General features: G+C 45.0%; 1 long non-coding RNA gene across 2 annotated transcripts; it reads right to left on the bottom strand.

Moving 5' to 3' along the window:
* Positions 1-18,299: 18,299 nt before the first annotated feature.
* On the bottom strand, positions 18,300-51,046 carry LOC121159592. Of its 2 annotated transcripts, none has more exons than XR_005884395.1 (3): positions 50,989-51,046; positions 26,902-27,075; positions 18,300-18,347 (listed from the first exon to the last, which is right to left on the bottom strand). It is a non-coding gene; the product is annotated as an uncharacterized LOC121159592 (long non-coding RNA). The 2 variants fall into 2 exon arrangements; XR_005884396.1 differs by lacking the exon at positions 50,989-51,046 and adding an exon at positions 33,958-34,007.
* Positions 51,047-72,089: the final 21,043 nt, after the last annotated feature.

A 72,089-nucleotide genomic window follows, 5' to 3' on the forward strand; every position in this document is an offset into this window, starting at 1 on the left:
CCTTTGAGGGCTTTCAGGTGATCCTCCCATTCTTGGTCTGCCACATGTGATAGTATCCCCCTTCTCAGGCCCACAATGGCACCTGCAAACCTTATTTGTTGTGGAGCATGGCATAGTCACAGATTCCTGGGTGTAGACTGACAAACCTGGTGTGTCATTGTGCTTAACACAACTACCCTTCCAGGTCACAAAATTCCAAGACCTTCCTAACTCCTAGATCCAGGTGCTCCCCACAGGGGTTTCCCTTATAAAGCCTCCTCGTCTCATAGAAAGAACGCAGAGCCTAAACCTCCAACCAAATCTCACCAGTGCCAGAGTCCAAATACTCATGGGTGAGTAATCTTGTCCACCTGCAGAATTTGAGGTGCCAGCATCCTTCTTTAATTCATCCTCTATCCTTTTTAGTACAATCTGGAAGAGTTGGTGATGATAAACAGAATAAAACAACAACAAATTCTGAGCATTTCGAAGCATTGGAAACAAGTCTATCTCTGTAACAATTGAGGAGACAGCACCGCTCTGCTTGGGTCCCACTGAGAGGGTGAAGAGCAGCATCCCTGAGCTTCCTGTGGAGCTCTGGTTTCACCGAGTTCTAGGCATCACCCCAGCATCTTCAAGGAGCTTGCATTGTGCTGAAGCTCTGGCACGGTGACCCGCTCAGTTTAAGGAAATTAATGGCAGAACTACATGCTCCTCATTCCACATTCCACTGGGACCTGGGCTCTAGCCACAGGCATATCTGGGGGCTTCCTACCTATTCATTGTTGGATTAATATTAAATTTTTTATTAAATCTTGGATTCATTTCACTATTCAGCTCTCCAATAGAAAACACAATAATAAATGAATATACAATAGTAATTGTTCAGTCACCATGTCATCTCAAACTGCATAAGATGAAAAACAAAATCAAAACAAATGTCATTAAGTCTGCATTTAATCATGACAACTAAGAGGCTTAAACCTGGTTGGTAAAGGCAAAGCTTGCATCTCAGAATTCTGGGAGTTGGTTCAAGAGCCTTATTCTGACTGACAGAATCCAAATGGCTGCAGAGAAAGAACTGGGAATTTATCTTTCATATAACATCCTCAGAATAGTCTGAAAGTATTCAAAAATGTAGTTAATCAAATGGAATTGAAATGTTCTGCTATAAAATACTGATAGGATTGGGTTGATTAAAATTAGATTCCTACTCTGTGAAAGATGCTGAGAAGAGAATGACAAAACACAGACTGAGAGGAAGGGTTTATGAAACTCAATTCTGATAAGCAACATCTATCCAAAATGCACAGAAACTGGAGCAGGCATTGGGTCTGGAGGCAGGAGTCACTCGCTTGTACCTCAGCTAGAGTCTAGCTCCTCTCTGAATTCCAGCTTTGAATTAGTGCACACCCTGGGAGCTACAGTGATGGATCAGCACATGGGTCCTGTTACTCAAGGACAAGACCTGGACTGAGTTCCTAGCTCCTGGCTTCAGCCTGAACCAGCTCCAGGTTCACCTGCGGAATGGACCATCAAATGAAATGATCTCTCTCTCCACAGCCCCCGTGCCTCTCAAAAAAAAAGTTAAAATTAAATATACATAGATTTTTTTAAATTCAACAGATAAAATAAACACAAAAAAAATCAGCAAAATGTCTGGAAATCTCACCAGAGATATACACAATAATCAAATGAAGAGATTCTCAAGATATTTCACACTAAAATGGGTAAAATTAAAGAAAAAGATGGTACTACTAAATGCTGACAGAAGTGCAAAGAACATTCTTACAATTTCTTACAGAAATCCTAAATGATGGACCAGGAGGTGAGATTCATCCAGCAACCTGCTCTTGTCCCCATACTAGAACAAAAAGATAAACAAAACGTGGTCCATGCTCACAACAGATCATTGCTCACTATAAAAGATGTTGACCAGGCACACATACCAGAACAGGGGCAAACCTTAAAAACAGGATCTTTTCAAAAGGCCAAGCACCAAAAAGTACAGAAATTCATTTATTTGAAGTTCCTAAAAGGCAAAGTAATTCTCAACTGCCTAATTCAAGTGGCTAGCACCCAGAGTGTTAGTGGAGGGTTGTGTGCCAAGGGTCATCGGAGAGTTTAGGGGGGTAGAAATGTTTCTATGTTGGACTGGCAGTTACAAATAAGTACACATTTTTCCAAGTTCATTCAAGGCTATATTTCAAGTGGCAAAATTTGATTTTATGTCAGTTACACTTCAATCAAGTTGGAAAGAAAAGCAAAATCCTTATAACACAAGATCTAAAGTTAATGAAAATCAAGTAGGGGCTGGCGAATGACTCAACTAACAAATTCTGTCCTTCCAAGTGCCAACATTTTGTATGGGCACTGGTTTGTGTTCCAGCTACTCCACTTGCTTTCTTGCTTATAGCCAAGAAAGCAGTGGATGATGGCCCAAGTCCTTGGTACCCTGTTCTCATGTGGGGAATCCAGGGAAAGCTCCTGGTCTCTGGCTGCAGACAGACTCAGTTCCAGCCATTGCAGCCATTTGGGGAGTGAACCAGCAATTGGAAGATCTTTTCCTTCTCCCTGTAAATCTGCTTTTTCAATAAAAATAAATGAATCTTTTTTAAAAAAGATTCAAATAATCATGACTTTAGTCCTCTCTGAGCATTCTGCAAGCTTTCCATTTGGGTGGCCCATTTACCATTATCTGGCCATCTGCCTCTGTTGACGGAGTATCAAATCACCTCTCCTTGGAAGAATAAGCACAAATAGGACATTTCTGTCAAAACAAAAATCTCACTTCATCAGCCGGATAGCCATCCCTGGTCTCCTTTCCACATTTCTACCCTCATCAGCACCAGGAAGGTATTCTAGGAAACCGACACTGATGAGATTGAAGAATTTCCTCTGATCGCAAATTCTTTCTGCTGGGAGCCCTTCTCTCTGAAGGAAATTTCCATTTCATGCAGCTGTGCTGTTCCCATTATTAGCTTCAATTCATTATCTCAGCAATAAAACTGAAAATAATTTACCCCCAAACTCATGTGTTTTGTCCAAAAATATAATCCTGCTTTTCTGGCTTCTGTAGCTCTAGATGTTTGGAAGAATCAATATTTCATGAATATTTCTGCATCATTCAAATTAAGTTATGCAGATTTTGCCTGGACGCACTCCCCAGAATGTAACAGATGCTCACTTCCTTCTCATGCTGCCACTTTGTGCTGATCTCAGCTCCTGGTGACTCCCAGACAATCATCCCCTACTGTGGGAGCTCACTAATGCCTACTCACAGACACTTCACCTTGACTTCCACTAAAGGTCATTTTGGAAGGTGGATATGTGTTGGTTTTAGGTTATGTTCTTAAAGATCTTGCCGCTAGGAGATACTCATTTAGAAATAGTAGATGACTCCATGAAGACATTCACTATATCATTTGGAGCAATTTTGCATTCTCTAGTGGCTGCACTATAAAGTAAAAAGGAAGCAATATTTCAATTATATATTTTGTTTAATTTACCACATCCAATGTCTTGTCATTCAACATACAATTATTATAAAAGTGTTAGAATTCATTTTCGCCTTCTTTTTCTCTCAGTGAGTCTTGGGAAGATGATGCATGCTTACACTTGAAGCACACGTCATTTGGGGCCAATTGTACCTGAAGGGCTCCAAAGAAGCAGCAGATAGTGGCTATGGCAAAAAGACATTATCTCTATGGTTATGGGTTTCTTTAATGAGACTGAAATCTGAGATCATCAGCCCTGGACTCAGTAAGACCCACAGCCAAATCAAGTAGGACATATGCACTGCACAAAATGGGTACATTTTCATTTATCCTGATCCAAGTTATTTATTTACAAAGAGTTGGGAATCTTATGTGAACACACCTCTGGTTTTAGATATGCAAATCTCATGTTTCTGCAGCAGTGATCTGGAAAATAAAATGATGCAACATAAGTCAGAGTCAGAAGCAGAGGTGAGAATGAAGAAGATGGATACCGTGGGTAATTAAGTGTGTCACAAGAAGTTCTGGTGCTTTCAGAGACTGTCTTCGAGTCATATTACTTTTAGCGTTCCTGATCTTGCAAGGGGAAAATAATATCATTATGGAGAGAAGATAAGCATGAAGTACTCCTTATAAAAAGTGAGAATAACTTTTCAAAAATCTGTGCATGCTCCGCACCTGGCCAAAATCCAGGGTCATTCCAAGACTGTGATGAACCATCAATCTTGACCCTCAAATGCATTTATTTATTTAATAAATGCATTTATATAATAAATGCAGGTATTTATTTCAGATTGTTGGATTCTAAAACCCTTCCACTGACCAGGGACCAGTTTCTCACTGCTTTTAGGACAACTGCTAGAAGCAATGAATTTACTAATGAAGACACCAAAAGGTCAGTTCCACTTGTTCCAACTGGTACAGAGAGCCACCTGTGCAAACAGTGGAGACATTAAGCGTCAGGAAGCATCAGAGAGGGTAAAGAGATCAGCAGCCTGAACTCAGATCGCAGCTCTGACCAAACATGTTGGAAATTCCTTAATGATAGGGTTGACATTCATTTTTTTCCCATAAATTTCTTCTTTTTACTAGTTTAACCAAGTCCTTCAACATGATTTACTAAGGCCATTATATAATCAGTCCTTTGTTGAAATACCCTTGATAAATATCTATGGTGTGTCTATACAATTGGTAAGCATCTGAATTATGCATTCTTTTGGGAAGGCCATGGTCATAAAAGCTGTCAAAATATACCCTCTCATGCAGGAAAATACACTGATTGCCCACTTTTCCACCAGAATTCACTGATGGGACGAAGGTTCCCAGTTATCCAATTTCTCTGGCATCTGTAGGGATTGACTGGCTCCCTCAGGGCCCCCCATCTCCCGTATTACCAGTATACTATACTCATTTTACCTTTCCGTGCCCTAAACCCAACTTCACTTGACAGCATTTGTTGTCAGTTCTTTTAAGCTTCTTCTTAGCTAATATGTTCTAAAATTATATATATATATGCTTTCCATAGTCAATAAAGTTCAACTCATTATACAACTGGATCCTAATTAATTAAATGGAAGGAGAGTGACAGGGAAAGAACAAAAGAGTGAAAAAGAGTATCTTCGCCTCACCAGCACTGGGAGTGAAGTCACCAGCTACAAAGACACAGCGAGAAATCTGAGAAGTCACTGAAAACAAGTGGATCCGAGGCAAAGCACAAGGACAATGGCCACAGTTACCTGAAATGCTGATAACACAGGAACTGAAATAAAACATAGAGCCATCATCGAATCCGGGAAGGTGGATGAGCCCATTACAGACACACTGCTTGCTCAGCAGGCACAGGGCTCGTCCTAAGACCTTCCTTCCACACATAGCACTCAGGATGAGGACTAGTTAAAATAACAATAATAATAATAATAACAAACAAGTTTCCTCTTCCCCTAAGAAACTCTACAAAATAGGCATTTGCCCTGAGCTCCCAGCTAGTGCTGGGCAACCATCCAATGCCCACATGCAAGCCTCACAGCCACACAGGGCCCCCTCCCCACCAGAAATGCTGGAAGACACTCTGGTTGTCCATGCAGCAGAGCTGACACTCCAAGGGCATCCTTGTCTTCGTGGAGCAGAGCCAGCGGCTCACTGCACATTCTCTTGGGTGCTGTTGAGCAAGCACAGCACGATCCTTCCACTCAGGCAGGTTACTTTTTTAAAAGTCACTTCATCATTTCCACTGACAGGTGAAATAACTCAGAACATCGTCCCTTGGCATTGCCCTTGATCGAGGAAATAATTAGATGGCATGAAAAATCCAATGAGTGAGGTTGGCATTGTGACGAAGCAGGTTAAGCCCCTGCCTGCCACATCACCATCCAGGTTCCTGCTAATGCTCCTGGGAAGACAACAGAAGATAGCTCAAGTATCCGGGTTCCTGCCATGCACATGGCACACTTGGATGGTTTTGCACGTTCCTGATTTCAGTGTGGCCCAACATCGGCCATTGCAACCATCCGGAGAACGAATCGAATGGATGAAAGACCTCTCTCTTTCTCCCTCATTCTGCCTTTCAAATATGAAAAAAAGAAAAGTAAGCAGAGCAGAGAAAAGAAGAGAGAAGGAGAGGGAATTGGAGGGGGAAGAGGAAAGGAAAATTTAATGGCCACAGTAAGATGGAAATAAATCCTAAAGAAACTCACATGAGATACAAGAACTACTTTGTTCACAAACTTCCATCAGCTCTGTCCAGTACTATCTCAGACCAGCAGAACTAGAATATTCTGATCTAAATAAACACACTACTAGAGCTGTGAAAGAAAAAACTCAGTCCCTGACCTGGCCTACCAATTGGAATGGTTTTTGTTATTATTTTTTAATTACACCTTGCTTGTTCCTTAATTGCATACTATTTTAATCTTTTTTCTTGATGTTATGTGTCTGATAATAAATGGTCATATAAAGCCAGTGCATCCCTGAATACACAAAATAATGAGAAGAGTAGCCTACATTCAGCCAGCAATTACTCATTTTAATTAATTCATTAAATCCTTAAAACAATCATGCCGGTATCCCCACCTCGCAGGTCCAGAAACAGAGCCACCAAGAGACCAGAGCGCCCACCAGGACACACAGAGCCTGGCTTTGAACTCAGGAAGTCTGGCTCCTGAGTTGCCCCTGAAATGACTGAAGCTAGTCATGATCATCTCCACCTTGAGCTCAGCTGTGACAGAAGCCAGGAAATAAAGCAAGGAATGCATCTCAGCCTGCAGCCAGGCCCAGGCAGCATCAGAGCAAAGCAGCAGCCAGCAGGAGAAGCTGCAGAGCCCACCAGCATGTCCAGGATGGTGCCCTCACCCACAAGAAAAGGGGGCTCCTCCTTCACTTGCCCTCTCTAAACAAAGCAGTAGAAACAGAAAAGAGTTACTGCAATGATTTCATTTTTAACCTGTTTACAGTCGCACACGTTCCCAATCCTTTTGTACGTAGAAAATAGTACTGAAATTCACATCATTATTCAGTATTACCTCTGACAGCCTAAACTCCACTCCATTACTCAGCCAATTTTTCTTTCAAACAAGCCCTGGAAAATAAAAGAAATAGTTATTTGTTATTTTTTAACCTTCAGGGGAGTATTTTAATGCATTGCTTGCCCAGCATTTACAGAGCTACTATGCCTTGGATGATATTGGAGAAGATTCTGATAATACAAAACGTGCCGTTACTTGAAAATCATTTATTTCAGGGCCAGCACATTGGCTCAACTTGCTAATCTTCCACCAGCAAGTGCCAGCATCCAATGTGAATGCTGGTTCATGTCCGGGCTGTTCCACTTTCCATCCAGCTCACTACCTGTGGCCTGGAAAAGCAGTGGAGGACAGCCCATATGCACTTTGAACTTTCATGGGAGAGTTGGAAGACACTTCTGGTTCCTGGCTTTGTATCCGCTCAGCCCCGGCCTCTGAGGTCACTTGGAGAGTGAACCAGCAGATAGAAGATCTTTCTCTCTGTCTTTCCTTCTCTTTGTAAATCTGCCTTTCCAATTAAAAAAAAAAAAACCTTAAAAAAATAAAAGAAAATAATTTGTTTCCACATTTAAAATGTTTTGAGTATTTTGGAACATTGTATTGCTTCCTGTCAAGCTTTTTCTGAAATCCAACCCATCTGTTTTGGTGAAATATGAATAGTAGGCCCCAAAGAGTCAATGACTGCTCTCTCACTCTCTCACTCACTTGCTCTGTGCCATTTAGCTCTTTAGAATATGATTATTTTTAAAATACAAATAAGGCTAAAATATTATCACTCTTCCTCCAACTATTTTTAATATGCAAAAGATCAGATTGAGCTCTTTCCAAAGTGTCTCGCTCTGTAGGAACAGGTTAGTAGAAGGATGCAGTCAAGACCAGAAAGGATCTCCCTTCCCGAGGACCAGGCATCATCCCTTTCTATTTTGGAGGTCGCCATTTGTAGATTCAGAAATAAAATCAAGGGCCCGGCGCAGTGGCGCAAGTGGTTAAAGGTCCTCACCTTGCACGCCCGGGATCCCATATGGGCGCCGGTTCTGATCCCGGCAGCCCCGCTTCCCTTCCAGCTCCCTGCCTGTGGCCTGGGAAAGCAGTCGAGGATGGCCCAAGGCTTTGGGAACCTGCACCCTGTGGGAGACCCAGAAGAGGCTCCTGGCTTCGGATCGGCATAGTATCGGCCCGTTGCGCTCACTTGGGGAGTGAATCATCGGACGGAAGATCTTCCTCTCTGTCTCTCCTCTCTGTATATCTGCCTTTCCAATGAAAAAATAATAAAAATAAATCTTTAAAAAAAAAAAAAAAAGAAAGAAATAAAATCAAAATTAGTGTATGCTGGTGACCTGCTGGTCTGCTATGTCCACTTTCCAATATGCTTGCTTTGTTAGTACCACAAATGTTTAAAATTTAATTTGAAATTTCTCAATAAAGTCACTGATCTCATTGGCCATCACCTGCCAGCACCCACGGCTCCACACTGGGCTTCTGTGGCTGGGTGCTTAAATTCTATGGGTGTTCTTGCCAAATCCAAAGGGTCAGAAACACAAAGCCCATTTAGTGATGAGAATATCTTTTTGAGAAATTATAGGTTCTGGAAAATGTCTTAGCTCTTTATAATTTTAAGCAATGTTTAACCATTTCATACTTTTGAGCTATTATTGTAGTTTCCAAGCATATACATCTTCATTGCCAAAAAATTATAGTCAATATCAGGACTTAAATTTTAAACTAGAAGTAGATGATTACTAGCAATATACAATGTAGTACCCACATTAAATCAGCTTGAGGAGCCATCCGCGTCACTCAGTGGGTTGGTCCTCCACTGCTGGTGTTAGCATCCCATACTGGAGTCCTATCCAGCTATACCACTTCCAATCCAGCTTCTTGCTAAGGTATCTGGGAAAGCAACAGAAGGTGGCTTGAGTGCTTGGGTCCCTGCCCTCCACAAAGAAGACCCAGATGAAGTCCCTGGCTCCTGACTCTAGCCTTCCCAGCCCTTGCTGTTGCAACCATTTAGGGAGTGAACCAGCACATGGAAGGGCCCCCTCTCTCTGCCTTTCAAATAAATAAATAAACCTGAAAATATATTTAAAAATTATTAAGTATTAGGAACTTTATTTTTGGAATTATAGCAAAGCGCACAGACTAATTTAAGACTTCCTTTCTTGTTTCACACATTTTGGATTTTAGGTTTGTAACCAATCTTTTCTGTCTAAAATTATCAAGTCAAGTAATGTTCATACAAAGAATATAATTATAAAGGAACATTAAGCACTTATTAATAAGACCTTAATGCCTTTGAAATCATACCTTTTTATAGTCTAAGAATCTAAAGGAAGATGATTTCTTTTTAATTTTCACCTGATGATGAAAAATGTCTATCTGCCAACTATTCCTTAGTCTAAAAAGAGAAAAATAGACCCCAGCAGTGAACTGGACCCCACTGGAATCTGGATCAGCTTTCTGGAAGGAATCTAAGGCTTGTAACTAGAAATTGGAAAAGTGTTACAGCTTCAGAAACCAGAGCTAAGAACTGGAGAAGGCAGGGGTGAAAGAGACGAGACCCACAGGCAAGAAACCTTGAGCTGAAAATGATGACAATGCAGAGCTTGAGTACCAGAACCAGCAGAGCCACGCGGAAGTGGAAGTGAGGAGCACATGCGCTAAAGGTGCTGTGGGTCAGAACACATGCAGCACTTTTCCAGTTAGAGCCAGATCAGCTCATTACGGCCGGGGAACATCCGAGGTGGTGATGACTAGACCTAGGTGGGATTCAGATCATCACACACTGTAAGTAGCCGATGTTTATCTTTGATGTGTGTCCCTGTGAAATCGGGCCTGCCGTCACTGGGAACAGTTCCACAGGGCACTGAGGAAGCTGGCTCTCACCGTGAGTCTACCGTACCTCAGGTCAAGGCTGGACCTTAGAGCAGGAAGATCTTGACAGCAGTTCTCCTAAAATACAAGATCCAAACCAGATAAGTAAAACACCCCTAGTGGGAGGAGGAAGGAAGTGCTCTTCTTACCTATGCTGGTGATTCTTAAACAGGCTCAGAGGAGCAAAAAAGAAAGCCAAACAACAGGAATCCTTACTGGCCATTGCCACCTGCTTCATAGCTCTAGAATGTTCCATTGGAATGCAATGACATCATACGCATCTCAAAACAGCACTGACAGGCCCCCAAGTATCCCAAGCTTCTCCCTAAATGCTTAATATTTCCATAAGTATCTGGCTCCATTGAGTTGTAAAAATAATATGCTTACAATCATTTTGTCATGGCAGAAGAGATGTGGACTTTGAGAGCCAGGCTTAACACTGATTTGGAAACAGTCACATAAGTCAGTTATCCCACCAAGACTCGAGCGATACTTTTGTACTTTCCAAGGGTTCAACTCTGAAGGATCACTAGACTTGTGTGTTTGTGGGACCACAGCTCTCTTTTATTTTACTTGAATCATTAATGCATGAAAACTTAGACACAGGAATGTCTAATATGTTCTAAAATTCAAATTTCTGTAAAAGTGGCATATGTAGAAATAAGTAAAAAGGCAAAACACTAAGAAATGTTTTATTCCATTCCTTCTTTCACAATAACACATGAAATCTGTTGTCTTTATACCAAAAATGATTGTCAAAGACGTTCTTCAAATGAGCAGATGAATCACCAATAAAGATGTAGGAAAGAGCAAGCTTTGGGGGCGAAAACTCACAGTTGTTCAGTTTTGTTGAGCACGGGATGTCTCGTCAAACCTCCTTGAACACATTATGTAGGCAGATGACAACAGAAGTTCACAAGTTAGAGAAACAAGACCAGAGACATGAATCTTGGAAATATTCACATGCAGACAGCCAAGGGATTTAGAAAAGGCAGATGAAATGCATGAAAGAATAATTCTAGTAATCACAAAATAATACGATTGTTGATCAAAAGCTTCTGACATGCAAGACATTCTCCAGAAAGGCAAAGCTCTTACTGTGGTCTTAATTGGATCATCCCATAAAGGGTCATCATTTAAAAGAGTTATTTTAATGGAAAGGTCCCCAAATAATTAGCCCATCCTAAAGGAAATAAAATTCCCGACTCGAGAGTGTAGGGAAAAATGTACCTTTCGGCGTCACCTTAACACATTTATGGGCCTGAGTCTGCCTTGGAGAACAGCAGAAATTGACAGCAGTGGAATTTATTAATAGCTGCATCCCCCTGAGTCAGAGGCCACAAGACCATATTCAGTGAAATCACTGCATGGGAGTTTTTTCTAACATTAAGTCTCTTCCTCCCCTAGGTGGAGATGTACCTAAAAACCTTCCTTGAGTTATGCAGGCTTTTCTCTCTACTTTCACCCAAAGGACCACTTTGATTGTTGTCTTCCATAGCTATGAGGAGGGAGAACCCACTTGGGGCGGCATGTGAGGGATGCCCAAAGCCATTCCTTGAATGCAAGGGACTAAGGAGACTAGCAAGTGACTTTCTACTGTCACTATCATTTTACCAGTATTTTTACAGCAATCCGGTAAGCTGTGTAAACTTCATTTGTCATCTGTTGCCTCCAGTGCTTCTGCATGAACTCCAGACCCAGTGCACTGTTCACAGAAAAAAAGAATTCCCAGAGAGGAGATTAAAACAGTAGTCTTCCACTGATACGATTGCATTTCTTCCATCAGGCACATCAGAGAGCATGCCGGGGCCCCCTGCCTCATCCAGAACATTCTGGAATTTGGAACCCATTTAGTCAATCTGGATTTTGGATGCTATATTGGCATTCTGTAAGCATTAGTGATGTAACACTAGATTATTTTTTCAACATACGGAGCCTTCATGACATCCTTCCCCTTCTTACCACTTCAGTCAGTACTTCTTTCATGCTTGAAAATGACCCAAAGAGGACAATTAATTAAGCAGCCATCCTACCAGAGTGACTTCATTCATGCTCACCCCTGCTATTATGCCTGCTCTAGGCCATCCTCCCCAGTTCCATAAAGGGACTTTTGCGAATGAAATCTCAGTAGTGAGGTTTCCTTTCCTTAAAAAAAAAAAAAAATTTTAAGGGCCCGGCGCGGTGGTGCAGTGGTTAAGGTCCTCGCCTTGCACGCCTGGGATCCCATATGGGCGCCAGTCCTAATCCTGGCAGCCCTGCTTCCCTTCCAGCTCCCTGCCTGTGGCCCGGGAAAGCAGCAGAGGACGGCCCAAAGCCTTGGGACCCTGCACCTGTGTGGGAGACCCGGAAGAGTCTCCTGGCTTTGGATCAGCATAGCATCGGCCGTTGCACTCACTTAGGGAGTGAATCATCAGACGGAAGATCTTTCTCTCTGTCTCTCTTCTCTGTATATCCGCCTTTCCAATAAAAAAATAATAAAAATAAATCTTTAAAAAAAATTTAAAACATGTATTTACTTTTTCAAAAGCAGAGTAACGGAGAGGCAGAGGCAGAGGCAAAGGGATAGAGAGCATCTTCTACCTGCGTATTTGCTCCCTCAGATGGTTGTAATAATTCCAGAGCTGGGCCAGGCCAAAGCCAGGAGCCAGGAGCTTCTCTGGGACTCACATGTGGGTGCAAGATCCAAGTACTTAGACCATCTTCTGCTGCTTTCCTAAGCATGTTAGCAGGAAACTGGATAGGAAGTAGAGCATCCGGGACTTGAAGCAGTGCCATATGGGATTCCAGCAGTGTAGGCTGTGAAAATCCATTGCGCCACAGTAGTTGCCTCAGATGTATGATTTTCTTAAGAACCAAAGCCACAAAATAGATATCCTTTGTAATGTGAGAAGTACCTTATCTGCTCAGTCCAACAGACTCTTCCATTTAACAGCCCTTCTCAAAAATTCACGTCAAACTGTATTTCTTAAACCATTTCTACTTGAGAAACAACATTCAGATTTATATGACCTGAATGTAATTTTAATTATAGATACAAGCGCTAATGCTTATCACAGAATAAGTCTTCACTGAATAAATATTATAAATATTTAGTTCTTAATAGGACTCAACAACCTAAGAATTAGGCTGTGATTATTGGACCATCAAAATATTGACCTGCAAGCAGACAGTCAAGACCATGAGGACATAGAAGCATGCGGGACTGCAGAGTGGAGAAGGAGCGCTCAGGAAAAAAGGCTGCCCTCTCACTCGGTGCACTCGGTGCATGCTGTCGTCTCGGCAATGTGGTTGTAGAAATGACAACCCAGCTTCTACTTGTAATATGTGAGTTACTCTGCACCTCCTCCTGGGCATGGTAATAATATGACAACACATATAAAAACTGAGGAAGCACAGCTGTGAACACCCCATGTGAGCACTCATGCTCGCTGACATACACAGCTGTTTCTGCCATTGCCATCAGCTTGTGGACAAAGATGCAGGTGCCTGCAGACACTGTGTGGCTTGTCTAGGCTCTCACAGGTAACAGGGGAAGAACTGAGATCTGAGCAGAGAGCCTGGCCCTGCAGGATCACCCAGTTTCTCCACTCTCATCCCTTGTTTACTCTGCCCTTATCTCCCTCCCCATGTCTATGTTCCATTACAAAATGACAATATAAATAATGAGGACAATGAAAATGCAAGGGAAATGAAGATAAGCACCTCAATGACGCTGCCTCCCTCAGGACAGTGCCAGAGCTCTGGGTTGTGACATTCCATGCCACGTATGCCTCTTATCCACAGGAGCCCTTTCCTATTGCTCTAACTTACACATCCGGGGAATTCAGAAATAACGCATGAACAGCACTGGCTAAGTTGTTTTCAGGAAAAGCATGAATGCTCTGAAATGTGCACCAAAGCATATTCCAGAAAATACCATTAAGAAGCTATACAAGACTTTAAAAAGTCACATCACCCTTCTGATATTGCGATGCACTTCTCAGCCTGTGACAGGAAAATCAATGAAATCTCAGCATGGCCTGTTCCAGAGGAGGGGAGTTCCAGAAGACTCCGAAGAACAACTTCTGTAAAGGGAGAAGAGACGAGACCAGATGGGAAACCTTGAACTGGGGGAGTGCTCTGAGTGAGGACTCCAAGATCCTTGGGGAGAAGAAAAACATGGTTTAAATAAAGCTGCTGAGTCGTACTCTCTATAAAGTAGTAAAGATAAATTAGCTCCGAGATCTGTCTGTGTGCTGTAATTCTTTAAGTAGTATACAGTGTATTTTGTAACAAGTAAGATGTCAATAGCAGATGGCAATCTTCTCAACTTGGTGACGTACTTTCAGAGAGTTCTATCAGTGTGTGAGCCTACCTGATGAAAATGCCCAAATTTCCATCTTTTCGCGCTCTAAGCGTGGGAGCACTTCAGTGGCTTCAATCCCCATCTGTAAACACAGCACACATTCCATTCTCTGATGGAAATGAAGATGACTTTTTCAGCCCAACAGTGAAATGGAAAAAGCTTTGTAAGAGGTAACTGAAAATGATCAGCATGGGAAACACCCTTCCAGAGTGAGGAACTCCTTCTTCTCAGCTCGATCCCTGGTGTGCTATGCAATGGCAATCCCTTGAAAACAGCCACTTGGAAAGTGGAAAATGTATTAGTGGCTAAACGTATTCTCCTGGATCTGTGACTCCAGCATGCTGCTTCTGTAATACTCAGATTTATAGCGCACACAATAATGATGCTATGGTTTCACATAAGCTATATTGAAAACCAATATCATCAACCTCAGGGATTTAATTTACTTCACAGATCTTTTTAAAAGGACTAATGGCAGAACTTTCCGTACAGCAAAAATATGACCTTTGCCGTGACTAACATATTAGTATGGAAGAGTCAACATCCTTCTCATCTTAGCAGATACACGAATGCCTTAGAGGTCTACCCTCTGCGCCACTCAGTCCCTGCCAGCACCTGTTACAAACTGATCCTGAATCATCAGAGTTCCCTGATTCAAAAGAAGCAAAATAAAAATCAAATCTCATCTTCATTATAACCCATTCTTCCCAAACTCGACCAAGTCATACACCGTTAGAAATGGTGTTTGGGAGAATTACAACCCAGGAGCGCGAGGGACACCTCTCCTGGCAAGTGCAGGTGCACAGCTATCTCGGCCCAGCCCACCTGTCAGGAGCATCCCTCCTCGTGCCCCAGCCGCCCTCAGCTCTGAGTTTTCTCAGAACTCAGCGGTGCTGAGCAAGTGCTGAAGACATCCAGCACTTCTGTGAGCAGGAATAATTTTGCACATTGTTCACTCCGATTTTGTAACACCTGAGCAGAAGAAATCACTTAATGGAAAACTGATGCTGAGGCTCATTTACAGCTTTGAGACTTAATCTTCATCAACAAAGTGGAGATAATAACACTTGATGGTAAGGTGCTTAGAGCAGAGAGGGCTATGGATGAGCCACGTATTAGCACTATTGTTCCTCTGTCTTGTTATTTTAGAGTCGTCACGAGGGCTTCTTCTAAGAAAAGAGAGACAGAGAGAGAGACAGAGAAAGTTTACAAATCGCCCAGACAGAATCCATTCCTGCTCTCACCTTGGTATTGTAGAATGCAATTCTGATTCTCATTACGACAGGAAAACAACACAAATTGAAGATATTTCCCTTAATCACTCAATTCACTGCAATACGCCCTGAAAGGGAAAAAAATCAGTAATATAGTCAAATGTGGCAACTGCAAAGAAGCAAAACACAGCAGCCTCTGGGCTCTTGGTTCATTCTCCTCCTGAAAAACAGCCTTTCTTCTGCAAGGCCACCTCGGGATTGGCAATGTCAAGGAGGAGACTGAGCTGGGTACCGGAAAGTAAACAGAGAGCAAAGCAAGGAAGATCTCTGTCTGTCTGTCTAGCCTCTATATTCGTCTCTTGTTCACTCTCTCCCTCTGCCTCTGAATAATTTTTTTTTTCTCAAGAACAAGGGGGAATATGTTTTCTATCCCTGCTTTTGACCCTCATGTTATTTGATTTGCTGGCTTTATTCAGCAGTTCTTGGCATTTAATTGTATTTCAAAAAAAAGAACATTTCACTGGTTATTCTTTTCACTTCTACAGTACCAGAAACGCCTAGTGACTGTTAACCAAAGCTACTTCCTAATAGGAAGTACTTAATTTGTAATAAAATCTTTATGAACGTCTGTAAAATGAAGTATAAAACAAACAAGCAAAGGCCTTCTAAAAGATAATAAATGTGTAGAAACAAATTTCATACAAAATATCATTAAACTTGTCCCATGACTTATAAATTCACATGCCTTGAGAAAATGAGAACAGCAATTCTACTAAAGGGGTAGAGAGGACACAGATGGGCCAGTCTGTTGTAGCACAGGATGACTTTGGCTGGTCACTGAGAGGATGGGGTATAACTAACCTAACCTTGGACTTGAGTGTCAGGGCCTGCTCCCCTTCACAGGGAATCAGTCATACATGCTGTTAGGCTGGTTGTCCAGAAAAACAGAACCACAGATTCTGCAGCCAAGAAGGCAGTGAAGAGCATTTGGGACAGAAAGCCAGAGCGTGTGGCAAAGGAGACTAAGCTGTCTTCATTCTACCATCCTCCAGTGGAGGTCCAGGAAAATCAGAGCTGTAGTGCTGATAACAGACAAGGGCAGGAGACAGTGATGCCCGGGTGCCATCAGCGACAGGCTATCCTCCATCAGCCTCACTGCCCTAAGTCCTCAGTAGGGGCATGACGCCTGTCCACGCTGCTAAAGGTGGTCTTCTTTGCTTTGGTATTGATCAGATGGGGGAAAATACACTAATCCCTCTGGAAGCAACCTCCCAGACACACCCAGACATAATGTTCTAGCCATCTGGGCATCCCTTAGCCCAGACAAGTGACATGCATTGTTAACCACTATGTAACCTTGATTCCCACTCCAAATACAGAAAAAGCAAAAATATTAATGATCCACAAAGTATAAAGGAATTAGAAGTTAAAATGTGTACAGCCTACAACAAGCACATTTAATAAAAATAAAACAACCTCCCTCTTTGTCCCTTCTGATCAGTTTTGTAGGCGCCATAGAATGTTTAAGAGGGATCCCTAACACTTGGACTTACCTAGATGGGGTCCAGGCCAAAAACAGAAGAATTTTTCAAAATGAGTTCAAATCACTCCATCCTGTGGCACTCTCACAGCCATTCTTATTGGGACTTTCATGGAATTTCCCATTCCAGACACAAAGACATATTAATGATCCGTTTTTAAATATCATTAACCACTTTTATAGAACATAAAATGTGAGAGACTCTTCATAAGGTTTTACATTTTACAAATTGACAGTCAATTTACTTTCTTTGCTTTTAAAACTATGTTGAATCAACTGATTTTGAACTGAGGTCCCACAACGGGGTGGAGGAATCCACCATGGGGGGAGGGAAGAGAGGGAACCCCAGTACCTATGGAACTGTACCCCATACGACAATGTAACCACCAAGTTAAAAAAAAAACTATGTTGAGCCAGCCGAATGTCTTTCCAAAAATACATCTACCTCCCTCCATTCTTACTCCTTGGGAGCAATATATCCCACAGCTGACCTTGCACACCCCAGATCAGAGATGTGCGAATAGGAAAACCAGCAGCAGAAAAACACCAACAGTTTAGAACCAGCCGAGTATTTGTATGGCATGTGTGTGTGTGTGCAATTGTCATACTCACCAAGTTGTGTTGTGATGTTTTATTCATATGTGCTTAGATATTTCACCTATATTATAAATATATACATATATGTGTGTCTACATTTATATTTGTATATTGCATAGACGCACACCATGAACATGCCCATAACCTGGCTTTGAAGGATTTTTTACTAGACTCCCTGCACATACATTAGATTGAAGCAATGAAAATCATCTTTTATGGTGATACGAGAATTCAGGAACCCCCCCTAACATCCTTCCCGCTGCTCCATGCAGTACTGCTAGTGTAGGCATGCAGTGGTGCACGCTGCTGCTCAGCTGGCTAACTGAGCTTTATGCCACAGAACAACTCTCCCCAGCCCCTCGTACCCACCACCCTACTCCTCACCTCTGAGTCTGACTTTAGAGTTTTCCCGTATGCGGCATCATGTGATGTTGCCGTACACTGCAACTGTATGTTAGAGAAACATCTGAGCATATCATTCCAACAATGCCGTGAGAGAAAAAGCAACTTAGGGCTGCGTTTTATTTTAACCATAGAGGACATCGTGCCTATGTTATAGAAATAGTAAGGGCAGGAAAAAAATCATTTCCATATATTACAGATTTTGTTCAACAAATTACTTAGCATCTGTTACAAATTTATCATTACCTTCCCATCCAGGACAGCTACTCTCAATCTCATTCAACCACTTGTGAAGTTGCCAAAATACAATGAGACACAAATGCCCCCTCGGTGCCAGGGCTTCTTGCTCTGTAGACACATTAAGCAGATGCTCGCAATGTTGAGCTGAAAGGGGGAGAAAATTCATGTGAAGGATGATCGACCAAACTTTCAAAAACTTTGAGTAATAACCATTTTATGGGCTTCCAGGAGCTGTCCTTGACTCACTGAAAGCAACAGAAAAGAAATGCCAAGGAATGGTGTAAGGGCTAAGGTTTTCTGAATGTTTACATCTTCAAACATTCTTGTTAGGTGAATGATGTAACTAGTATCACAGCTTTGCTACATTAACTTACTGATTATTTAGCAGGGGAAAACACTGTGTTTTTGTTCAGGCCCCAATCCAGCTAAAACCCTTGGGAACTGTCTTTCAACTCGCTTTATAATTCTAGTGACATTGATATGATATTTGAGGAGTAATTGAGACACTACTTGAAATAGCCACCTCCCATGTCAGTGTGCTGGGTTTGAGTCTGGACTCTGTTTCTCAGCCCATCTTCCTGCTAGTGATGCCGTGGGAGGCAGCAGGTGGTGTGTCAGGAACTTCTCCAGAGAGCCTGAGCCGAGTCCTGGCTTCAGCCTGATCCAGCCCTGGCTGTTGCCGGCACTGGGGACAACTCTCTCTCCCTCCCTATCTCTCTTTCGAATGAAATGAAGTTTCCAAAGATTCCAATTAAAAGTCAAGCAAGAAATAAATTTCTGAAAATAAAGCCAAAAGTGCGCTTTTAACAACCAGATATTTCTAAAACTCAAGTCTAGCAGGGTTTGTCTTAGGAAAGCAAAGGACTGGGAAGAAGTGCGGAGAAAAAACAATAGAAACAGAAAAGCAACTAATTCAACTTTCAATAACGCTTTTGGTAAGCCACAAATAAAAAGGGACATTCTTGTCTTCAAGCAGAAAACAAAGAAGAACTGTCATGCAACAAGCAGCATGGCTAATCCAGGAATGTTGGGTATTCTCATTTGTAGTCTAGAAAGCAAGCATGAGCACTGGCATCCGATCCATTCACAAGACAAAGAGTCACCCCAAGCACGAAGCAAACACCCAGTGGAGTGCACTCAGTCCTCACCTACAGAGCACACTCAGTCCTCACCTATGGAGTACACTCAGTCCACACCTACAGAGTACACTCAGTCCTCACCTACAGAGTACACTCAGTCCACACCTACGGAGTACACTCAGTCCACACCTACAGAGCACACTCAGTCCACACCTACAGAGCACACTCAGTCCTCACCTACAGAGTACACTCAGTCCACACCTACAGAGCACACTCAGTCCTCACCTACAGAGTACACTCAGTCCTCACCTACAGAGTACACTCAGTCCACACCTACAGTGCACACTCAGTCCTCACCTACGGGGTACACTCAGTCCTCACCTACAGAGTACACTCAGTCCACACCTACAGGGTACACTCAGTCCTCACCTACAGAGTACACTCAGTCCACACCTACAGAGTACACTCAGTCCACACCTACAGTGCACACTCAGTCCACACCTACAGTGCACACTCAGTCCATACCTACAGTGCACACTCAGTCCTCACCTACAGAGTACACTCAGTCCACACCTACAGTGCACACTCAGTCCATACCTACAGAGTACACTCAGTCCTCACCTACGGAGTACACTCAGTCCACACCTACAGAGTACACTCAGTCCTCACCTACAGAGTACACTCAGTCCACACCTACGGGGTACACTCAGTCCTCACCTACAGAGTACACTCAGTCCTCACCTACAGAGTACACTCAGTCCTCACCTACGGGGTACACTCAGTCCTCACCTACAGAGTACACTCAGTCCACACCTACGGAGTACACTCAGTCCACATCTACAGAGTACACTCAGTCCACACCTACAGAGTACACTCAGTCCACACCTACAGGGTACACTCAGTCCACACCTACAGAGTACACTCAGTCCACACCTACAGAGCACACTCAGTCCTCACCTACGGAGTACACTCAGTCCACACCTACAGAGGAGTGCACTCAGTCCTCACCTACAGAGTACACTCAGTCCTCACCTACTGAGTACACTCAGTCCACACCTACAGAGTACACTCAGTCCTCACCTACAGAGTACACTCAGTTCCCAGATCTCTTAGAAGTTAAGGACTGTTAAGCGAAGCACAGGGCTTGGGTTATTCTATGATGCAGCCATCAGCAGTCAGAACAAAAACACTCAGTCACAATACTGCAAACCATTGACCAAAGGATCCACCATCACAGACTGTTTAGTAAATCATGACATATTCCTAAAATGAAGAACCATCCTGCAAAAGAAGCATGAGGGTTACAAGTGGCAGCATGGGTGAACCTCACACATGCAAGGGACGGTACTGAAGAATGCTCACGCCAAAGAAAAGATACTCCACAACTGTGAACAGCTGTCAAGTCCCAATCAGGCATAGCTACTGCGAGACTCCAGCAGTCTAAAGAGAGAGTGGGACATTGAGCGACACATGTAGGAGTGTCCCCTCTCCTAGACTTTCTGTCTGCTTCATCCGAGTGCTAAACATGTACAGATTGTGTGTCCATTATGCACAAAATGTCAGCTAAACACAGAGCTTACATTTATGTCCACAGTTCTAGTTACAACTCAGTGTAACAGAAAAACATGAAAACAATGGAATGAAAATGTTTTTAAAAATACTCAATATCATTTTCACTTGTCAAAAATTTACGAGTTCAACACCTGCTATTGACAAGCCAATGAGGAAAGAGAAGCTCTCCTGCAGCCCTGACATAAGTGTGGAATAATTCAACAGCTGTGGATGCTAATTGGCAGTATCTATCATAATTTCAAATGCATATGCATAAACCCTTTAACCCGAACATTTCACTTGTGGGAATTTATCACATATGAAACGATGTGTGTCTAAGGTCATTTATTGCAACGTTGTTAGTGATAGCTAAAAAAGTCCTTGGAGACAGCCAAAATGTCCATCTTTGGGAAATTGCTTAGACACACTCTGACCTCCACACAATAGAAGACTGCTCAACTGCAGAAGAAAATGTGGTGCTCTGTAAGCGCTTGTGTGGAGAGAGCTCCAGGACAAACAAAAGGAAAGTCAGACTCTATCCTCCCGATTGCCTTAATTGCCCAGAGAAACACATCACATTCGCAAGAACTGACTGTGAGAGCAGAGCAGATGGGCCTGGGTAGGAACAAAACCACTCAGAGTCCATTCTGTGACATTATTCTCATCTTCACACCATACCAATATGTTACCTCGCCATACTAAACCACACAGGCTTAGGTAGATTTCCAAATTAAATAAAATCTTTACAAACAAAAGTAAGACTTTAAAAGGAAACATGGGGCATAGTTTTACAACTTCAGGGGAAGGATGGATTGTTTCAAATATACAGGAGCAAATCAAATATGAAAGAAATTACCGCATTAAGGGAGTGAGTGTATAAACTGTGATTTGTGCACTCAGCAAAATATGCACAACCATTAATCGAATGTATCATAATGATTAAATTTTAAAATGGGATCAGAAAGGAGGAGAGAAATAATAACAGAAAGTTATTGTGACATGGTGTTGCTAAACAGAAATTCCAAAAAATGAAAGTTTTCATGGAACCCACCCAGTCACCTAAATATGTGATGAAGATCGTACATTAGAAGTATACTTAGTTCCAATTATTTCAATGCAGCAGATGATCTCTGAGGAAAGCACTCTGCTGATCCATTTGCCCATTCAATGAATAGAAAGTGTCTGCTTTATATGCAAGATGGCAGCTTGTGGGAATGCTGTTTGCAGCTTGTACCCAAAGGCAGAGGTGAGGAAGAGGTGTTCAAGAGGCCTGCAGGCCAGCAAGCTCTGCAGGTCCTTTAGTTATGTGGGGCTGCTGGGAGGAGGTGGCTCTGAGCGAGCATTCAAGTGAAGAGGGGAGAGGTACAGGGAATTCAGGTGGTTGAGTCCAGCCTGATGGGCCGTGGGAAGAGGTGGACTACAGGAAAGTGATCTGCTCTGATGCCTTCTGAAAATAGCACTCAGATTGTTGACTAAAGGACTGGCTGCAGAAGATGAGGGTGGAAAAAGCTCCATGGAGGACTCACCCCAGGACTCTGGGAGGTGGGGCCACCAGATACCAGAGAAGGGCAAGGCGGTCCAAGGACCATGGGGATGGCTGTGTCTTTTACTGAAATGAGGGCGTGTAGAGTTGAACAGAATTGGCTGGGAGGAAACCTGACTTCTGCTTTATAGATTGAACCACCTGGGGTCAATAGCAGAGTCTTGACCTAATCTGAAAGAGTTAATCTCTTCAACTAAAAGCTGCAAGGCAAATGGGGGGAAATACTAAAATGTGTATATATTAGAAAGTCTTGGTGGAACATTTGGTACTATCTCAGTTTGTCAGAAATGAGTCATTTTTAATAGACAGAATGGCTGGGTCATGATTTCCTTTCTATGGCCAGTGAATTTTGGCTTCTAATTCCACACCGCTGTGGGTGCTTTTCGGGGAGAGTGAGGCGGTCAGGATAGATAACCTAACGTGACTATCCCATCTGGTGTCCTTGAATTGGCTGTTGGAGGCCATGGGAAAGTCGGTTAGAGCTGACTGGCTGAGCTCCAAACGTGCTCTTCGCCGCCGATGAGCAAGCTTCCTACTCAGCCTTCTCTCATTCAAACGCCAGAAATCACAACACCTGCCAAGCATGAGCCCACAACCCCTGTAGGTTCCTCACTGAAGAGCTCCAAGTCGCTTTCTATAAAACCATTCAATCTGGGTTTTCTTTTGCATTCACAACAGGCCTACTGGTTAACGGGCTCTAGCACATCGTGCATGTTGAGGTTCCAGCTTTGTGTCCCACCTTGGTGTCTTTCCTTCCGTGGCAGTGCCTACTGGTACACAGCTTTCAGCCTATTGCCAGTCACATTGTAATCACCCAGTAAAAGGTGGCTACCAATACTTTCAGTAATAAAAGTGCACCTTTTTCTTCTGGCAGGTAACTCCACATTCAACAACACAGATTTAGGAGAACTCGGAGATGTTACTGACTGTAACACATGTGAGCATATTACAGTATCTCTGTCAATGGAAATGCCTCAGAACTTGGATTCTTGTCTGGCTCTGGCCACTCAGTGATCCTAAACAAGTCACTACAGCATTCCTCCATACAGCTCTTTAATCCGGAAACGAAGGCAGTATCTGTCCTGCCTCTTCACCAAATAGTGCAGGCCAAGAGGTTATGGATATTACAGCACAACAAGAGCAAGTGAGGCCAAGGTTGCCTATCCCCCCCATGAAGTGCTTTGCAGCGCGATGTGGATGATTCTATCAGAAGTGCCCGATAGTTCTCTGGGGCCAAAGGAACTCAGTGCTAATTTAGGGTTCAGCATCCCAGGTTCAATTAATCTCTATCCTACAGAAATATCATAGTACACTTAGAAATTCCGTTAATTGTTGCCTCTTTTCTCTCCTCTCCAAAGGAATACAATCCTTAATCCCAGTGCCAATACCATAAGAAATCTGTAGCCATCCATGTGTCATGATTTAGTCTTCATAAATGAGACTGGAGGTAAATCTTTGAATGTTTCTAGTGTAAGATGGGAAACGTGGGACTGTATGGGATGGTTGAAAGCATTACATGCAGTCATCCTGGCAGAGCGTCTAGGGCGTCACTCGGCATGCATTGCGTACTGAATGACTGTGCTCTCTCCCTCTGAAGGACCAGAATCCTCCTCAAAAATCTGTCACCATGCTCCCAAAGAGGAATGAGAACATCTCCTTAGGTTAGGGAACATACCTCTAAGATAACCTCATTGAAATCAAATGAGATACCAATAGGCAACATTGGCATAGCTAAAATTAAAGAGAACCAAGTGTTGGCCTTGATGTGAAGACACTGGCACACTGGTGAGTGTAAATTGCTGGAAGTGTGAAGAGACAATTCTCAAGAAAAGTACAAGCTGATATCAGTTTCTGCCATCTTAGCCTTCAACCTGCTCAGCAAAATTACTTTTTTAGCCTTTGAAAATGACTAGGAGCAAAAGATGAAGGAAATGAAGGTTTGGTGTTTGTATATTGGGAGAAATAGGTGTCCTGACATCAAGCAAAATTATTCCCATCCCAGAGGCATAGAAACTGCAAATGGGGGGCCCAGTGCGGTGGACTAAGGGCTAAAGTCCTCACCTTTTACACACCAGGATTGTAAAAGATGTTGGTTTGTGTTCTGGCAGTTCCACTTCCCTTCCAGCTCCCTGCTTGAGGCCTGGAAAAGCAGTCGAGAACGGCCGAAAGCCTTGGGACCCTTCATTCATACGAGAAACCCAGAAGAGGCTACAGGCTCCTAGCTTTGGATCAGCTCAGCTCTGGCTGTTGTTGCCACTTGAGGAGTAAATCAGTGGATGAAAGAGCTTCCTCTCCGTCTCTCCTTCTCTCCTTCTCTCTGTATATCTGACTTTCCAATAAAAATAAATAAATCTTTTAAAAAAGAAGAAGCTGCAAATGGCTCAAAGCCTGGATTCAAAGTCCTAATACTTCTGGCCATGTAAGGTGAGACTGGAGTGGGAGAAATATGCAGAACGGGCACAGGTACACATGTTGGTGTCAAGAGGAAGAAAGTGTAAACTGAAGAACCAGGTGCCCAGTGCAAATCCGACAGCGCCGGCAATGTGTGGCGAAGTAACAGCAGCCTTGACGAGGAGTCTCGGTTGATGGAGGTGATCTGAGTCCTCTCTCTCAGGTTACGACGGGATAAGAAAATCAACAACTATCTATCCTCCCCTGCTGAAATATTCTCCTTGCAGAATCTAGAAAATGGTCATTTGAAGAACTCAACTCAGAGGTACACAACGCTGTGCAGCTTATAAAGTGCTATGTACATTAGTTCATGAGCATTCAGAATCGCCGCTGTTATTTCATGTTTGTGCTAGAGAAAGTCAGAGTGTGCACAGTTGTGGCTATTCACAAACAGCAAGCTAGGGGACAGTGGGAATCAACTTTTAACGGACGTCCTCAGTGGCAGCTTCTATGCCTCTGTGCTCTGAACATCTTTGTTCTGTCCCAACACTTTATTCTGAGCCTGTGCTTCTCAGCAGGAGAAGGATATCTGAAGACATTTCTGATGGTCATAAGTCTAGGGGGTGGAGTCTGGGTTATGCTGCTAACCTCCAGTGTATAGAGGTCAGGACTCAACCAAACATCCCATCATGCACAGCACTACTGCAAAAAAAAAAAAAGGAATTATTGAGTCCTGTCACGGGAGACAGACTGAAAAACCTTCCTCTGTACCATGGTCGGATTCCCAACTATATTCTGTAAAATATATTTCAGAAAGCTTTTTCTTGAACTTGAATGCAAAATATATAGTCAGTCCAAAATATAGCATTTTCACTGTCTTCCCCTGCTTTTTCTTGAGCTTAGCACTACAAATCCTGATCTATATTTTACTAACCCCTAAGTCTTAGCCCATAGCTGTCCCATTTGCTGAATTTACCATGTCCAAATGAAGCTGAACCTGTTGACCAGTGGTAACAAAGCAAACAAAAACTGAAATCTCAAAAAAACAAAACACATACTTGACCGTCTGTGCTAGCCCAGCCCCTGAACGGCTGGGATGTGTTTACTGCACATAACTACTCAGGGACATGGGCCAGCCAAGGCTTCCCAGCCTGCCCTCACACCATCTGTAGCACAAGGATCCTTAGTCAGATGAAAGGACAGAGCTGGAGGCTGCGCACTGCTAGTTAAAGACTTCACAGCCCATTAGCCACAACCAAGTATATGGCCCAAATCTAACTGCCAAAGCAGCTGAGAAGTAAACACAGGGGCACTTGGCATCAAGGCTGCAGTTTCTGCCACAGAGCATACCATGAGTCCTTCATTCTTTCTTTTAGAAATGGATGGGATGAAGTGAGAGCCAAGAGCCATGCAGGGAAAACATGTTGGCAAGAGACAAGGTAACTCTATGCTCAAGGGCATTTGACAAACTGCTGTCCTGGATGTTCATGGCTTGGCTGGGTACCAGGCAACAACTGTGCACTGTGCAGAAGTTGAATCAATAGCTGTTGCACTCAATTCGACCTCACTGCGTACCCCAACCTACAGGGCAGAGCATGCTTTATAAGAATACACAGGGTGTTTGTAAAGGTCACAAAGGAGTTGTCAACTTACACAACCAGATGGGTGGTGTGGTCTTAGGGTATGTGAATGATTGCAACACAGATGCAGAGGCAGGGGCTGTTTTCAGCCAGATTTTGAGCATGGAGACTGCAGTTCTGACAGATGCGGTGCCTGTGGAGTGCTTCATTGAGCAGGGCTCCAAAGCTGTACCTCAGGTCATCTGGTACACAGAGTCAGTCATACTCAAGGTTAAGGGCACGAGTCTGCCCAAGACATCTAACACCAATCACAAGTTCACATGCCAACAGGAACCTACTCAGATCTGAATGACAAACAGAATTCAGAAAAATACTCTGCTTAGTATTACAGCTTTACCATAGACTAAACTAACCAAACGAACAGGCATTAGGTGCAGAATCAGGGACCATAAGGTTCCAAAACATGAAGCTTCAGTGTCTGTGGGTTCTCTTTATCCTCCTGGTGCCCGTGACTAGCAGTCCCCACACTGAGCACGCCCAGTACCCACACTCACCAGAGCCTTGGGGTCCACAGTCCTGGCAGCAACACCATTACACTGCATGGATTCAGTCTTGTTGTTTCTGATGTGGCCAGCCATGCTTGTGTCATCTGCTTAACACAACATAGCAGGTTCCATGATGAACAATGAACACTCTCCAAGGAAACTCCAAGAGTTTGGTGGTTAGCCCTAGAAAGAGAGACAAAGCCTAGCTCACTACACTGAACTGTCATTTCCTCAGCATGCGACACTATTTTACCTCTATAGAATTTACATATAGAGATGCCATGGTTGTGCTATTATTAGTGATGCTATTTAATGAGAGCAGATTGTGTTCCAGGGCCAAGGCCAACTCTTTTCTACCTGCCCTTCCCAAGAGCCTCTGAGCCCCACATTACTTACATCAGATGAGTGACCTGAAACACTGCAAGTCATCTGTCCATTTGCTGCTGGAGGCAAAACCAGGACTCCAGGGCACATAACTGACTCCAGAAGTTGTGATCTTAACTACTGTGGGGAGGTGAATACGGCCCATGACTGCTGCCCGTTTGGACATAGGAATCTCATCTGGGACACATACTTTCCTCCAGCAGGTGAATGGCAGAGTGTTCGCTAACTCAGCAGTACATGTAACCCTGCCCTGCAGTCTCGTAAGTCAGCATGCCCACACTCCCACCAGCCAGCGGAGCAGGGATTACCGAGTGGAGAGGGGCTCGGCATCTCTGAACTACTGTGGATGGCAGCCAGTGGGAGTCTTCCTTTCTCCACCCATGTGATCTATAGCCTTGCATCTTCTTCCTCTTCTTTGTAGGTGCCTGGCACCCCACCTCAAGCATTGGCCTGACTCATACTCACTTTTATCCTCCTTTGAGTTTCATTTTTTTAAGTGCCTTGTTCATAAAGATTTATTTATTTCCATTAGAAAGTCAGATTTACAAAGAGAAGGAGAGACAGAGAAAGATCTTTCATCCACTGCTTCACTCCCCAAATGGCGCAACAGCTAGAGCTGAACCAAACCAGAGCCACGATACAGGAGCTTCTTCCTGGTCTTCCACATGCATACAGGGGCCCAAGGCTTTGGATCATTCTTAACTGCTTTCCCAGGCCACAATCAGGGAGCTGGATGGGAATGGAGCAGGCAGGACACTAACCAGTGCCACTAAGCTATCAAGCTAGGTTCTTTCTGCCTTATTTCTAAAGGGCAATCGGATGACCATCATAACCCGGGAACTTTTCCCACTCGCCCTTCCCTGGAAACAAAGCTCTGACTCCCTAGCTGGGTCAGCCCCAAAGCTGCTCCTTGACCTCACTCATGCTGAGTCATCACAACCACTTCCCTTGAGCTCCCTTTGCTGCCGTCTGATCCCTGTTGCCCATGACCTCTTGCCCTGCCTTTGACCATTGTGGGTTGCCTTCTGCCTTTCCTATGGACAATGATGCTGGTATTTTTATCCTGGGATGGAAGATGGGAGGAGGGGAAAGAAGCTAAAAGATTCTTTAAAATTAGTTACCAGCTTAGAAGAGATGTGGCAAATTTGTCCCAACTGTAATTTTACTGATGCCCTCCAAATGCAACGCACCTGTCTGTACCCCTGACTTGGATGTCTGCTCCTATTCTGCCTTGCTTGCCCGACCTTCAGGCATGCAAATGCAGCTTCCAAGAGGACATTTTCCTGATACACTGTCAGACTGAAGAATTTCATTCACCAGAGAGGCAGCAGAGTAAATGGATACTCACACCTAGGGCTTTACACTAATAAAATAACCCCCTATGCTGAGGGAGAAGAGCCAGGAGAGGATTCTGGAAAGCTGAGACCATCCCTTCACTCCCCCAGCTGCCCCCAAAAGCTGTCACCATGGCAAGAAAGAGAAGCAACTCAAGACATTTTTCCACGACCCATGGTCTTCGGAGTTTCCTACAGGTTGGCTCCAAAGCCCTTAAGTGTGGCTGGTTAAAAAGAATTTCTGCAGGCTCACACAGCCATTTCAGAGCTTTTAGAACCAGCACACACAGCAGCATAGAGAAGCAGCCCACGGTTGACTATTGCTTTGAGAAGATGCATCCAAGACTAATTCATAGAAGCATTTCCTTATTCTTTATTGGACAGTGGTGGTTAATGTGACCAAGCGTGGACCACTGTCCAACAAAGGAAAACAATTCCTGGGATTGTCTGGCCACGGTGTCCCCAAAGGGATACTGTGTATTCAAGAAATGGAATGGTAACTATCCTCTCTTTCTCTCTTTTAAAAGATAGTCTTTTCTCGGGAAGGGCCACAGTGGGCTGACTGTCACGACTGGCACAAGCAAAAATTAGAGTGGGTGATGGTTGGTTAGGCTTAGCCGCAGCATCAGCTGGCAGAGGCTGGCACTGGGAGCTAATTCTGACAAGTCAAATGCCAGAGCCACCTGGAGAGTACATAATCTGGGAGTGGGAGTGGGTCTTTTATGAGTTGGTAATAGAGATAAGATAGTTCGCTTTCCAGCATCCCCTCAGCCATCCTTACCAGGGTGATTCCTGTTTCCCTAAGCAGTGTCAGTAGTGAGGAGGTAAAGAGCTTCCTGGGGACAGTGATGGTGCTTCAGTGTCATCCCTGTGGCCAGACCGTCCCACTCTCCACATGAGTCCTGGGTGGAGCAGGCTTGGTCTTGGTGTCTGTGTGGCTGCTCTGCTGCCAGGGCCTTTGCTGTCAACATGTGCCTCTCCTCTGTCCACCTGTTAGCATGCTGCAGCTTCTGTTACTCTGGAGAAATCTTTTAAGTAGGAGACTCCCTTGAAAGTCTTAAGTTTGCTTTCATGACTTTCAAAGGACCTGCTTCTTTGTTCTTATGGTAGCCATTCTGGCTCCAACTCCAAGTCCCAGGAAGGTCCAAAATCAAGGTGCAGTGCATCAGCTTCCAACGAGGATTCTCTTGCTGCCTTGCAGACAGCACCTTCGAATGCTGATCACATGGCCTTTCCTTAGTGTATCCAGGGAGATACGAGAACGATGCTAGCTCTTCCTCTTCCGGTAGTGACAGCAATCCAATGGGATTAGGCCTCCACCCTCAGGAACTTACTGAAACCTAATTACCTTCTTACTGGCCGTGTCTCCACATACAGCCACCCTGGGTTTGGAGACTTCAGTGTGTGATGTGGGGGAATGAGACGGACACGATGTACTCAACAACTGAAGGATTCATCAAAAATCACCAAGAGACGGCACAGAAGCAATCCCAGCCCCTTCAACTAACTATAGTTCACTGGAGACTGAAAACCCGGGGGGAAAATGGCTAGTGTCTGCCTGGGTTCTCCAGCTGACCCCACAAGAGCGGACATGCACGTACAAAGTGTGCTTAATGTGGACTCAGGGAGGCAGAAATAGAGGAATTTACTGTACTTCTTGGAGCTGTTCATGGTTCTGGACATCTGTTCAAACCATGCATCCCTCTAAAGAATGTGTCTTGTTTCTAAAATAAGGGCTCATTTCCCCATTGGCTTTAAGTCCTTGCTGGTAAAGAGGTAAACAATTGTGTTAGTTCACCCACAATTTCAAGTTTGCTCGAACGTTCTCTGAAGCAGGGAGGGAGAAACATACACAGCACGGCTGAATCAACGTACCCTCTGCTTGTATCTAAGGAGGCTGGTTACCATGACCAGGACTGGCAAATGCATGGACACGGGTATCTGAGTCCCAGGCACAAGTGTTGTCTGGTATGCACAGTGTATGGCATGCACCACTCAGGTCACACGTCCTTTAAGTCCAGTGGGGAAAAAAGGCCTTCAAGCTGGTGGCTGGTCATGTCTTCTGAGAAGACCTCGCATGGGAGGGTTTGCTAGACAAGCAGAAGTTCCCATTGCTGTCCTAAAACTAAAGCCATTATGAATATCTGGTGTCTTCCTCCAGTACTTGGGCCCTGTGGGTAGTTTGCTTAGCAGTGTAACCCAGACATTCATCCACAAGGATTTAGTCACTAAGCCTTTAACAGGCCATGGTTGCTGCATTTTTCCATTTATAATTATAATCAAACTGGAAGCATCAAGAATTAGGCTCCAGCCTGGCCCTCTCTCCCTGCATCAAGCAATCCAGCTCCCTCTGACTGTGCCCAACTCCAGGACTCCAACACGAGAATCGAACATACCTAGTGGCACTGCTACCTTTGGAGCCAGTGGAGAACTCAGAGCATCCTGGCCAGAAGCATTTATTTGCTTCCCAGACTTTTTCCAAAACTAGAATTTTTTTCCAAAAGAGCATATCCATTCTTCATAAATCCCACCAGTGCACCTCAGGTTAAGTGTCTTTGGGCTTCTGCATTCACATGGGAGACCCAAATTCAGCCCCTGGCTTCTGACTTCAGCCTGGCACAACCACAGCCATGTAGCCATTTGGGGAATGCACTAGAAGACAAAAAGTCTCTCTCCCTCACATTCTGCGACTCTGCCTTTCAACAAGTAACATAACTTAAAAAAAAAAAAAACACTCAAGAGCAGAGAGGGAGGAAGGAAAACAGTCTGGTTAGGTGAAGTTACTACAAGCTGTATTAATGGGGCATCCACTACAACGGAGTCTCACACACTGCCTTCAGCGAACAATAACCATGAGCTTCACACCCACCTCCCTGCACTTCCATGTTTCCTCCCGTGTCCTCTACAAAAAAGTGGCCAGGGCCCGGCGCGGTGGCGCAAGTGGTTAAAGGTCCTCACCTTGCACGCCCGGGATCCCATATGGGCGCCGGTTCTAATCCCGGCAGCCCCGCTTCCCTTCCAGCTCCCTGCCTGTGGCCTGGGAAAGCAGCAGAGGACAGCCCAAAGCTTAGGGAACCTGCACCCGCGTGGGAGACCCGGAAGAGGCTCCTGGCTTCGGACCGGCATAGTATCGGCCCGTTGCGCTCACTTGGGGAGTGAATCATCGGACGGAAGATCTTCCTCTCTGTCTCTCCTCTCTGTATATCCGCCTTTCCAATGAAAAAATAATAAAAATAAATCTTTAAAAAAAAAAAAAAAGTGGCCAGCTTGGGAGGGACCAAGCTGACCAACCTCTTATAGGTAAATTGAGGCCCTGTCACTGGCACAGAAAACGTTTATTTGTCAGGAGAATGACCATGATAGCCAGGCTCTCTTGCAAGCAGTCTACACTTTGTTCTGGCACAGAAGTAACTACTTGCATTGTTTTTAGGATGTGAAGCAATAAGCAGAAGTCATGATTACTTAAATGCTGAAGTGGAACTGAATCAATATAGTTACACACACACACTTTAGTGCAATAATCTACAAAGCATGGACATTCCTATGATCATGGGAAACCAGAGAATGCTGCTCTTAATTTCTTAGGTAGCAGTTTGATCTGGGTAGTAGTTTGAAAATTCAGATACGCCTGAACTTCTCATTTTCCCTAGTAACTTATTGTGCATAAGTCACATTTCAGCAATATTCTTAATGCAATCAGCAATGAGGCAAGGTGGCAGAGCACTCTAACTCTCAAGTGATGATGTCAGCCCCCAGAAAACACCACAGCTATTTACACACCAAGTTGCTTTCCCAGAAGAAGCCAGGTGATAGATCAAAGGGCCCTTTTTTAGCATAACCATAATAAAAATATGCATTGCAGTTGACAATGAGAAGAGTTGCCTGCCTCCACCTCCCATAGATCCCACTGCTCTAAGTAGCATCATGTGGATTCCTTCTATTTGGGGCACAGAACGATATCAAGTCCAGCCCTTACACTTCATAAAACTCAAACTAATACGACCCCATGGGCCCAGCCCACACCTGGGTTCTTAGACTCTCCTCAGCCAGCATCATGAAGGACTGCCTTCAGCACACTTGAACTAACCCCCAGCAGAAAGAGGTCCAGAACTCTAGCAGCTGGGGAGAAGGTCAGGAAAGAGAATCTGGGACCTTGCTTGGACCTCAGAGATTGACCCAAAGACCTCTACCGTCAAGTCAGTGGCTCTCAGCCAGAGCCCCCAGACTTGCCCCAGCAGCAGGCTGACACCTGCCCCCTGGAGGACTGATTTGTCTTTGTGTGTAGTGCTACCAGCTTCATGTGGGCCTGATGTCCTCCCTGAGATGGCACAGAATCTACTGACCATGAGATCTCCATGTGACTCAGGTGAGCGTCAGTCTGGATGGTCAAAGGTTTACTGTTATCACTTTCCCTGTCTTTTTGAGGAAGCTGTTGAGGGTATTTGTTGATGTGAAAGGCATAACAAGAGACAGACAGAGAAATCCTGTTTGGTGGTTCATTCTCCAAAAACCTATGACATCTGGGTCTAAGCCAGGTCAAAGGCAGGAATCAGGATGGGTCTCCCACATGTGTGGCAGTGACATTTGCTGCCTCCCAGTCTGCACAACAGCAGGAAGCTGGACTGGAAGTGGGGGCAAACTTTGATCCTAGACACTCTGGAATGCAGACGTCCCAAGTGGGAGGCTTCACCCACTGCACATCCTGTTCCCACGTCCTTAAGCAGGTTTCAAGGAACAACAAGGTAATGTTTTGGGACTCGATGCCATGCTGGGCTGGAAAATCTCAACGTTGGAGAGATCCTAAGGGGACTCATCCTTGAGCCAACACCCATAAGTGCAACCTCTAGGCCCGTTCCAGCTCTAGATGGAGTTCCATGGTGCCAGGTAATTGGACTTACATTTCAGCCAGCATCACTTAGATTGCAGTAACCATGGGCTGCCCCTATGGGCAGAACACAGTGTAGGCTTGGTCCTACCTCTATGCTTTGTTGGTTTGGGCAGGATGTGAACTCTGAGTTGATAAAATATTGTAACATTGACAATTACAGGATTGAGTGTTTGTGCCTTCCCTGGTCCTGGGAAGACTTACGCAGGCAAAGTTCAACCGATGCCTCCATGACTCATTGTGTGCAGCACACTCATGCAGACTAGGGACAAGCTTGAGGTCAAGAAATGACTCAGCTAGCAGCAGCACATAGGCAGTGAATCTGCGGCAATCCTCAGCTTAATGAAACAACTGGTACAGAAGTGTTGAAAGAGAAAACAGGACAGTCAGATTGCTTAGGAGTTCTGGAAGGAAAGATGCAAACTAACCCAGATCACAAGCAGCAAGGACACCTGACCTTACCTGACAAAAGCAGCGAAGTTCCTGAAGCCAACCGTCTCAGAGCTGACACTCCTCAATACTCCGACGAGGAGTTTAACACAGATGCTTCGTGAAAGCTCAAACAACCTCAACAGAACTCCAGGAAATGACTTAACAATCAAGAGACTTGACACAGAGTTGGAAATACTTTTTTAAAACGAGCAGAAATACTTCAACCAAAACGTGTACCAAGTAAAATTGAAAATGTGATGGAAAGTATCAGAAACAGAGTAAATCAAATAGAAGAATCAATCAGTGTGGTTGAAGGCAGATAATCTGAAATTACACAGGTGAAGAAGAACAATGAAGCAAGGGGAATGAAGAAATCTTACAGGAAAGGTGGCTCAGCATGATAACAGCTAATATCTAAGCAGTTGGGATTAAAGAGAGACTTGAGGATGCCAATATAGTGGAACGTGTAATAAAAGATGGAAAGATTTTCCAGCCAATGATACTTTACCCAGAAATTCTATCCTTTAGATATAAAGGTTTGCCAAGAATTCTGGGCAATTAAAGCCAAGCTAATTTATCACCACGAGTACTGTCATACATGAAATGGTAACAAAAAGTCTTCAAAGTGAGAGAAATACAAATGAGTAAGAAATTACTAGAGAGCAGAAAATTCACTGGGAAGAATAATTATAAAAGCAAATCCAGAATACTGTAATACCATAAAACCATTCCTACCTTTCATATAAAAATTTTTAAACAATAGTTACGTGAACATATTCAAAGATAGCCAATATAGAAAAGTAGAAAATTGGACACCAAAAAAATTAAAATATGGGAAGTGATGGAGTGCAAGCAGGGAGTTCATTGATATTCCCTCTCCCTTTCTTTTTCCTTTTTTAACTGTATAATCAATGTCAAATTAATATCATTTCAAAATAATCATTATAACAAACTTTACCTTATAAAAGGCTTGCATAACCACAAAGCAAATATCTAATAAATTTATTTTTAAAATAGGCAGATAGTCAAACCACACCACTAGAAAAAACAATCTCAAAGATTTTAGGAGAAGGATAGGGGAATTGCAGTAAAGACAGACCGAAAGTGTCAAATAGTAGTAGTAAGACTTAAGCTATCAATAAATAAAATAAATACATTAAATAAAAATAAGAGACATGGAACAAAAATGATAAAAAAAAAATAGGACCAAGCTATGTGCATGTTACAGGAAGCTTTCTTTACCTCCAAGGGCACACACAGAAAGGTAAGAGTGGACTAAGATACCTCATGTAAATGGAGCCCAAAAGAAAGCAAGAGCGGCATATTTAGATAAAATGTGTTGTAAGATCATTATATAATGATAAAGCACTTAAACCGGAGAGAAGTTACACTTGTAAATTTATTTGTAATCAATTTTGGAGCATCCAAACACATAAAACAATAAACCTAAAGAGAAAGAAAGTCTCTTAATACAATCACGGGAGGAGACGGCAATCCTCCGCTTTAAGAAACTAACAGATCATATGGACAGAAAATCAACAAAGAAAAGGAATGCTTTTAGCCTGGGTTGAATAGACCACACACATTTCCAAAACATTGCATCCAACAGCCACAATATACACATTCTTATTAACGGCACACGGAACACTTTCCAGGATACATCACATCATATGGTAGATCACCAAAAAAAAGACTCACTACATTTGCAAAAACTGAAACCATATCATGCAGATTCTTCAACAGCAAATGCTAATAAAATCAGAGAATAGCAAAAAAGACCCTATCATCCACATAGATACATGGAAATCAAACAACTTGTTCCTGAAAAATTAACAAATAAAGTAAAATATTATGAAGCGAATTTTAGAAGCAAGATGGTAGAATAGGGTAAGGGCACATTTACACAGAGAGAACCATTCGCCAGGTGAAGCAAAGAGGATGCGATCCAGGGAAACAGGAGAGGACAGGCTGCCAGCAGGCTGTGCCCTAGTGACCCATGGACAGAGAGGAACTGAGTGACCCCAGCAGCAGTCAGTAATCGGAGCTCCACCAATGGCCAGATGGGAAGGGGACTCACCAGGAGCTCAGCAGATGAACCCAGGCGTAGAACTGCCCAACCTGCACCTCTGCTTGACTCAACCATGAGCAGAAGCAGAGTAGCAGAGCCCAAGCAGGCATGTACAGGAATAGAGTGGATTTCACAACTCAGACCTCTATCAATGCCACATCAGATGCCATTTTGTATAATGAGAAAAAGGCTGTGGGGCTGAAGGAACAGCAGCAAGCGTCACAGGCACTGAGCCCAACACATTGCACGGGTCTCACAGGAAAAACAGTGCCGACTCTGCATACATACAACTTGTTAGCAACAATCAGAAGTTACAGGAGTCTAAGGAATTTAAAAAGTAAAGTTAAACAGGAAACAGCAGCAACAAATCAAATGAAAGGTGATATATTAGAAATTAAGAAGACAATGGAAAAAATTCAAAATTCATTTGAAAGCCTCAATCACAGAATAAAGGAAGTAGAAGAAAGAATCTCAGCATTGGAAGGCATTTGCTTCAACAATGGGAAAACAATCAAAAAGTTGAAAGAGGAACTGAGTCAAGCTAAGAAAAGTGTTCAAGTATTAAGGGTACCATTAAAAGTTCAAATGTAAGAGTAATAGAAATTCCAGAAGTCACAGAAAGAGAAGCTGAACTTAAAAATCTATTCAGTGAAAAAATAAAGGAAAATTTCCCTAGTTTGGAGAAAGAATGGAGAAACAAAATACAGGAAGGGCACAGAAATCCCAATAGGGTTGACCAAAAGTGATCTTCACCACAACACATGATAATCAAGCTCTCTTCAGTTGAACACGGGAAAAGATCCTTAAATACGCACATGAAAAAATCAATTAACATACAGAAAAACATCAGTCAGACTCATTGCTGACCTCTCAGAGAAAACTCCACAGAGCAGAAGGGAATGGAGTGACATATTCCAGATTCTAAAAGAAAGAAAAAATAAAGTCAGGCCAGAATAACTTACCCAGCAAAGCTTTCCTTCATCTTTGAAAATGAAATAAAATTCTTCAACAGCAAAAAAAGAAGCTCAAAGAATTCATCTCTTCCATACCTGCCCTACAAATGATGCTGAAAGATGGTCTATTGACAGAGAAAAGGCAAAAACCAAAGGCAAACATGGAGAACGTTCCAATAAAATAACAGAAGTTTGAAACAAACAAGATACATTTACCAAAACAGTCATGAGGTATTAGAAAATCTAAATACACCTATAACCAGGACAAACTGAATCTGTAATTCAATTCCTCTCAACAAAGAGAAGCCAAAGGCCCAGTGGCTTCATTGCTGCATTGCAAGCATTCCAAGAAGAATTGATCCAATTCTCCACAGTCTATTCAAGACCACAAAAAGCCCAAACTCCTTCTATGAGGCCAACAACACCTTAACACCAAAGCCAGACAAGATATAATAGAAATAGAACTGCAGACTGATATCCCTGAAGAATGTTCAAAAAATACTAGCCAATAGAACCCTATGACACATCACAGACCATTCGCCTGGACCAGGTAGAATTTATCCCAGGTGTCAACAAAATGAAGAATAAAAAACATGATTGTCTCAATAGATACAGAGAAAACATTTGCTTGCTAAAAACTACGAGCAAATGAAAAATGGGTACAGGAAATGAGCCAGCATTTTTCAAAAGAACAAATTCAAATGGATAACAGACATTAAAAAAAAGTGTTCACACTCCCTAGCAGTAAGGGAAATACAGATAAATATAAATAAATAAGCAAAATTGAAGTTTCACTTAACTCCAATGAGAAATCTACAAACAACACCTGCTGGTGAGGATTCAGGGAAAAGGCACCCCACTCCACTGCTGGTGGGATTGCAGACTTGTGCAGCCACTATGTAAGTCTGTATGGAGAGTGCTCAGACAACTGTAAACTGATGCACAGTATGAACCAGATATTCCACACCCAGGAATATAACCAAAGTGAAAGAAAGAGAAATCTGCATCCGTGTGATCACGGCAGCACAATCCATAAAAGCAAAGACACAGAAACAACCTAGATGGCCGTAAAAGGGGAACTCGACTCAGATACAAGCACGAGGGGCAGTGGGTGTAACTTGGAGATATATGTTCTATGGCACAACAGACTGTCATAAAAACTGCCATGTAGCACACATGTCCATAAGGAATAGTCTAATGCTTTCACCATGAAGACAACAGATTGCAATTTTTAGCCTAAGTAGACATTACAGCTCTACTTGTATAGAAATACATCATGACATCCCATAATAATGAAGACGCTTTATGTCTTAGTTAAATTGAAATTTAAAAAAAATTAATTAGGAGTGAGGACAACCAGTAGGAATCTCCAACAAGATAGACTTTCTTAGTCTATAATTCAGAGTGAGCAATGGATATGGGTCTTCATGAGAGAATCCCAGTGGAAGCTATGATAGTCGCTAACAGGGCGCAGGTCAGGCAGGAGACAGACCGGACCCACCACTGCCAAGATGCTCCTTAACGGACTTCCACAGGAAGAGAACATCTGTTCAGAGATTGCCTTCAGAGGCACTGTCAGATAAACATGACTTCAGGGGTCATAGGCATTTGTTGCTTTTCTGAAATTCATTTGCAGCTTGGTATCTTAAATATTTTCTTGCCATAACTGAAAGCCTAGGGTCTCTCTGAGTCCAGCTCAGTGACCACGTTGACTGAAAGTGTCAACACAAAAACCAATGAAGAACTTCAACAAAACTGCCAGCTGCAGTGGGACAACAGCAGAGGGGAGATCACTGCCCCAGGTGAGACAAGGGAGGGACCACTCTAACCACTTGAGGTTTCGCAGTGGAACCATCTACTCACTGGAGGAGTGAGTGACTTCTTTACACAGGGACAGCCAAGGTGTGTTCTCTTGATTTCTACATCTCACACTCTAGCCTCCTTAAAATGCAGTCCTATGGCAAAACATTTGAATTTGCGAATCTCCCCTAGGTCCTCATAGGGACAAGCAGAGAACATAAACAAACCAGAACAGAAGCCCCTCTTCCCTTCCACAGTCCGGGGGGAGCCAGTGCCGCACAGTGTAGACTTGCTCAAAGAGCTGGTCTTAACAGAGTCACAGCAGGGCAGAGGAAAATAAAAGTAAATTATTGAAAGATGCATGGCTTGCCTTCATTTATTTGAAAAAGGAAAAACAAGAAATATGCCTATAAAAGAAAATAAAATGCATGAGCAATCTTTTGAACTTTACCTCGAAAGAATGCAGCCAAGCACACTGCTGAGTTTATTCGCCTTGACTTGCAATCTGCCAACAAAGCGTGGGGTTCTTTGGTTCTGACCACCCCATAAAACGACATTCCTCCAACCCCGGCCATTGTGAACCAATGCATGTTCTCCTTACGCACTGCTCAACGCCTCAAAGGCTTTTTCAACTGCACCACTGGAAGCCGGCCCTCTACAACCTGTACTCATCCATACAGCTTCTTAGGGGCACGCCCACCAGACACCTGCCAGGTGCAGACTGCTCACGAAGCAGATGCCCTTTAGCTCAGAGATACCCCAGTAGGCGCGACCTCTGTACTGAAGAACTGGAGGAGATTGGGACAGATGGAATACCGTCATTGTGGCGGAGTTGGCATGCAGGGGCTGTTAGGAATGCCTCCCTTCTTTGTGAGACCACTTCGTGCTAATGGTCTAATTAGGAGAGCCACATTGGCCCAGAACTGCCCTCCTCATGACCAAGAGTTTTGCATTTCCAAAGCTGTACATTCCCGCACTGTAACTCAGCTTGAAAACAGAGCAGCAGCAGAATGAAGCAGAAGTGGAAAGGCAGAGGGGTAGCTCAGAGCCTCCTGTTGAATGCAATGACAATCTCCATAACCTTGGACAAGTCAACAACTCCCCATGTCCCTCTCACCACATGCAGCAGGGCTGGACTCAGTAAGCAATGAAGTTAGTGATGGTGCCAAGGGGAGGTGGCAGTCAAAGCATCCATCGCGTGCACTCTCAGCCTGTTTCAGCAAGGAGCGTCTGAGAGTGGGGAGGCTGATTCCCTGGCCCATCAGACTCCTGTCCTGCAGAGAGGCAGCAGCTGTCACAGGGCATGGACCAAGGCTCGCCGAGCAGGCAGAAGGAAAGGCGGGGAGTGAGCAAGCTCCTAGCAGAGAGGAAGGTGGGCAACTCCTGGAGCTTGGCAGCCAGAGCGTTCTCTGCTCTTGAGTGCGGAGAAGCTCAGCGTGGCTTCCCAGGGCTCCCGTGCCACGGCACCAGAGAGGAGGCAGTAGTGGCTACAGGCCTGCGAGAGGCCTCACACACCCCATGGGCAGGTAACCCAGCTGAATAACCTTGCCTTATTACAAAATAATGTGTTTTCAGGATTTTAAAAACTGAAATCAAATAATACAGAGGAGTATAAAACAAAGATGAAAGTGGTTCAGCCCTTCTCCCCAGCTGCACCTCTTGAGGATAACAGCGAACACGAATGTTCTTCCAGACTTTTCTGTGCTATCCATCAGAAAGTGTACACACATCTGTGTATCCACCTAATTCCTGGGTTCTTACTGTTCATACCTACCAGTTTTCTGCAGTTTTTTATTTAATATTTCTTGAACATTGCTTGAGATATAGCAATATATATAACAGGCCGGTAAATATAAACAGAAATAAGCAAAATTAATCTAGTTAAGTCACCGCACTGTTTAATTGTGTAGATTGCCAGCCCCTGCGGCGATCCTGGTTCCCAGCATTTTGTTCTTAGAAGCGGTGATGTCACATAAAGAAGACCTTGCACACTTAGCGATGTAAGCGTGTGCACAGGTCAGCTTGCTAGCCTGGGTCAAACGACACACACTTCTGAAACATTGTTCTGCTGGCCAACTCGCTGTCGTCCAATCCCGTCATTCCTTGCGATCATGACGGAGCTCTGCTGCAGCTGAGGGAGAGTCTGCAAACACAGAATAAGAGCAGAGAAAGTTCATGATCTGTGTTAACTCGAGCCACTGGGCTAAGTGCCCGAATCCAAACCTACATCAGTGGAGCTCGCAGCAGAAGCATTTCAAACGCCTGCAGGTAAGGGTGGAGGAAGGTGCAGGAGCCTCGGAGACGCTCTGGAGTAAACTGCAGAGAGCGTCTGTCCCGGGGGGCTGCGCTGGCGAATTTATGCTTGGTCGCCACAGTTGTGCTCCTCCAGCTGGGCCAGCCGGTCATTTTATACCAATAAAGACACCTGTTGAACAAGGAGAGCAAGGCTCTGCATTGGCTAGGAGTGAGCATCCCGGACGTACCCAAGCTGTTCACCGTCTCCACTGCAGGCACATACTACCCACGGGGAAAGGTACAACAGCCTTCACACACCGCCTGGGAAAGCTGGCCTCCGCCATGTGAGTGAAGAAATTGGAGGCTGTCTTCCATTTTTCCCTTTTGCATTGTCTTTCTTAAAAATGTTTGCTTCTGAAAAGGGAAACTTCTCTAAGATATAAAAATAAAGAAATACAAATAAATTCCTGCCTAAATTTGAATAAGGTCTCTCTCCTAAGTGTAATCAATTTTGTGTGCTGTGGAGATAGGAGGTTGTCAAGTTGACATTTCATTCCCAAGATCCCTACCGAAGTTGACAAAAAGGCAAACAGTCATTACTTAATCTACAGACACATCACGAGTCCCATTATTCTCTCCTTGGTAATTTACACAGTGGAATGCAAATGCTTTCTCCCTAGCTCCATCTAGTGGGCCAGGCAAGTAACAGCACTTTGGACCTTCCCTGGAGCCCAAGTCCCAAGAGTGAGAGAAAGCTTTATCAGTGTAATAATTAATGGCACAGCTTATTTGATTTTGATAAATACTTAATAAGAGAATGCGCATACTCAACCCGAAATAGTCTTCACCACAAAGACGCATTTGGACTTCACCCAGACAGAAGTGTGAGAAAAAAACAGCCTTCTGTGCTGTAACCTAAGTACCCAAAAGACTCAATCAAGAATGTCATCAGGAAATCAACAGGAGACGGTTGGCATGGCAACGGGGATATCTGAGCAGCTGATTGTTGTCTGTGTTCACAACCATTTGGAACTCTCGCGCTGTCTCCCTCGCGTGCAGAAGGAGGTCCTCTGAGTACCATGTCTTCTAGAACCACTGTTCCTCCAGCATGCTCTTACAGATAGATGGTGGTCACTGGGTGATGGGCCTGGCTGCTCATGGACTGCCATGGACTCCTCAGGCCGCTGTTGTCCCAGAGCACCACAACACAGGGGACTTTAAGAAACTCAAGCTACACGAGAGAAACAACAGGCACACTCTGCTCAAGCACCCCAGCACAGGCGCTCACAAACGAAGGCAGGCTGTAAGCAGACACGCAGTGAAGCACACAGCACACGCCTAAGGGCCATGGATGGCAGCTCCCCCAGTGTCGAATTCCTGCCTGCAGTCAACTCACCCATGATTCACTCATCAAACTGTACCTGGTAGTGGTCCCACCTGACACCGAGAACAACACGCTCCTGCCATGCCCAGCAGGTGCCCAGCAGGTGCCCAGCAACACACGGCAGTGGCCTGAGGAGCTGTCTTAAGTGAGTGACTGGAGGAGGCCCCAAATCCTTTGACCTAGCAACAAATGGGAAATATCTTCCACGGCTTGGTCCTGTCAAGTGAAACACGGCATCAACAACATATTCGGACAAACTCTGGGTCAGTTGCAATGGGAAATAGTTCTGTAGTTTCAAAAGGGCGTGCACTACAAGCAGCTGATACTGAAAAGCAGCCCTGTCGCACGTGGGTCGTGGGCCTCGCTGCCACAGCAGGGACCTGCAGGTGCAGTTAACAGGACAGAGGGCAGGAGACTTTGTGCATTTGCAGACCTTCCTCTATTCACAGCAGAGGGAAGGAGAGAGAATATCATAGTTCAGGTGTAAGCATGAAGGAAATGACATAGCAGTTCTGAGAGCTCATATGACTGAATACTCTTCCCCAAGCAAACCACAGGATGAGGAGAGAGTGGCACGCAAGGTCCTGAGTCAGCGTGTCCATCAGCTGGGGATGACACAGCCACATGGCGCACGCAGGGAGGCCTACACAGCTGGAAGGGCTATCTCTCCCTGCCCCTGCACATCTCCATCCTAATCTCCACTCCTTACAGGACTCAGGGCACCCTGGGAATCTCCTTTTAATCACTTCTTGGAAAGTCTTCTCTCCCAAGGCAGTCACAGTCCGAGATACTGCGAGGGGGTTAGACTTTGAGGGGCACTGGACCTCTGCGTGTCCTTGGAGCTTGGAAAAGGGGCTACTGAGGAAGAAGCCTTCCTGGAAAATGAGAAATGTAGGTAAGACCATCTTCCCACGCAGGCTCCTGGGGCTGACTGTGCTCTCCCTGTGGCTGAGGAGGACTGAGTGTGGGGTGCTGGCCCCTCGCTATGCACCTGCAGACTCAGGAGGAACAGTGGCAGATCTGTAACCCCACAAAAACAGGCTCTTCCACAGCAAGACTATGCCACCCTCCTTCTCTTGTTGAGAAACTAGAGCTAAAAGCCAGCCTCTTCAGCCTAGCACCGCATCCCCAATGGAACAGACACTTTTAAAATTAAGCATAAAACCAGAAAGTGGTGCACACAACAGGCTACCCACTAAGAGATACAAAGACAGAAATGAATCATGCCTTTTGTCCAGCCAGGCCGACACACCCCATCTCACCCATGTGCTCCAGAAACAAACCACTCCTGGAGTACCTCACCTGGTAGCCATGTTCACCGTTTTATCCAAATGTGAAACAAACTTGCCATGTCTTTATTGCAGGACTTGAGCCACGGAGTCCTGGAGTTGGGCTCCCACTCCCCCCACTCCTCCGCTGCAGCTGGATGACAGTGACAGGCTGGCTCCCTTCTGTTCACATCTCCAAGAGATGGTTCCCAGAGCCATCAGTGGGATTTCCTGGGTCGCCAATATGACAAAAGGCCTACAGTCTTCTAAAAAATTTAGATACATTCAAAGAAGGGAAAACATACTTCCTAGGATACAGGATCCAAGGAAAGGAAGAGAGAGGAAGCTTTTCCTTTATTTTCTACGGCGAGGATTCAGCCCCTTGAGCTTGCCTTCGTCCCTACCGGAGGTGGGAGCAGAGTCCTGAGCCTCAGAAGCTCAGACTGGAGTTAGACCTGCCCTGGTGGAGTGCGGCAGGACCTGCCAGACCCGCAACACCCCAAGAGCCCAGAGTGGGTGTGTGTGTGTTGGCAAGCAGTCACAAGACGGATGTCGGACAGCCCAAGAACCAACCTGCTGAAACCTGCTGAAAGCTACACCCCCCGCTGGCCAGTCTGCGGATGGGGCAGTGTGGCTGTGGATACATTCCAGCCGTGGCCAGACATGGGGGGCAGGCTACTGTGTGCTGTGAGAGCTGCAGAAGGCCCCTCATCCAGCCGAGGAAGTGGCTACCCAGTCCCCCAACAAGGCAGAGAGCAGATGAGTCAGCAGATGACAGGGACGCAGCCACTGCCTGAAGCACACCAGAAATTGAAAAATGGCGTGTATTAAACAAATGGGGCAGAATTACATATTGTTTTGAGATGGAACAGGGAGCTTTTGTGGATAATAAACCCAACTTTCGATATAAGCTTATTATATAAGCTTATTAAACATTGCTGTTTAAACCTATATCTTATTCTGCAAAGTCCATGCCCTAAATGCCTCTTTTCAAATAGTCGTTGCCAAAATCTGAAGATATTTTGAAAAAGCAAACATAGCTTCCAATCTATCCTGTGAAATGAAGGGAGATGTTTGATTAAAGATGAGGCGATGAGCTCCTGAGAAAAAGGCAGAGTGTTTTCTTGCTGTCTCCCCAGCGTGGTTCACAGAGCCCACCTGTGTGTAAGCGCCCCCACCTGCCTCCCACAGTCAGCCCAGAGCCGAGGTCTCACTTCAGCTGTCCAGGCACTCAGAGCCCGGCTCTTCCCTGGGCTGCACCCATGGTTTAACGGTCCTGTCTATAAAACCTCATCTGAGAACCACTGTGACAAGGGAGGAGAATTGCATAAAATATCAGCTTCGCAGGACGCTGGCATAGTTTACTAGAAGAGTATCTGGCAAAGAGTCGGCGTTCGCTCAGAAAACGGTGAGGTGGATTGGAGTAGCAACGTCCCAACTGTGTCCTAAAAACCTACACTTGACCTTAGCCAAAAGGCCAAGAAGTGGTCCTAGAGCCTAACATCACACTGAAGGCAGGTGAATGCATTCAAAGATGTCTTCGCGGAGCCAAACCTCACTGCAGCGCAGTCTACATGGGAGCGAGCTTGACGGCCTACAAATATCACAGGTGCACTGCTTTGGTAAGGCGATCCACTCTCATCCTCTCAGAACACGAGTTTTTCCCCTGGGCCCAATGTTGTGGTGCAGTATGTTAAGCTGCCACCTGAAATGCCAGGATTTCACATTTCAGAGCTGGTTCAAGTCCCTGCTGCCCCACTTCCTACCTGGCTTGCTGGCATCTCCCCCGGGAAATAGCAGAAGACGGCTCAAGTGCTTGGGACCCTGATGCCTCGTGAGAGATCCTAATGCAGTTTCCAGCTCCCGGCTTCAGAGTGGCCCAGCTCCGGCCATTACTAACATCTGGGGAGTGAACAAGGGGATGGGTGAGCTCTCTGTGGTTCTCACTTCCTATATATATGCTCTGACTTTAAGTAAAACATATAAGTCTTTATTTAAAAAAAAGAATCCAGCTCTCAAAATGCCTGGATATTAAACAACTGATTGCCAAGATCTGGTACAAGAAGCTTCCAGCACCCCAAAGAGCATGAGGGGACTGAATATCTAACACAAAGTTCAGTGAATAACCACTGCCTCAGGCTACCCATTCTAGAAACCCCTAGAATTTCCCCAAAAGTCAAAAGCAAAGGGAGTGATTTCTGAGGGAGGAGGTTGAGACACGCCATTACCCTTCTCAACAGCAACATCCATGGCAGGCTCACTCTGAATGCTGGCACTCCTGCCTTACTCAGGTGAAGTACTGTGGAAATCAGCCATCCAAATGCATCCAGAAAGGGCTATATGCTTGTGATAAGAGAAACCAGGAAGAACCACCTGCTGAAAAGCTTCGTATGGTTCTCATCACTCACAGAGCTACCAACCCCCAGGCTCCTCTCAGGAGCATTCTTATTGCTTTTGAAAAAACATTCACTTATTTGTTTTTATTAGCAAGGCATATTTACAGAGAGAAGGTCAGACAGAGAGAAAAATCTTTCATTTGCTGGTTCACACCCCAAGTCACTACAAAAGCCAGAGCTGAACCAATCTGAATCCAGAAGCCAGGAGCATCTTCCAGGTCTCCCACATGGGTGCAGGGTTCCAAGGCACTGAGCCATCCTCCTCTGCTTTCCAGGGACATAAGCAGGGAGCTGGATGCAAAGTGGAGCAGCTGGGACATGAATCCGTGTCCGTATAGGATCCGCGCATTTGAAGGTGGAGGACTAACCAACAGAGCCATCGCACCATGCCCAGGAAACTATTCTTATTGTTCTGAGTTACTGCTCCGAAAAGCCACCAATTGGACAGGGGGCCAGTCACCTTGCTGCTAAGATATGTTCCCAGGAGGCACAAGGGGAAGAAACCGTTTCAGATGATAAACTCAGAACTCAGGGTGACACCTGAGAAAATCCCTGTGGTGATGGCGTCCCCTGAGGGTAGCCTCAGCTCTGGCTGGCCTCCTAGGTCTCTGGCTTCCTGTCCTGTAGCCAAGAACCTAAGAAAATAGAACAAATCAGACCAGAGAACATTTGAAGAATCAGTGACAAAAATAATTAAAGTTCTTGGTAAAGAATTCAGTTATCAAGGGATATGAGTCAGAAGTAAGCAGAAGCCAGAAAGTTTAAAAAAAAAAGTTGCCTTGGGCATTGCTGAAGTATTTGCTTACTTCAGGAAAGTTTTCAAAGAACATCCTGAAGCTGTGAAAATGTGAGCAACAAGGAATGGCAGTAAAGGGATTTTTTCCTTCAGTTCCTCCATTCTTGATAACATCCAGAAGAAAATTCTTCAACACAGCGCAGCTTGTCACTAGCAGAAAGCAGTTTTCAATGTCTTTAGGATCTTTCATTTTGAAAGGAAAGATATTGTAGTGTACCTGAGATAGAATAGGTAAATTAAACAGGGCAGGGGTTATGGCATAAATGTTTAAACCACTGCTTGCTTGAACCAGCATGCCATACCGGAGTGTCAAGCTCAGCCCTACTCACTACATTGCTTCCACGCCAGCTCCTGGCAAATGCGCCAAGGAAGGCAGCACAAAATGGCCCAAGTATTTGGCCCCTACTGCCCAGGTGAGGGACCTGGGTGGAGTTCCAGGATCCCAGCATCAGTCTAAGACCTGCTTATTGTAGCCACTCAGGGAGTATATCAGCAGATGGAAGATTTTTTTTTCTCTCTCTCTCATCCAAACAAATAAATAAATGCTTATAAATAAATAATAGGCCAAATCAAGCGCATGGATGCATTTTTCTCCTAAAAACAAGTTCCAACACACAATGAGTTGTGTGAAATGAAAAGGAGGGAAAGGAGGACAGGAGCCACGGAGCTGCTCAGAGAGCTGGGATTGTGCTTGGAGAGCCTGCAGCAGAGCCCGGCCCCGCTTCCCACAGTCCTTACTGGCTGCAAACTGGTAGATTCACTATAATCAACCATCCGGCCCCTTGGAACACTGTGACTTGGATGTATTTTCTTCATTTTGCAAAGACTGAATATGACATTTGCCCCTCTTTGTTCTGTTACTATTGATCTTACTTAATCTAGCTATTATTTAGTTGCATGAAATCTTCAAATCATAGAATGACAACTGAGCTAAACTTTCTCTTTCATTTAGGGAAAGCTTAATTCCTCTCCCCTCAAAATACACTTTTAAGAAACCCTGAACATAAGATTTATTTACAAACAAGCAAAAAACTGGAATTAGAGGTAGATGTTTGGCCTAGAGGTTAAGATCCTGGTTATGGCGCTTCCACGGCACCTGGGGGAGGTCTCCGCTTGGACCCTGACCCTGCCTTCCTCTCAGCGTGCACCCGAGGAGGAGGGAGACGGCGCACGTGACTGGGTCCTTGCCAGGTGGGAGAGCCCATCACTGCCGACACTGGGGGAGCGAGCCTGAGCACGGGAACTCCTCTCTGCCTAAATAGGAATTAAGTGACAAGAAATGGTCTACATGTTTCAAATTTCCCTCTTCCTCCCTTTCTTGACAGCAAATGCCCACCATGGTATCTTGATTTCATGACTCAAGGTTAAGCAGGGATCCTGGCTGCCTGCAGGATGGTGCCGACAGCCCACACTGCAGTACTCCCAGCTCCAACACGAGGGCTGCTCATAGTTCAGGCTGCCTCAGACCAAGGCCTTCCACCCTGAACAAGCTGCAGGCAAGCAACCTGAATGACCCTTTCCGTGAACACAGTTATTCTTGATACGTGCAAGGAGCCGTGGGGAAATCCGCCTTTGGAGGGGACCCTGAGGCCGGTCAGGGGGGATCCCTGCCTGCAACACCTCTTCAGAAGTGCAGGGGTGTAGGTCAAAGGGAGATGAAATTAGCCCGCACCACTAAAGCCAACTAAATAGAGGTTCAAATGCCAGCCTCATCCTTGAAGCACACGCTTCTGACATTAAACATGTGCTGATAATTTATAGAGTTATTACAGACCAAAAGGCTGTGCAAATAGGGTGTTTTCAAAGGAAATGTTTTTTGAAGTTTGAGTGATTGCAAACTGATTAATATGATGCCTTACACATTTTTCTTGCTGTTCATTCTCCTTAGATGTTCTCCTGAAATGAGATTCTGGAAGGCCGTCGACTATGCCGGATCACAGGCAGCCTCCCCTCTGAGCTGATCCTCAGTCAGAAGCCTCAAGTTGGAAAATATGGAAATTCTCCCTGCACGTTGATCACAGAAGAGACACCTGAACCTCAAAGAGGCTCTAGCCTTCTCCAGGACACCAGCCTCAACGGCCCCACCGCATAAACAGGCACATCTTGAACACCAACTGCAGACTAAGACGTGTGCATCCGAGCAGCCGGCCAAGGCCAGAGGGGAAGCCAGCTCAGTCTCCCTTCAGGAGTGAGCAGGGCTCAGACTGTAAGTTCTCTAGCTTACACACCCAGATCTCTTTTATAAAAAAACAAATACCTGGGCCCGGCATGGTGGAGCAGTGGTTAAGGTCCTCGCCTTGCACACCCGGGATCCCATATGGGTGCCAGTTCTAATCCCGGCAGCCCCACTTCCCATCCAGCTCTCTGCCTGTGGCCTGGGAAAGCAGTCGAGGACAGCCCAAAGCTTTGGGACCCTGCAGCTGCACAGGAGACCTGGAAGAGGCTCCTGGCTTTGGATCGGCATAGCATCAGCCATTGCGCTCACTTGGGGAGTAATGCATTGGACGGATTCTTCCTCTCTGTCTCTCATCTCTGTATGTCCGTCTTTCCAACAAAAATAAAAAACAAATCTTAAAAAAAAATACCTGGGCCCGGTGCGATAGCCTAGTGGCTAAAGTGTTTGCCTTGACTGTGCCAGGATCTCATGTGGGCGCCAGTTCTAATCTCAGCAGCCCCACTTCCCATCCAGCTCCCTGCCTGTGGCCTGGGAAAGCAGTCAAGAACGGCCCAAAACCTTGGGACCCTGCACCTGCGTGGGAGATCCAGAAGAGGCTCCTGGCTCCTGGCTTCAGATTGGTTCAGCTCCAGCCATTGCAGCTGCTTGGGAAGTGAACCATTGGATGGAAGATCTTCCTCCTTGTCTCTCCTCCTCTCTATAAATCTGCCTTTCCAATAAAAATAAATAAATCTTTTTAAAAAAAATACATAAAAGGAGTTCTTAACAAAAGTATACTGGGCTTCAGAAATTTTAAAATACTATTAATCAGGAACTAAATGCAGACCTAGGCCCACGGGGAAATTTGGAGGTGGGTCAAGTTGACTGACATTTAATTGCATATACAACGGCCTTATTCCAAATGGCTTAAGCTCAGCACAGCAGCCTGTATAGTGGGAGCAGAGAAGAAGCTAGATGATGCTGAAGATGACGGCAGACCTCCTGCTCAGGGCAGATGCCAGCAGCTCCCGGGCCCCGAGATGCCGTGGATCCTGTGAATTGCTACGCAAATGTACCTGAGCCTGGCCAATGTATTTCTCTCCATCCTGACTGAAGGCATGTGTCAGACAGGCTGCCCCAGGAGAAGGTCTTCTGGCTGCTGGGATGTGGCAGCAGACACAACCCAGCAGGAACACAGGAATGGAGAGCCTGGGCCCTGCTGCCTCTTATGAAATCACCGTGCCATGACTGCTCTTTCTAGAATGTGTGGGTAAACTTAACCAAACCGGGGGCTTATGTGGAGGGACGGAAGTTTTGACCGGGAGTAAATGGATCTTTGCCTAATTAGATATCCCAAGAACATTTGTTCACAGGGCCTGGCAGCTTCAGGGCATCCAGTGACATCTTTTGCCGTGAAACGCTAGGGTCGGGTGGGCAGCCACGGTGGACACTCGAGGTCCCATTCTCTCTAGCTCTCTCCTCACCTGGTGTCATCATGAGCCTTACCAGTTGAACAGGCCACAGCATGTGGAACTACAAATAACCAATTGTTTTGTCGTGAGATGCCACCTGACTGAGGCTCTTGTGGAAGCCGAACTCTATCTGGTAGAGCAGGCGTTTCCGCCCGAAAGCTGAGCTCCAGGGTCCAAGGTCTGCACTACAGGGAGGATCTGATTAACACCCAAGGCTCACCCAGTGCCTGCCACATCCCATCCCATCCCTGGCCACCTCCCTTGGAACTGCCCACTCACAGCCTGGAGCCAATTGCCAGCACCAAAGCAATGTTCCGTCCTAATGCTTAGAAAGCAAACCAATCCAATTGCTTTTTGGTGTAGTTCTCTCAAAGACCTGTCTGTGAAGGCAGAATGTGGAAGTGTGAATTGGCAAAAAGTTTTTGCCTAACTGCAATAGGTTCCACTTCTCCCCAGTCCCAAGCTCTTCTGGGCTGTGTGCAAGCCCCTCCCTCAGGGCAGTCTGCACCAAGCAGGGTAAGCACATACACTTACTTAGTGAGGTGATTGGCTGCCTCTGGCTCTGCCTGTGCTGGTGGAAATCTATAGCTAATGAAAACCTGTGAAGAAAGAATTGCTTTTAGTGGGCACAGCCTTAGTATTTTTCTCTCGTTGACAGAGACATTAGTTCAGTGTCATAAACATGCTGGTTAGAGAAGCCTTTGGCGCTCCGGCATCCCCCATGGGACATACACAAGCAATTCTAACAGCAGACACAATGGCCTGCCAGGTGCTGGCCTGCTGCAAATAATTCTTGATCCTAAATGTGAAGCAAGTATTGATCTAATACCATTGAACCTATGCCTGCCATTTGCAAAGCGGTTCCTACCTGCTCCATGAAGCAGATTGTGATCTAGTCTGCTGTAAAAAGAGTATGCAATACAGTGAAAACAGGGATTTTACTCTCCATTCTCAGTATAAAAATAAAACAAGGGTTTGCTGTTCCTTCCAGAGCTGTCTCTTCCAGACGAAAAGGAAAGATGCAACTTGCAGGTTTGTCTATTGGTGACTGCATGGGGTGTAGCTCAGGAGATGGCTTGGATGGGGGCCAGCAGGATGGATGGGAGCCCAAGGCACCAGCTGCATTGGGAGGAAGTGGCCACACACTACAGTATAGCCCACACTCTCGTTCCCTTTTGGGGTCTGCTTTCTTTGTCCTGTGAGCAGAGATGCAAGCAGAGTCACTGATCTCTTTTGAGGACTCCCAGAGAAACTGTTAGACCTTGACAAGATGAAACGAGACTTTCTACCATTGCCCTGACCTACAATGCCATGATGCACTTAAACAGCAGAATGTTGGACTTGTGGCTGATGCTAAAGGACTATACTGTTGTAACAATATTGGAGAAACTAGTCGGGGGAGGGGGTTGGGAGGGAGCAAGGCGAGGTAGGGGAGAGAATCCCTATACCTACAAAACCATTACATGGAAAAGAATACTAGTACTAAAAGAATGAGTTTCACTTGGTTCTGATTGCAGTTCCCCCTGTAGAAGTGTCTACTCTGCTGAGCCAACACCAGAGAAGCAGGGCCTGTGAGGGCACAGATCTGGGCTTCCGCGGCGTGCCACCGCAGGCATGTGGGCCTACAGGGGTACGTGTCGGAGTCTTCCTAGGAATCAATGAAAATGGAGTGGTTGGGCGGATAGCCTTCTTCCTTCAAAGTGATTTTTCTACAAGACTCTTCATTGCTGGGAATGTCTTACATTCTCGTCTGATTCATAATGTTCTCCCAAAATTCATACTCTGGGACCTCGGAATGTGACCCTATTTGTAAAGAGTTACCTTGCAGATAGACGGAGTTACATGAAACCACGCTGGATGAGAGTGGGAGCCAAGGCTGATGACTGTCTTTCTTACAGGGACAGACATGCAGGGCAGAAGGCAACCACACACCAGCGGATGCTGGGACTGCCCAGGCCACCTGCAGAAATCATTCTTTGGAAATTTAGGGAAGTGTAGCTTTTTCCCTACCTTGAAACCAGACTTCTAGCCTCTTGAACTGTTGAGGGAAATGACTGCTCCCTGGGGTCAGTGTGATGCCAGCACCCATGTTAGAGCATGAATCTGCGTCCAGGCTGCTCTGCTTCCAGTCCAGCTCCCTGTGAATGCACCTAGGAAGCCGGCAGGTTGCAGCCCAAGGGCTTAGAACCCTCCTGTCCAATGACAGTCCTGGATGGAGTGCCAGGCTCCTGGATTCAGTGTGTCCCAGGCTTCATTTAAAAGTCATCTTTTCCTGATGAATTTTTAAAGTTGTCATCTGCATTCCATTATGTATCCAGTGCTGACTTCTCTGCCTCCTCAAGTGTGTGGTCATGGTCAAGTGGTGAGGATGCTGTTACCACGAAGCCACATCCCACTTCAAGCCTAAACAGTCTGATGTAAAATACTTCTCCCACTAGTGCTTCCCATGAAGAGCTGCCTTCAAAACCCACAACTCATCCTAGGAAACGTGGAGCTCATGAAGTGTGGGGCCAGACCCTCTATGTCATCTGGAAAATGCAAAAGCAGAGATGGTTATTTCAGGACGTACAATGCGATTTTGCTCTGAGATATGTGCCAGTCACTCTACAGCCCTGTAATTTCAAGCAATCCAAAGTTGTCATTACATGTCTGCACTTCCAGTTCTTCCCAGAAGAAGTACACAGCTCTGGCTCTGGCAGTGGAAGCCAGGGAAATGAACTTCCAGCTTGCAGGAAGACAATGCCTGATGCGGCCGCAAAAGCCTGGTGTTGATACTGCAGGGAAGGCAGACACCCACAACCTCCTGGTCATGGACAGGCAGTTCTCCTGTTACAGACCCAGTTTCCTTGGATGTAGAGGAGGATTCTTTTGAGTCCCACATGATAAGGAGCACAGGTGAATGTTTTTCATAAAAATGTAAACTTCATTTTTACTCAGAAAATCAGATTATGAAGCATATGGAGGGACAACACCACCTCCAGTCTTCTCGGTAGCGACATGCGGGTAGCTCCACTCTTGCTCAGATTGCATCACTTGCTTGGAGTCAAGCAGACAGCAAATGGCAGATAAGTCTCAAATCTGAGGGCTCTGAGTTCATATTCAAAGTTTTCTAATCTCATCTTTGCTTTTCATCTTCTTAGTAATCCAGCAGGGCAAGGGTTCACCTTCTTCCCTTCCTGATGTCTCCCTCAAGACACAAGGTCTGAATTACTGGGATGCAAGAAGGCTGGTGGAGTGCTGAAAACTTGGCAAGCTGACAAGCAACACTGTGTAATGAGCACTCATCTTGGGAGCACGAGGTGGGGACCCTGCCTCGGAGGTCGCAGTCGCCTCAGAGGTCAGAGGAGGTGCACATCCTTTAGACCAGCCAAGTGTGAACACTCAGGCTGCAGGGCTGCACAACCCCCAGATCTCTCAGCTCCTTTGGTCTAGCTTCCTGCTCGCACTCCTCAGCTCTGCAGTTTGGTCTGTTGAGTGAATTCTGGAAGGTGCCCTGTAAATACCTATTCATGTAACCCCCAGCTGATACCTTCAGCACGTCCCTTCCACTCTCTGGGGTGCAGTGCGCTCATGGGGCTTTCAAAGCTGCTGTGACAGAGTCCTTCCAGCTCTCAGCCCTTGACATTGATTGGTATTGTGGACACACAATCACCTTCACTCAGCTCTTACAGACGTACCACACGGTCTTCACCTCCAGGTCCTGGAGCACACTCATCCCTCTGCCAGCAATTCCTTCCCCACTCACCTTTCTCCCCACAGCTGGAATTCATCTCATTTCTCCTAAATCTTCTCTGAATGTTTACTCCCAGCTATGGTGGACGCCAGCGCAGACTCCTGCGGTGCCCTGACTCAGCTGTCCATCACTCACCACTCTGCTCATTTGTCCCTTTCCCACCAGCATGCAGAATGTCAGAGCTTCTCAGCATCAAGATCTTAATTTATCACCTGCCATCGACCATACGTTATCCCATGACGCACAGACACTCCACAAGCTCTTGATAATGAGTCAAAGTTAAGTATGAGATATATTTTAATATAATGGAGAAAGTATATGTGTATTTATATATTTTTAAGATTATATTTTATGTCATTATTTAACGGCACCGGCTGAAACACTGCACCTAGGTTATGACTAAGTGTCCCATGATAGGCACCTGATATTCATATCACAAGAAGGGGAACCAAACCTTCTCTGAGCATCTCAAATTCCAGAAACCACTGGTTAAGAGGCATGAGGTTAAGGTATCCAAACAGGCACACGCTCAGCTGTCTATCAGGAAGGCACGTGTCGAGAAATTGTTAAAGACATAACTGTCCATGACAGTTTGTCCATGCTGTGCTATCACCAAAATACAAAACTTCGAGGCAAGTGGATGCATGGACCCATGAGAAACATGAGTGAATTCATGGAGGTTTATCAAAGTATCAAAAATTAAGTCCACTGCAAATTATTTCTAGCACATTTCTTATTTTGAAGACTTCCCTTCCAATAAAGGCTAATCGGATATCGAATATTTTTTAAAAAATCTCTTACTGGAACATTCTGTGCCTAAAGTTATTCTTTGAGGCCGGGACAGTATAATTATTGATGTAAACAACAGACCTACAAAATTACTCACCCCCAAAAGTGCCAATGCCGCTCAGAGCATCATCTCAAGGACATGTGTGGGCATTCCAGATGGTGCTGCAGAACCCATAAAAAACAAGCGGTCACTAAAACAACTGGCCAAATTCAAGTTAGGACACAGCTTGCTGCTGCTCAAACAGAAGCTTTCCGGGGTGGATGTGAGACAAAGACAATGGCGGTGGCAAAAAGACACAGAGATAAACGGGAGGCATCCGTGAGGATGATACCAAGTTACCATCTCTGCCTCAAGGACACTTCCATTCTCTTTGCTATTTCCTGACGACAAATCCCAGCTCCTCGATTTTTCTAATCATAAACCTGTGGTCGGCCTTGACCGCCCTCAGATCTCCTTTGCACTCCCATTTCCAATTCCCAAATCACCCTTCTATACAGCACTCCTGGTGGCCCACCTGAAGTCTGATTACCACACCTCAGCCTTACAGCTCATTCTTGTTCTCCCTGTGACTACTGCTCATCACCCCTGACATTGAGTCCAGGGCCTGTGGCTCACAAGCTGAGGCTCGTTGTCCTCTCTGCTCAGCCCAGATCCTGTCTCCCCGAGAGCCCTGGTTGGCTCCCTCTCTTCGCCCATCTTCCACACTCTTCCAACAAGGCCCCTGCCTCTCCTCAGCCAGGCCCCAGCACAACCATCACCCGAGACTCACTTCTCCTTGAAGATGAATGTCCTCCACTCGGTGACTTTAGGAACCTGGAGCCCAGTTTACTTTCACAGATTTTAAATTGAACTCTAGGGTTTTTTTTTCCCTAGTTACCACCAAATTTGCCTGTGGAAACCAGACTCTCTAAAAACTGCTTTGAATTCAGAGTTTTCTCCAGGTCGTTGTTTATTGCCTCAAATCATGTTTCAGCAAAAGCATTTTTCTTACATAAATAAAAATCTCAAACACTTTAATGGCCACATTAAATTTGGCTCGTCTTGGTTCTCACAAGCGACGCAGCTCTTTTGTCGACAGTCCTGGCATGAACGCAACAATTCGCTGACCTTTTCGCATCTTGCTTATAGAAATTGGGGCAATAAAAGGATTTCTGCCACCAGCCCCCCATCATGCAACTGAGAATGATTTATATCGAATGTTTGTGATTCAACCAGAAAGAATATGAAATTCTGAATTGCTTCAAAGTTCGCTTTCTGCTGCCCATGTTACCTTCATGGTTGTGGGGGGAGGGGAAGCTTGTTAAAATGCTGAGATTGTACATTCTTTCATTCCTTTTGATTATGCTTGTAGAAAGTGGGGTTTATACTCATTTTCTTATGTAGTAAGTAGCTTGTTGCTTTTCCTTTATGAATTTACACTATCACCATTAAAATCACCTAATTCCCTAGTACTAGAAATAGTAGCTCCAATTCAAGATTAAGGAGTATTCACACTCCTGGGAGGCAGTAAAGTCTCCTGGGTTTTTCCTGAGAACAAGAATAATCCGAGGGTTTCCTAAGATAATGTTATGGAAGAAAGTGGTTGTGCTTATGTCTCAGCAGGGGGAGATAAGCAGGAGACTTGCCATGGCCCGGAGGTCACCTTGCTTAGCACCGAGGTCCTCCATGGTCCAGATGAACAAGGATGCTGCACCTGTGTCTTTTCCAGAAAAGGGGACCATGGCCAAAGAGGCCACAGACCCACCAGTGTTGAGACAAAGTGTGCCACACACCCTTCACTCCAAGTCACAGAAGACGATCATGGGCTCAAGGCCCACTGAGAAAACACAAGACAAAAGTCAGCACAGGACTTCCAGCTTTCACCTCAGCTCCTTCAGAACTTCCATTTCCATTCCACTCACTCCCCCTCTCAGGCCACATTGGCCCCATCTTGCATCTGTTCAATTTCCACTTCCTCTCCCTGAAGCTCTGCCTGCACTTCCTCTAGAGTGAAATCCGATGGGGAAATGGCCCCTTGGGCAGTCACCAACAATATCTCCAGTGTAGAAATACTTCAGGAATGTGTCCCCTGAGACCTGCAGCTCCAGAACAGCAGTCCCCGCAGGACGCAGAGGTTCCCGTGGGTAGATCTAACACTGTTCACCAAAAAGAACTAGTCATGGAACTGCCATGACAACATGGACTTGGGCTGCTGCTTTCTTCATAAACGATGTAAAAATAGCAGGTCCTCGCTTTTCTGCACCATTGCCTTTAGAGAAGCAAAGGCAGGGAACACATTTTGTTCTCTTCTCCTCTCTTCTCCAGCTCCACATGACAGTTGAAGTAAACCTGCCCACTAAATCTTGACGTGAGGTAAGAATAAATGTGCGTGACTTTTACGGCTGTCAAAACTGACACGGTTTGGAAAATGCAGTCTGAGTTTTCAGGTGTAGTGGCGACTACAGACAGCCTTCAGATTGGTCCTCCCACTTCCTTTTGCAATTGCTGCCTTACCTTAGAGTCAGCAATGAGACTGCACACAAGTAAATAACTTCCATGGTGTCCCATCAGACAGGAATATAGAGGTGCCACCTACTCCAATGTGAAAATTATGTGATCCCCAACTGGAAGACAACATATTAAAAATAAATCAGAAGGCGTAGCATGGCCATACTGCTGGGCAGTAAATGGCAGACATGCATGTTAAGAGATTCTTGGCCACTCACCAGCTGCTTAGAGAAAGAAGCAAGAGGATTACGTCATCAACAGATTCAAACAGCTTTCGAAATAAGGAGTATTATCTACATCAGATAAGTCAGGACCATCATTATAGGTGACAGATTTTGGTAGAGACAGTTTAATTGATTCTTCGTATGCAACTATCATCCTTGGCAGTTTTCAGAGAACTGCTCTTGGTATTTACTGTGAGATGGCAGAGGTTCCCAGGAAAAGCCAACTCAATTGTCAGGAGGGAACGTCAGTATTGATGCTTTTTGATGTTAAAATCATTTTCTGGATATGAGTTCCACTTTTTCCCAGGGAAGGATGGCACATATTCTTCACCCTAGGATAGCTTCTTCTGCCCCTCCAAGCACTCCCCTGCATAGAGGATGTGCCTCTATCTGCCAGGAGTCCTTGGCAAATGCCATGAACTCACGGACTGCCAGATGGGAGCAGCCAGAGATGAACAAACTAGAGTTGAGGATAAAGACTGCAGTGTGGGCAAGGGGAACAGACAGGAGTTCTCAGAGTCTCAGGGTCCTCATTCCCTGACTTGAAGTAATTATTATTTTATTGATCACAACACCACTTGCAATTCTCTGACATCTCCTGATTGGTTAATTGTGTAACTTCACTCTGAGACATACTTGTGTGAGGTATCTAGTGTCTAACATTAAATTTGGAATGTATATCTTTGATTTTCAATTCACAGAGTGCAACAACAAGTCACTTGTGTTAGATAACCTTACAGGTGCAGCCAGGTAATATGAATTTTAGTCCTACTTGCCCTCTTAGAAGCTGTGTGACCTTGAACAAATCGTTAGTTCCCTCAATATCCATTTCTTCTATATAAATGAATCAGATCCTAATTATCCCAGATTACACCAAAAGATTATCATGAGAGCTACCGTATGCCATTTTAAATTTGGACGCTGCAGACCACAGAGTGCTGTGAAGTATGCAAGCTGTGTGAATGCTTACACCATGCATACACACAAGCACACAGTCTGCGTGGTAATAGATGTGAGTTCACTGAGTGCCTGGGGCACACAGGGACCATCAACTGTAGCTGAGAGGCAGGCAGGAAGTCCCTGGTACAGAGGGACCAAGCAAGGCATGTGAGAAATGGGGTTAGCCACCATAGAGTGTGTAAGAGCATCACAGATTCAACAATAAACAGGTGAAGCTACAGCCACGAAGGGGAAGGGACAAGCATTAAAAGTTTTTTTTGCACTTCCAAAATAGAGGCTAGGAGAATGAAGAAGCAGGTGGATGGGGGGGTGACAACAACTGTGACATGAATGATGATAATAGTATCATCCAGGGCAGGCACAGAAGCAGGTAGGAAGGACAGAAGGAAGAAAAAAAGGGAGACCTAGAGGAAGAAGAGAGAAGAATGAAGAATTTTGGGGATAGAGAAATCTATCAACATGGTCTCAAGACTTGAGTACTGGAGAGAGATTAAGAACAGTAAGTAACAACCTCTTTTAAACATGCTGCAAAGGTGCAGAATATAGAAAGAACAACAAATGCAAGCAAACACCCTTGAGTTTTCACCGCTTTGCATAGATTTCAACCTGGTATACAATCAGTCATGGATAGGGCAGGCGTCATCACATCATTATACTGATTCTACATGACTGGAAGCCATGGAGACTGAGTGACTTGCACAAGGTCACATGTCTAGTCCATGACAGACCTGCAGCACCCCAGCAATTCCTGAGGTCCACTGTACAACATACTGCCTGGTTGGGGTTGGGAACAAAGCAATCAGGAGATAACATGTCTTTTCCTTTATTCTGCCCTATTCCCAAACACACTTAACTAAAACTCCTAACCACTGTAGAAAAAACATAGATTATTTCTATCACTGAATAGAATTGATGCAATAAAACAAAACAAATACCAAAGGAAAGGGTAAGAAAAAGTCTTTAGAAGTATTTTTGTGCCCGTGTTTATATAGTTATTTTGTAGTGATAAATGGTGTTGCTGTTAGTAAAGCACATTAAATATGCTAAAGACTTGCATAAGCATGATAGTTCCAAGTGATCTGCCAGGCCTCAGATGAGATGTTGAGTAATGATGGAGCATCATGCCATGGACTGTCGCTGAAAATACATCACCATGAACCATCTTAATCAAAGGAACGTCATACAAGGTTTGAATAAAACACTGCTAACTCTCATCATTCGGCCACCATAGATAAACTTGTAAAAGCACATCAAAGGTAAGTGTGCATCAACTGAAGGAGAAGAGGAAGGTACTTCACGTTTCAAGGTTTTTGAAATGCGTCCATCCCATGCTCCTCTCTGACTTGTAACATCATCAGAGTTCTCATAAAGCGCGAGGGCACAAAGAGAATGCCTCTACATGAAGTGAGACATTCTACGTAGCTCCCAGAGACCAAACCTTCTTCCCATAAGAAATGAACCAATCGCCGAGTGCACACTTTGGGGTTGTGTTTGTATTTCTAATCACAAACTACTCAAGGATGCCTCAGTGAGGAGCACAGTATAACTTCTGTTCACCTCTTGAATCTTTTTCCCAGAGCAAGGTTTGCTGGGCCAAGCTCTATGTGCTACTTACTCTTACTTAAAAAGTTAGCATTCAAAAACCTAACAAAAATGTACTGGTTTCTGAACAAAATAAAGCATTTGTTGTATCCATTCTTTGTAGAAAGTCTTAAGCTATACACTACAAGTGACACCAAATGAAGGACAGTTAGGTGATAAAAAAGCAAGCTGAAATACAAGAATCAAAGAAAAAAGAAATAGAGTGATGAAAGATCAAGCTACCAGCAATATGCAATCAGTCTGTGTTGTTATTTATAGCTTTTCTCAGCATCAACTTTTCTACCCTTACATTTGGCTTGTGGGAAACTATAGTGTACAACGTTTGTCACAGGACATGCCTGCCACAGACTGCATACAGAACTTCTCTCCTATTCTATTCCTGTCACTCCATGCAGTGCTGCTGTCCTCCCATTCTACTCCTGGTATAACTTCTGGCCAGTGGTGACAAGCACATCCTCTGTGTTCTCGCATCTCCAATTTTTGGAGCACTAGCAATGCTGCAGGAGATGAAGGTCTAAAATCTCATCATTAAATTGCCATGCAGATCTCTATTCCCTTGCTCTGATTCAGTGTCATGAGCCTACATTTCCATTTGGATTACATCTCAGCCCAGTAAGTCAAACACCAATAGGAAAAGCCTACATACCCATACGTGATCTAGTGATCTGCAAATCACCTTGAAATATGTGGCATCAGGCCCATCATGGTAGCCTAGTGGCTAAAGTCCTCACCTTGTGTGTGCCTGGATCCCTTGTGGATGTCGGTTCTAACCCCAACTGCCCCACTTCCCATCCAGCTCCCTGCTTGTGGCCTGAGAAAGCAGTCGAGGACAGTCCAAAACCTTGGGACCCTGCACGCATGTGGGAGACCCAGAAGAGTTCCAGCCATTGCAACCACTTTGGGAGTGAATCAGCGGACAGAAGATCTTCTCTGTCTCTCCTCCTCTCTTTATATCTGACTTTCCAATAAAATTAAAATAAATCTTAAAACATATATATAAGAGTTATTTTAATTTTATTGGAAATTAAAAATAAACAAATGAAAAATAAATGTTGCTGCTGCTACAGAAAATTAGCCAGATGAAGCTGTGAGGACCAAGGACAGCTCCTCCTTGACAAAGACTTGTGAAAAGAACTGAGAACTTCCCTGCTAAGGTCTTCCGTTTGTAGCAAACTGGCCTGACAAAGCAGTTGCAAGGATTAAATAGCACAACTGTTGAAAATCATTCAGTATTTTGCCTGAAAAAAGTAGGTTCTACATTTTGTTATATTTTTCTCTTTATTGATTAATTCTTTGTTTGATTGCTTCTTTATTTCTGATTGCACAATTTAGCTTTCCGGCCTGTTCAGGATGGAGACAGTCCTCTCTGTTTTTAAGCTAAAAGGAAGAGACATGTGTATTCTTCCTTCCTTGCGTGTCCAGGTTCATTTCCAGCACTGATGCTAGAAGCCATACAGATGAAATGAGCTTCGTTACCCTATCTTGCTCTCTAAATGCCCAATTCTGAAAGCACCGTGTGAATTTACTTGGTCTACTCAGTGGTGAGACATCCATCGAAAGATCCCTTCACAGTCAAACCTTCCACTACTTTCCTTAAATGTGTATTTCGTGATATGCCAAAAGCACAAGGGAAGAAGGCAGAAGCCTCATGTGACCCCAGAAATGCAGCTCATAAGTCTCAGATGTGGCCCCAGAAATGCAGCTCATTAAGTCCCCACTTTGAGGGACCTGTGTCGGCTAAGATAGTGAGGAGGTTTGGTGGACCTTGAAAGGTTTTGAAAAGGAAAGGTTACATGTAAAATCACACTCGTTTGTGTGAAAACCAGGAACATGTGTCCAGTTGAGTGGATACAGGAGGCCGGAAGTCTTCTTGGTCTTCAAGGACCAGTTGCTGTCCTCCCATACAGAGCAACCACGGCTCTGGAGGGTCCCAGTGCATGGCTGGAGGGAGGATGGGAGGTGCAGAAATTGGACACAGGTCATCAGTGTGTCGGTGATATGTATGTCCACAGAGAGAAAGGCAGGCTGTCACTCAGGGCTCTGCCCCTCTAGCATGCATTGTGCATAAGTGTGCTGGCTTTGAGTCTGAGACATTCAAGATTGTGAAGGGCAATCAAAGACCCTATGGGAAGATCTGGCACCATTCCTAATTCTTACTTCCCAGATGCAGAACCTGGCCTCAACTTAATTTGGAAATTTCATTTCTAATTTCACACTAAATCAACTCATTCACGAGAATATCCAATTGGATCCTGAAAAGACACATGCCTTGGAAATGCCCCATAGATTATACTGACGAGTTTTATAGACAGGTGCACCATGTGAATATAGAACCTGAGCATCCCAAAACCCTAAACTCATGTTCTGGAAATAAATCTTCCAGGAATAATTTAGCTGAGGTAGACCCATTTCTCTCTGGGTAATTAGTACTTTGTTTGTCTCTTGTCATCACCTGCAAATTTCTCTCTCTTTAATTGTGTATTAGACATGTAGTCACAGTGTATAGAATGCAGAAATGCTTTTCATAATGCCAGTCAGCAGGAATCCCAGCATATTAATTTCTGGCACAGCAATTGAGGTTTCATTGAAACCACAGACAGACATTCATACTTGGTTAACTTGGGGAATTTGCAAGATTGAGGACATTTGAAATTTGCCATCAGCAAAGAGTTCAGTTCCTTTTCTGAAACAAAAGCAACTACATACCCTGCCACAGGGACAGTCTACAGCCAATCTCAACAGTGCAATGCCATAGTTTGGTTTTCCATGCAAACCAACAAAGTTAAAATGGAAGAATGAGCAAGAAGTAGAAGCTATTTTTAAAAGTAAAGTTAATCATTCTAAATAATGGTGATAATAAACTTATTTCTCAAGCCTGATTTGTATGTGCTCAAACAAAGATACAGATGTACCCAGTGATGTGATATGTGGAAGTAACTATGAGGTGGCAGTCCTATGAACCAAAGTGGAAATTAAACTGCTCCCAGCAGCCGGGGGATGCGGTGGATGGTGGCAATCAATGAAGCAGAATCAGCACCACTGAAATAATGAGGCAAACCATCTCACCATGCTGAGGTCGGCTCTCCATCTCCACGGAGGATCCAGACAGGAGATGCACGACAGAAACTGCCTCTGGTTGACACACGAAGGATGTGAAGTATTCCCTGCAGGGACGCTGGGCTGAGATTTGAAGGCCCTAGCAGGCCGGTGCCAGGAGTGATGTGATATTGTGGGAAGGAGAAACACATTGTACTGCCTGAGTTATACCCTGTCTCACCCAAGGTGACACGTCATTACTACCGAGGAGGTTCTGTGGCAACTTTTGCACATCTCAAGCCATGACTGGAGGTATTTTAATGCAAACACACAAGTTGCCTTGGAACTCATGAGCCTTGAGCTCTGCCGCACAGGGCACACATCCCGTGGGATGACTGCTGTTACTAGAGAAGACATCCAAGTTGCATGGTGCAGGATTATGAGAGCAGACACCTCGCCTGTTTATGTGCAGCTGCATTCTTAGATCTGGGACATTTGACAGACCCTCAATTAAACAGCAGTGAAATTGATTACTTAATCCATTAATGGAAAAAATAAGAAGACATTAGAACATGACAAAACAAGTTTCTGTATTTTTCCCAGAGTCTATAAATCATCACAGTATACAGAAAACCTTTAAGAGGTAAGCCAATTGGCATATTTCCCATATATAATCTTCTATTGAAATTAGTCTAGAGTGTTCGGTCATGGCACTGGGGCAAAAGAAGCCTCCTGCAGCATGGTTACTGCAGCATGTGCCCTAACCATGTTGGACCCAATACCCAGGACTCAGCCCATGGGCACTGTCGCCACACAGTGAGTGAGTCCTAGGCTTTGGGTGGCCTGTGTACCTAATGGGCTCCAAGCTCTGCCTGCTGGCCACCCAACAGTGACCTCTGGGGTCTTTAGAGTATGTAATTGTTGCCTAGGGACATCCATGGATAAGCACTATGTGAGTGTATGTGAGGGATGAATTCTGGGTGATTCCCAGCGATGGGGTCATGGAACTTGCTTTCAGGCATGGGGACTGAGGTCTAGGGGTTTGGAGAGGAGAGTCCATAAAATCTATTTGGGACAGACTGATTCACCAACCCACATGGGAATCTTGAGATGAGCTGTTAGCATAGATCATCACTGACTGCCCCACACCAGTCCACGCAAAAGCTATGGCTGGGGGCCTGTCTGGCAGGACTAGGTATCAGTACCTGACTGAGTGGCACAACAGGGGATAGGTCACAATTGGCAGGGTCAAGACACTAACCAACATGCAAGAGAACCAGATCTGGGGGTAGATTCTGTGGGGCATGTGTGGGCACAACCCTGTGGAAATACAAGTCCCACAGGTTAGCTCACAAGCTGGGGTGGTGATGGCCTGGCGTGACCATGGAACCTGTCATCACTTACAGGTAAAGGAACCGACAACAGTCTGGACAGGTCAAGGCAGCAGCACCAGAATGTGCATCCTAAAACAGGATGTGGGGTGGGCCGAGCTGCAACTGAAAGGGGTAGGCCAGGTAGGGCCAAGCAAACTTTAACTAACAAGGAAGAACAGAAATCAGGATGGAGCACAGGTCATGCCAAGCTAGGCTCTTACCCAGACTGGTCTGCATTAGCCAGGGATGCTAGGCCACGGCATCGAAGGCAAAGGCTGAGACAGGTGAGGGGCTAAGTCGACTGGGTCAGATCAACCACTGGCACCCGTGTAATCTAGGGCTGGGAATAGACCCAGTTGGGGAGCTGTGAGAGCACACCCTTGCTGGGTTGGGGTTCCCACTGGTGAGTGTGGGAACCAGAGTGGGGGCTGCTTTCTGGTCTGGATATGGCTGCAATTTTCCTTGGCACAAGTGTGAATCGGGGCTGGGTGCACCTAACCATGATAGACTCCAGCACCATCTGGTGCTCTGGAGAACCTGGGTAGAAGTAGGACGGTCTAGGCTAGGTTTCTGCCCCTACTGAGTCATGTGTGAATTGTGTCTGGGTATGGACGAGCCTTGGGCTAAAACATCCAATAGTAAGAACCAGAATGGGTTGAAGGCCAGTCAGGAAAGGCCACTGTTCCTGCCAGGACAGGAGGAAGACTAAGTAGGGCTAGCTCATGGACCCACCAATATGCACAAGTTTTGGCATAGGGAGAGGTTCTGATGGAGGAGCTTGGGAAACTCTTCTGTTGGGACACTGTCCCTTCAGGTGAGTGCAAGAGCCACGATAGGGAGCAGCCCAGACCAGGCAAGAGAAAGATACCCACCAGCATACATTTGGCATAGGTTGGGGGCAAACCAGGCTGAACAATTCACATCACCCACTGGTAAACTCAAGCACCAGAACAGAGTGTGGGTCGAGCCATGTATGGTCGCAACACATACCAGGGCACATTATGCAGGAGGAATGTGGGCTCCCCTGGTGGACAGCCACTCCCACTGGAGAGCTTGAGCTGGGATAGGGGCAGATCAGACCAGGCAGGGCTACAGCACCAGTGGGCCTCATGTGAGCTATATCAGGGAAAAACCAGGCTTGGCTGACTATTCCAACTGGCACAAGCATAAATTAGAGTGGGTGATGGTTGGTTGGGCTCTGCCACAGCATCAGCTGGCAGAGGCTGGCACTGGGGGCTAAATCTGTCAAGTTAAACTGCAGAACCACCTGGAGAGTGCATAGTCCGGGAGTGGGAGTGACCTAGGAGAAAACTAATGGGTGCCTCCCTCTAGGGTTACCACTCCCACTAGAGAGCATGAAAACCAGGACAGGAGCAGGGGTGGATAGACAAAAGGGCATTTGCCAGTATGTGTGTGGACTGGATAGTAGGGCTGCTTGGGTTGAACTAGGCTTCAATGCCCATTGACACGCATGAGAGCTAAATAGAATGTGGGACAGACTGAACGAGTCTGCAGTACATAGTGGCATGCATGGGAACCAGGGTAGGGCGCAGGCCTGATGGGGATTATTGGGAGTCATCCCTTCTAGGCTGCAGCTCCCACTGGTTTATGGGAAGGCCCAGTATAAAGTGGGTAGGATCGGGTTGGACTGCAATAACCATTGTTTCACGTGGAAGACAGGATTGGAAACAGAACTGACTCAGCAGTTGCAACCACCTGCATGTGCATAAGCTGATTGGGGTGACGGACTGTGCCAGACCCCATACTGGCATGCACACACAAGAATCAGTTCTGGGATCACATCAGACCAAGTTTCTTTGGAGATCCCTCCAACTGAACTGCTGATCTCAGAACCCCAACCATGAAGAGACTATGTCAGCCAGTGGAATCTGCAGCAATTTCATCGTGCTTGGAACAGTGAGATTGGCAGCAATTCAGAACTGTTGAACTATCAAAACTGCTTGAGCGGGACCCTCAGAGCACACCCCACATTGGGGACTTGGGACGGGTGGGAGGTTGGGTGAGGCTTCTCCCTTTGTTTCTCCCGTTATCCCAGATGCAGAAAAAAAAAAAATGATGTTAGTGTGGAAACAATGGTCTTACCCACTTTCCTGTAACCCTTGACCCTTTGTGCCCTAATGAACTATGTGAGATTATCAAAATTAAAAAAGATTTTTAAAAAAAGGAAAAAAGAAATTAGTCTACACAGAGAACAATACATTCAAAGTATTTAAACTCAAAAGACCGTTCTTAGTGTTACACTCACACCACTTTTAATTGTACCTTCTCCAGTGATGGTTAGCTTGAAGACTACCTGTTCTGTTATAGTGTCCTGAAAACATTTCAAGAAGCGCATCTATGTGTGTGAACAGTGCATTCCAGCACCATATGTGTGTATGTGGGTGCCATATGCATGCATACTTGTGCACACACAATGCACACGTGCACACATGCATACACACATACGTACCCACACACACACGCACACATGTACACACGCACACAGACATATATACACACAGATGTTAGGGGCTCTGTGTGTATCCACATACCACTGCAAGCAAAAAGATTTTTTTCCAAAAAATCTTTTCCAAAAAGATTTATTTATTTTTATCATAAAGGTAGATTTTACAGACAGAAGTAGAGACAGAAAGATCTTCCACCCACTGGTTCGCTCTCCAAATGCCTGCAATGGCTAGGTGAGCTCGTTTGAAGCCAGGACACAAGAGTCTCCTCGCTCACTCTGTCCCTGAAACAGACCGCGGAGACAGTAGCAGCACAACACGCCCTTCACAGACAGCCTTGCTCCAGGCAAGAGGAACCCTGATCGCTCTCCACGGCATCCTCACGTTGTCTACCAAACCCACTAGACGGCCTTCCAGTGGCAGTGCTCAATCTGTGCTCCAGAACCGTGCCTTCTGTAAAACTCACTCTCATTGTGAGGCCACATTTGCTTATCGCTATAGACTGAACACGGGATTCCCCTCTAAATGCATGTGCTGACTCCCAACCCCTGAGATGATGGCAAGAGAAGGTGATAAGTTCTTAAATGTGGACCTTCCTGACTTGGATCAGAGATGTCAAGACTGTCTTTGCCTTTCTGCCACATAGGAAAACAATGGGACAATGGCTATCCCTGCGCCAGGAAGCTGTGCCTCACCAGACACCAAATCTGTTGACACCTGGTTTTGGACTTCCCAACTTTTTGTCCTTTGTAGGTCACCCAGTCCATAGCATCAGGAATGTCAAGACACCGTCCAACCCATCCCCTTCCCCAAGAGCTGTGTGACTGTCTGTTGCCACCTACATTGGTTCTATAAGACCAAACTCCAGAGGATCCTGCTTGCTCCAGAATGTCAAGAGCATTTAGAAGGTCATGGCCAGGATAATATACAGTACCATATGTGCATCCTGACACAGCACCATGTGCATTCCGGGTTAGCCACATTTCTGTCCCTGATCTGCTCTAACATAAAAATTTCCTTACTAGGGACTGGTGATGTGACAGATACACCTAAACCACTGCCTGTGAAGCTGGCATTCATTGTGGATGCTGCTTCCAGCCCCTTCATTAGTTCAAGGAATTAGGACTCTCATCAAAAGTGTCAATTTCTTAAACTGCTTGAAAATCCATTGGCACTTCATGAAGTCCCATCCATCCCCATTTGTGAAGCTCTTTCATTGCCAGTGTGAGCTTAGGGCCACAGCTGCAAAGATGGCAGCAAAATGCACAAGAGAAGCTGAAGGAACCAGAGCCAGGCTTGCAGCTGGGCTGCTCTCCATCATGCACCAGGTGCACATGTCTCTTTTAACCGCCACAGTGAGGAGTTGGACCCTTAGTGTCTGTGGGCCATCCCACCCTGCTTGGTAAGATCACATGTGAGTCAAGATATGAAGACAAAACTGCTCCAAATCTACCTGAAAAGACAGCTTTGCCGCCACACAGGACAGCACCTACCAGGCATCACTAGCAGGAGAGTGAACTGCAGGAGCTCAGAGCGGAGAGGGCAACATGGCTGTGATGCGAAGGGAGGAGGTGTGAGCTCTGACAGTTAAGTCCTGGTTAAAGGCAGGAAGGCAGGAGGACTTGCAGGAAGGGGAACAAGAGCAAAAGTGGCCCAAAGGGAACAAGCAGAGGACACGGCTGTACGAGGCTCACCCCAGGGGATGGAAGGGTGAGAGATCAGGAGAACCGGACTGCATAGAGGAGGGCAGGTGGGGGGTTTGTGGCAGAAGCAGCCCATGGAGACGCCAGGGTATCATCCTGGATGCTCCAAGTCTGGGAAAGAGTAGAGTACCCTCCCCGGGACCCTCCTGTGCGGCAAGGTGGATGCATGGGAGACAACCAATAGGAAAGCACATAGAACCAGCAAAGACAGACAAGGAAAAGGCCACACACCTATTGTCTCCAGCCTCCACATCCTTCTAGGACCAGCCCTGCCCCTGAATGCTGGCCAGCCAATCCTGTGCCCACCTGTTGTCTCCAGCCTCCGCATCCTTCCAGCTGGGAGACCCACCTCTCCCCAACCCTTTTCTCCACCTGTAGTGAAACACTCTCCATCTCTTCTTCCAGAAACAAGTGAACTGCAAAACATGGCCACCACAACTGTGAAGAAGGTGAGACACCCACACAAATCATGAGGAATGCTGCTTAACAACTGCCTTGAAGAATGCATTGTCTATTGTTTAGAATTTTAAAATTCTTGTGTTAGTGTTCCCAGATTCAAGATCATTTTGAGTAATGTAGCCCAAGATGACTTCTTAGAAAGACTGGAGCAGGAAATAGAAAACACTTTAAAAACAGACCAATCTACTCCTGCTGTATTGCTATGCTTTTATGTAGATCCATGATACCATCACTAGTCCAATAAGAGCTTCCTGTGCCCCTTGCCATCAGTTTATCTTGTTTATATATTATAAATGATAGTAGAGATCAAATGCAAGGCCATAAAATGCAAATTACTAATAAGCAAAGTAAATAAATGCAAATTAGAATGAGATAGCATTTTCTTTTCTTACATTGTTGAATGTAAAACAGATTCCCTTCCACACAGAATGTATGTGCTGGCAAAATCATTCTGAAAAGTGTATGACCATTTGTATCATTGATCTTCAAAGTATTTAACCTCTTTAAAAACTATTAACTCCATTTTAAAAATTCTTCCTAAGCATTGAAGATTATTCAGAAACTGAGCATTTAAATATGTAAATCATCCAAATGTGAAACATAAGAAAATGTTTAAACAAATCATGGGATAGGCTATCTTTTTTTCAGAAAAACTTACCTTGAAGATTTAGATATTTGTGAAATCTTTGCAGGATATACAATATATTCCAAATTGCACTCAAATATCGACACAGATGAACTATGTCGAGAATAAGTGGAAGGAAATATGGTCAGAAGTTTGAATTGTTTGTGACAGATGGGAATTCGAGTGAATTTTTAAACTTCTTGCATTCTAGGTGTTCCCTGAAGAGGCCAGGTTGTCTTATTAAGAAAAACACTAAAAACCCTCCATGGATGCAGGCTTTCCTTTCCTTCTTTCAAGAAAACGTTCTGAATGCTTCTCTCACATCATTGAAATGTCTTCATCCAAGCAGGGTTGCCGGCTTGGCCAACAAAAACACAGAACGCCTCCCTCAATCCCAAGGTCAAAGAACTGCACGTGCGCAGTGCATATCCCCTCCATGCAACTTCTGGGAGACACTTCAACTAAGCACATGTGTATATATTCACGGAGTCTTTGACATTCCAATCACAATGGTGTGCTATTTTTTTGCCTGGCAACCCCATACCTAAGTCACTCGAGGCTCCAAAGGCCAGTGCATCAGTATTCCATTTGGGGACGCACGGAGACTCTAGCCTGGCTTCGCTGCAGCTCTCTGTGCCCCTTTCTGGAGTATCCATCTTCTACGCTGGCGTTTTCCCAAACGGCCAACCCCCAGTCACGGCTGCCAAGCCAGAGCTCAGCCAGGCAAACCCTTGGAGGCCAGAAGAAACCAGCTTTCTCTCATCTTCTATCAACTAGCTTGTGACAGTTGCAAGTCACAGTCTCTCTGGGCATTGACTGCTGAGTAGGAACAACAATGCACACACTGCAAAGGCCGAAGCAGTTTCATGCTAAGGTTACTCGCAGTTTGCAGTGCACTACAAAAACTTCATTGTTTTGTTCCTTTTTTTTAATAACTACTCCCTACACACCTTTTTTCTCATGCTGGAAACAGTCGGAAAAAGGCGTCTGCCACCTGGTGACCCAAAGGAGTGGGTGCTCTCCCTCACAGCACAGCCAGTTGCAAGGGCAGAGAAGGACCTGTGTAACTGTGGAGGGCCAGTCCCAGGAGCCTTGGAGGACTAGCTTTCCAGGTCACCCATGGTGCTTGCACATCCTCCTGCAAGCCGAGGCCCGATGACTGAGAAGCTCACACCCGGGCACACTGCCAGAACTGCAGAGGACAAGGCCTAGTAATGAGCCCTTCCTCTCAGCAAAAACTCTGCCCAGTGCAAAGCCCGCCAGCCTGGGAATCACAGGCTCCAGCAGTACCCGAGAGTCTCCAGCTGTCAAGCACTGTGCCCTTGCCTCAGGCCTGTCCTGACTGATTAAGAGGTAGGCAATTTTCTCTGTGTAGGAGAAAGATTGCTTCTCATGCTGGGGGCGGAAATTCCCTCGGAGCCAACATCTTCCCACCTCCCACCACTGTGAGGCCATTTGGAAATCCCTAATACTATTTGTCCGCTCTTCGATGCTTGCTGTCTCTGCGATGTATGAGAAATTAACCTTTGCAGTGTGTGCTACAGAAAGAGAAGCTACAGCTTAGCTGTATAAAAGAAGGACTACGATCATGTGAAAATCTACACCTGGGGAGGTGTAAGCCCCCTCCTGGAATTGCTCCTGGTCATACGAAAAGCCACAATGAACATTACTGAAGATTCCCCTGCAAAGGAGCAAAACCTTTTGCCAACCTCAGCTGAGGAAGACATCGAGAAAATGGGGGATTCAAAATTCAAAACACTTGTTATAAAACTTCTTATTAACAATAAGAATCATGTAAAGCAGTCGTTCAAGGAGTTAACGTAATATGTCGCACTAGAAATGAATCAAATGAAAGCTGATACATCAGAAATTAGGAATACAGTGGAATGAACTAAAAGTATAGTGGAGAGTCTCCAAAATAGAATGAAGAAGGCAGAAGAATCTCAGAATTAGAAGATATTTCCTGTCACCAGGGGGAAACAAACAAAAAGCTGGAAGCAAAGCTGGATCAGGCCAAAAAAAAAAGTATCCAAGAATTGCAAGACGCTATTAAGAGGCCAAATATAAGCGTTATGGGAGTCGCAGAAGGTGTAGAAAGAGAAGATGAGATTAAAGGTGTATTCAATGAAATAACAGGGAGGATTTCCCTATCTAGAGAAAGAATTGGGAAACAACATC

This window comes from Ochotona curzoniae, unplaced genomic scaffold (assembly GCF_017591425.1).
Source record: "Ochotona curzoniae isolate NIBS_2020 unplaced genomic scaffold, NIBS_Ocur_1.0 contig_43, whole genome shotgun sequence".
In the NCBI taxonomy this organism is placed as follows: Eukaryota; Metazoa; Chordata; class Mammalia; order Lagomorpha; family Ochotonidae; genus Ochotona; species Ochotona curzoniae.